Raw genomic sequence first — 72,089 nt, forward strand, 5'->3', positions numbered from 1 at the left:
ACAAGACTTAAAAAAAATTATATAAAAACTTATACAGACACATCATTTTATTTTTACTTCAATTTTTATTGTTCCTGAGTTTTTGAATGTACTTCACTCCCATCCCTTCCACTAATGAAGTTCAACCGTCCTCCACACAGATCCAAGACCGCATATACAGTCATAGTAGCCTTACGGTCATAGTAAACAGTACGTTCCAAAAATGTGTTCGCGTTTTCCAGTGACGAAAGAACTTTCAATATTGCATCATTTTCCATTTGCCTACGTCGCATCCCGGTTTCCCCCATCTGCTTCTATTCGCCTCTCTATAAATGCTAGTGGAACATTAATTTCTGTTAGGAATTGGACGTCTACGTAACATTATACCCATACAATTGTTTAAAATAACTTAAATAAGAGGGCCTCGTTAAGTAATTAACTGTCACGTGATTTCCTGCCTTTCTACGACGCTGCGACGTAACCACTTGATCGGATAGTAGATAGCATGTCTGAATTTTAAGTGAAGATTGAATTTACAGTACGTAAGGTCTCTTTTATAGAGTAGGTACAGAATTATTTCAACATGAGTTACTGATACGAAGTACGAACCTGGTAATTTGAATTACGTACAATAGTCTATAGTGCGATAATATGCACATTAGAACTGAAGCCTGTATCGAAATGAACGGCCACCATTTTGAAAATGTGTTTAAATATCCATATTATGAATTTTTTTTCAATTTAACTTCATTCTCTATATTATACGCTAATGTGCTGTAGACAGTATAATGTACACTGCATAATGAATACGTCCGCATGGAAAGCTCAGTTCGTGAGTAAAAACACTTATTGTTAATACTGTACTGCATTTTGATTAAACAAAAACCTAATTGAAATTATCAAACTCAAAATTGCGATATTTCTTAGTTTACGTAAATGGATGAACTACTTTTCTTCCCTCCTATACCTAGTAAAGTGATTTGTTTGTATATTACGCCAGTATCATCGAACTCCAGTCGTGGAAGGGGGTAGCAAACGGTGTTTCCTGTTCTTAATCGTTGATCCAAAGGTATAGCCACGTTAATATTAGAAATGTTAGTAAAAATAAAATGATGTCCCTGTATATGATATGAAACTGTGATATTACAGCTATTATTATTGTGATTATTATATTATTAACAGTAGTAGTATCTCCTTTTATTGCAGCCTGTTTTGCCCTGTGGCATGTTAGATTAATGATACAAAACCTGAAAATATAATATATACACAAAAAATTAACACATTCATATAGCCTTACTAATTGCATTAACTACAACTTCTCTTACTATGGTAGAAACACACAGACTAGCTATTTACAGTGAATTGTGAATATGTGATACGAATTTCTGAAATTCTCTTGAACAGCATTTCTTTTTAAACATTAAACACAGGAGTTTTTCAAATTGCCCAGAACATGGGATGACATGCGACAGTAATAACAGGCGAGCTCTTTCGAAAATTGGGCAATCAAATAGGAGGTGTTGAACAGTCTGGGCGATTTCCCCGCATTTACACATGGATTCATTTACATTATTGATTTTGAGCCGTTTAAAATATGTTTTAAATTTTCCATGGCCTGAAATGAATTGCGTAAGCACGAAATTGGGTATCATGTGTTTACAGTTTAACCTAGAGGATATTGTAGAAAAGAATAATGCCCGGTTTCTTCAACCATTGTTAAATTATAACAGTGTATTATTCCATTTTAACTGTAAACTTGATAGTTGAAGCATTTCTTCAACTACTGTTAGTACTAACAGGCTGTTAAAATCCATGTTAATTTAAGTGACCAATTTCATGGAGTTAAGTCATTTAACTTTCTGTTAGCATGGAAGTATTCAATATGGCTGGTGCGTTAGATGCTGAACTGTTGTAGGGGAAAGTAGCCTATATCGTACCGGCGCCGAAATCGTACCAATATTAATATTGAGGAAAGTATTGCATGCAGGAACCATCTGAGGAATTTTTCATGAAATACAAATAGAAACTGATACTCGTTCAGTTTTCCGCCTTTCATCCAAGACAACAGCTGTATTAAATCGCGTTTTATAGTAAGGTCTGATTTCTCATATAAGATTTTCTTACTCTTTCATAAGCTTTTAGTAAAACATTGAGTTAGTTTAATGAATGTGTTTTATTACACCTAGTATATTAGATTGGTTGCATTATTTAAACGGTAAAAATAGTCACTGTAACAGTTTTGTTTAGGTTATAATCTGAATAGTTTGCTTGGAGTGCTAGTTTCCTAAATCGTACCATTAAAAGGTTGCTCATATCGTGCCAGTATGATTTTGGCAACGTGAACAAGTAACGTTAGGTGCATAATATTTTCAAATTTCAGAATAGATAATGATCAAGCAAGAATACGTAAAATCGGAACCAAGTGTTGTACTTAAGGCACTGGATGAATTTCGATCCGGAGCAGTGGGACTGAATGAATGTTGTCGTATGTACGAAATCTCAAAATTGATTTTCAAGCGAGATTTGATGGGCAAGGTAAAGAGAGGTCGGGATCGTCCTGCAAATGGATCCGTTAACGGATTGTAAAAATTTAACGTTGACGAAACGTGTTTCTCTCTAAACCAAACTGGCCGCGAAACCAGGTGGCCCGGGTTCGATTCCCGGTCGGGGAAAGTTACATGGTTGAGGTTGTTTCCGGGGTTTTCCCTGAAACCCAACATGAGCAAATGCTGGGTAACTTTCGGTGCTGGACCCAGGACTCATTTCACCGACATTATCACCTTCATCTCATTCAGACGCTAAATAAACTAACCTGTTGAGAAAGCGTCGTAAAATAACTTAATAATAAATCCCTAAACCAAAGATTTCAGTTCAAACGAGAACGAGAAAAAGTGTTCAGTAAGCTGTTGTGCTAACTTCAAGTCCCTATAAGAATCAATTGCAGCAGAAGTAATCGAAAGGAAGAATTTCAAGGGGGGGGGGGGGACAGAAAAAACAACAAATCAACTATCAAGAAGAACGAAAAAGGCATCTAAAATTATTGATGTTAATCTAAAAGAAGAAGACTGGTTTTATTTTATCTGTGAGTAAGCTGTCATTATGATTCCGCTATCAATGGGTGCATGAGACATGTGCAGTAGTTTCTACGGCTCAAGAAAACGTTCTCATTTTGTCTGTGACGTGTAACGACAGAATCTGACAAGTAGGTATCTTTCATATGTGTTAAATAAGATTGAATCTTAAGTGGTCCTTCGTGTTTTCGTGTTACTAGATCTTGATAATATTTAAGATTTATATATTACAAAAATCTTTGTATCTTAAAACATCTCTGTTTCTCATTTGTATTAATAAAACTCCGTATCAAATGATAATAATGTAATGAAATATGTTATTTTTATGAAGTTATTATTGTGAAAATGATGTCTTTTATAAATGGGTACGATTTAAGCAACCTATAGGTACGATTTAGGAAACTAGGCGCATAAATCGTACCACTTGCAAAAGTTTTAAATAATATCTTTTAAAACAATTTATAATTATTTAAAAATTCCGAAAAAATATATATATTTTTTGTATCCCAAGGTACTGTCTCAATGTCTAACAGTATATGCAATTAAAATTCCTTCCCATTTCTAAATAACTGAAGAAAAACTGAAAAGTGGTACGATATAGGCAACCTTCCCCTATGTTGATGCTTTAGAAAATGATATCCATCATACAGAGCGGATGATTTCTGTGGTTCCACGGAACATAAATTCACACAAAAATATAAGCAAATTGATGCAAAGTCTCACTTTTCGCTTTCAACTTAGATCCGTTTGTTTGTTTATTCTCAATAATTGGTTTATACTGCGAAATTATTTCCAGCAGAAGGCTTCTCTCGAACGAAAAGAATTAGAATTAGAAAGACTTCTATCCTCTCTGAATCAAACAACGGAAACAAGCGAGAATCGCAATTGTGAGAGTCCAGAAAAGAGAACTGAGCCAAAGAGTTTGTAATATTAATAATAAGAGAGAAATGCGCACGAGTGTGCATTGTTAGAGATGCTAGTAAATATCACTTTTTCCTATCTCAGTTATTGATTTGTCTGCCCTCTGACACGTCAGTATGTGATATTGCCGATATAGTTCACCACATAATTTGCACACGCAATCTCCGCCAGCAGTATGGAACCCTGATCTGATGCACAGTCTGTGGTGGTAGCCATGAATTGATAGGCTCGTCACCACATGTCGCAACGGTTGGTTTGGTCCCATCCAGTTCCTGTCTATCACGGCTCCGGTGCTGTAGAACCCGTCCGGAATCTGGCGTCTTTTCTCTTCTCTTTCCGTTAGAAGCTGCTCGTAGCCGCTGGTAGATGGCAGTAAGTCGTCCGTTCTGAGGTCTTCTATCAGAAAGGTTTCCCTTGAAAGTATATATATCAGCCTCGACGGTGCATATTTTGATGTTCCCAGGGCTCTTTTCAGGAAGGTGGCTTTAACACTTTCTAGCATCTCTAGATCCTTCTTCTTTAAGTACTGCCAGATTATTTGAACCCCGTACGTCAGTACTGGCATTATCTTCGCCCTGAATAGCTTCATTGCTGTTTCGAACTACAGTGATTGTAGGTGCTTTATGTCGCTTATTGCCCTGATCGCGGCCACTGACCTCTCCTTTACATGCATAGTAAAACAGGTCCCTGATGTTTGGAAGATCACTCCGAGGTATCTGAACGAGTTGACTACTCCTAGTGGCTCTTGGTTATGCTGGATTATATCATTCCTCGAAATCCGACCTCCTTTGCGAAATATCATAACCTTAGTCTTTTCTGTGTTTATATGAAGTCCGTTGTTATTCGCCCAGTCATTCAGTCTATCGAAGCACGATTGCAGATCCTCCACATTTGCTGCTGTTAAGGCCATGTCGTCCGCATACACGTATACGTCCGTCTGTCCACCTCCGCGAACTGCTTCTATCACGTCCGCTGTCATTAGGTTGAAGAGTAGGGGGCTGACGGGATCTCCCTGCAACACACCGTTTGTTTGCGTGATGGGTCTTGATGTCCTTAGGTTGTCGCTTATGTTCACCACATTATACTCTAACATATTCCTTATTATGTTAGTGAGATAATTCCGTCCAAACTTGGTCTCCAGCTTTGAAACTAATATCTGTCTATCTAGCAGATCGAAGGCCTTTTTATAGTCTATGAAAACTACGTATCGTTTCCCCTTGTCATGACGTAGAGCTTCCTCTATTACTTGTAATAATTTTGTGACAGCCCTGGAGCGTTGATCTTCCTTTCCGGAAACCAAATTGCTCTTCTGGTATTATATTTCCTGCAAGTTCCGAAAGTCTTTGTGTGATGATTTTGGTGAAGATCTTGAAAGCAGCCTTCTCTAGAGCGATGCCCCTATAAGCGTCCGGTAGCTTGTATCTCCTCTCCCTTTGTAGAGGACTTTGATTGTCGACGTCCTCCATACTTCAGGCAATTTGCTTATCTCCAGGCACTTATTGAATAGCATTGCCCATGTTTCCCTCAAGATTGGTAGAGTGTCTTTTAAATTCTCGTTGAAGATTGCGTCTGGACCTGCGGCTTTTTTGCATTTTAGACTCCGTATTGCTGCAGTGACTTCTTCTTCTGTAATTTTTGGGAAATCCTGTGCTTCTGTTATTATGGTTGTAGGGTATGCTCTCTCAGTATGCCTGTTGTTTAATGTTTTCTGGAAGTGTTCCTCCCAAGTACTCATAGATATTTCCTGTGAGAACTTCGGTTTTCTGGATTTTAGTGCTACATATGGGTCTTTCACTGCTTCTTCGACAAGTCTTCTGCCTTCTTTCTCTACGTGCGCTGCTTTTTTCTCTTTTATCAGTAGTTTGTATTGTCTTCTAGCCTGGCCATACTGTTGTAGGGTCTCCGGGGATTTTGTTTTCTTGGCTGAGTGTAGAAGGTTGAGCACGTCGCATCTCTTCCTGTAGCAAGTAATGTCAAACCATGGTTGGGCCTTTCTATCTCTTTTTTTCAGTTACAATTTGCACTGTTCTAATGATGTCCGTTATTTTGCAAGCAGCTTCATTTACTTTGCCATCCTCGATGTTCTTGTTCACCGTTATTATTTGTTCTGTGGCTTCTTCCAGTGATTCTGTGTCTACGTGTCGTGTTGTTTTCTTGCTATTGCTTAATTCTTCCTTCTTATGAGATATCTCGAGGTTTGCCAAAATGGGAATATGCTTCCTGAGAGGGGTTGTAGCCGACTTTGTCAGTGCTTGAACGGAGATTTTTGTGACACGCGGATTCAGGAAAATGAGGTCGATTGTGCTGGCACCATTATAGCTGATATACGTGGGTTCTTTTGGATCGTTAGAAGCTTGAAGCCTTCCTGTTCAAGATACGCTATTGTTTGGGCTGCTTTAATGTTGTGAATGTCCGTCCTACAATTGAAGTCACCGGCTATCAGAACCGCTTCTTCTGTACTTGTGTTTGATATGGATTCGTTCAATGCTTCAATTATCTCTTGGGCAGAAAATTCCGGCTGAAAGTATCCGCCAATGATAGTGATGCAATTTGTTTTTAGCATTAACAGATTTGGGGTCCTCTTTAAAACAGTTATAGGAGCTAGCCATGGCTTCACTAGACATGTTATGCCGCCTCTTGGTCTTCCCATATTTCCTTGGTTAGCTAGCATATGGTAGTTGTAAAACCCTGGGAGGTCTACTTCTTTTATGAGGAATGTTTCGGTAAGTATCGTAATGTCTTCCTTGAATATGTTTACTGGCATGATATTCCTTACACCGTTCAGTCCTTCTATGTTCCATAGGAGCATGGATGCTTTCCCGCTCCTAGAAGGAGCTGCTTGCTGGCTGGTGACTGTCCAGCAGCACACCGGTGTTTCTTTTTCTTCCCCGAAAAAGTTACTGCCTGACAAGAACATCTTTTGGCCAGAAATCTGGCAGATTCACCCTGTTCAGGTCTGCGAACGGTATGCCTACTCTAAATGCTTTGTTCGTCCCTTTCGTCTCGAGTTGTATACACTCTCGTACTTCTTGAACACCATTCCTAGTTAGGTAATTTCTGAGTTCCTCCGACGTGGTGGCACTGTGAAGCTTGCCTACATAGAGCCACCCGATACGTTCTGCTGCTCTCAGAGAATTATCTGGTTTGTTTCCTGTTATTCGTGTCCGCTTTCGCGTATGTCTCTGTACTACATTCGACCACGCGTTTTCTCCATGGTCTCCGTCTGGTTCTATCGCCGTATCTGGTTCTCTGCTTGCTTCCTGAACATTCTGCTCACTGTAATATTACAAACTCTTTGAACTGAACCTACACTTATGGTTGAATTCTAGAATCTCTGGTCCTAACAGAGAGTTAAACAGAATGTTAAAATGTGAAATGTAAAGTTGAAGAAAAACAATATTTTTAACAGCAATTCAGACTTTTAACTTAAGCCTGGTTCAGACGGTGCGTGTTTCTGTGATGGATTTCAAGGTGGCTGCGCGGATGGGTAGCCTGCGTGGTCACTGGCTGGCTCCCGTGTTGCCTACGGTGATGGTAGTTGTTCGCACGGAGCTGGCTCTTTTCACAGTTCAAATTGGAGAATCATCTGCAGCTTCATCTGTTGCCAACACTCATGGTCAAAAAGAAACTAAACAGTGAGTGGAAAACAACTAAAGTCCTACATTATAGGGAAGACCAGGTAACTTGATACCCTAAGGGTGAAACCTAACCATTTTTCCCCCATTACTACAAATGCTAGTGGATTATGGTGATTTTCTAGTTTGAAGGTTGAATTTTCTTTTGCCAACTTCGTTTCGAATTTCGATACTGACAAATACTATAAATGGTAGTGATTTTGTAACTGGTATGTTGGCAGCTGAGGCAAATATCGACAATATTTGCCGGTACTGGAGTTCCATGAAATTAAAATTGTACTAGATTTCTCAGCCGGTTACTGGAAGATAGTGAAATTCGAACTTATTAATAATTAATTAATATTAGTATTAATATTAATACATAATAGTTATTTTATGTGTTGCGTTGTGGTTATAATTCAAGAATAGTCGGATAAGTACGAATAAATATAATATACTTGGGCGTGATAATGCACGTGGGTAATGGATAGAAATATTATTTCAAATTTTAATGAATTTCTTTCGTGTTTAGATTTTTATTACTATGTCAAAAAAATGAAATAGTGTTGCAGTGTCTCCTCCAAGGAAGAAAATGTGTGGCATTCAGAGTACGCTTCAGAAATCTGTAGTTCACGTGTATAATGAGTTGAAGAAAGAAGATAATGAAGAAGGAATTATGCTAACGGAGACAGCAATTACAACCAGAATAGGAAAATTATTAGGAGTAAGTATTCTTAAGCATACATTTCAAAGTGGTATTCAGTTTTAGGAGTTTGCACTAATAATTTCATGATTGTGGTCAAACAAAACAAATTTTTAAGTTAGGCCTAGATGTTTAATCAAGTCAGTGATTTTCATATTGCCAAACTAAATACATTTAAGATACTGTAATACTGCAGTAGGTGATAGCTTAAATACATTTACAAATTAGACGAACAAATAATCAAACAGCACGAAAGTAAATTTCCAGTTTTCTCTTTTAGTATTAAATTAACCGTTCAGATCACAATTTACATGCCACATCGGCCGAAGAAAATACAAGTCATATTGTAATTATTAACTTGATATTGCAGCAAATATTACATGAATGTTGGCCTGTTATGGTGCTTAAAAATAATTCAGTTTTATATAATAACTATATAACATACTCTATAAAGCATAGGAACGTTGACTCTGGCTGAATAATTTATTCATGACTGGTCTAAGTAATATTAAATATGGTGTTTCTTCAGAAAAGCTACCCCACCCAAAGTACTTGTTAAGATATAACACTCGAGAGGACGAGGACGCACTACTGGGAAACTAACCATTTCTCTTCGTCATGGACCTCTCGCATGTTATATTGGTAATTAGTAACAAGTTTGAGGGAGGGACTACAACAATGCATTAGAATATACAGGTAAGTGTCAAAGGATTTTTGTGCTGAAAGTATTTGTGGCTGTGCACTAAAACCACGTGTTCATCACTATGTAAATATCACAGAAATCAATTAAACAAAATAAAATTATGCCTTCTTTGATGTAGCTTTTCTGGAGAATTACCTAAATATTAGCCTACTTAAACCTATCGTAGACCCAACCTAACATATTGATCATTTTCTATTCATATAGCTGCAAATGTTGGTATCATGCATGAATTTTATGATATAACAATTTTTAGAAGTGTTATGTTATTGTTTGTTATTACAGCTTGGCTTTACTACAGCCACGAATGTGAGAAATTCACAGAAGGGGACCCCACTTGTGACACCAGGAAAACATAGACTACGTAAACATCCAGTGACTGATGCTGATGATTTTACGAAAGATGCAATTGCGAGATTTATTTATGACAAGTTACATAAAGGTAGGGAAGTTACAGGAATTATTGTGTTGATTTATGCAATGTAATTCTGATATTAGTCATATGTATAAAAATATGGCATAATTTTCATTTACTGTTACAGGGGAAGTACTAACAGCAGCCAAAGTTCTGGAACATATGAATGATGATTATGAAACATATTTATTTAGAGTATCCTTATCATCGGTGAAAAAAATTTTGAAAGAGATGAAATTTCTATGGAGCAAAGGGGATCCTTATACACATGTACGAGAAAGTGATGTTATTCGTTTTTAAGAGAATATATAAGAAATGTGGAGCGTGAGAACCCTAAACCCGTATTATTCTTGGATGAGACTTGGATTTTTATGAATGGTAAATTTCAATGTATTGTGAGACATTGAGTGATTGAATTTTTTACTAACAAATAGGTTAACACTTATGTGGAATATGAAATTGCAATTAATATAGGCTACTAGTAATGAATTCAAGTGGGAACAACATGTTTTGCAATTAATAGTTTCATATTATAACTAGAGGTTAGTTATAAAATTCTTGAACGGTTTTCCTGTCTTTAAAATTTTTGTGTCTCTTAGAGTGTCAATGTGAATTGCTTGTCTCTCTCTGTTTTTTTTAAGTAGGATCACCCACTTATTCATGAAATAAACCAGGTGAAGTTTCCAGTGACATGAATGGTGTTATTCATAGACCAACAAATGAGGGTGGAAGATTAGATGCCGGAACGAAAGGTGGATTTATACTCGGTAAGTTATATTGATTTATATTTTACATAAATTTGGCAAGAGTAATTTTTTAAATCAGGGTACAAAAATATAAAAATTGGTGACTAAATAAAAACGTGGGAAAGCCTTTCACCAAAGAGGATCTCATGTCATGTTATGTTATGTTTTATTTTCTTTATTTAAATGCTGTGAATTCATGTGACGTAATTATATGTCCAGGTATAATTTTTATTGCAGGTGCTGATTTAATTTTTTCATGCAATTGAAAGAAAAGTCAGGACTACCATAGTGCTATGAATAGCCCTGTAGTTGAGAAGTGGGTGCAAACACAGTTGTTGACCTGAGAACATTAGGGCAATGCGTTATTGTCATGGATAGTGCTGCATATCATAGCAGACTTGTGAAAAATCAGCCAACAACAAAATGGAGGAAAGAACAGCTACTGGTGATTGCAACTGAATATAATAGATTTGTTGTACTAAATGATAAGAGTTGATGGTGTGAAATCACCTTTTGATATTATATTTCAATATTAATTTCCATACTTTGCAGTTATTATTATTATTATTATTATTATTATTATTATTATTATTATTATTATTATTATTATCATTACTACTACTACTACTACTACTACTACTGCAACCGTTTCTCTTATTTCTCATAATTAGGCATACTTATAGATGCTACTTTTTTCTTTCAGGTGAAATTGAATCTACATAAGAATCCTAAAACAACAGAGCCTTGCCAATTACTGTTCTGAAGCGGCCTTGTCTTATGTGTTGTGTCTATATACAATTAATTCTTTCAGTTTTTTTTTTCCCCTTTAATCTAATGAAGTTGTTGGTTGATTGATACCAAGTGTTCAGCAGTTGATGTCATTTGTTATCTTGCACTCCAATATTTAACCAGATGATTGAAAGCTGTGTAAAGTTAAACAGTCAAGACAATGATCCATATCTTCATTGAGATTTCAGAAATGGCATGGGGAGATTCTGAAATATCAGTTCTTTGTAAATATTTGAGACAATCATGGCCTGTGATAATATGAGTACTGCCACTGTAGATTTTCATAGAAGTTCAGTTATTAAATTAGGTGTATTATTTTTACTATGTATTGTACTATATTTTTGTTTCGCTTAATTGATGAATTATATATGCTGTAAATTCAATAGTAGACTGTAGGCCTATAGCTTAACTGATGAATTGTATGTGCTATAAATTAAATAGTAGGCTGTATACCACAAGTGATGAATTGTTTATGCTTGTAATGTGAAGTAATTTGCATGATATTTATTATCAGTTTCTGTATATTTCAACTGATTGAATTGTTTATACTTTTAAATTGAATTAACTTGCTTGCTATGTATTATATTTTATAGCTTAACTGATGAATAATTGTTTAGGTTTGTCAATTTAATAATCTGAGTGCCATGTACTTCATATTTTTAGTGGAGCCACCAATGTAGCTTAGTCAGTAGACTCGTTGGCCTGCAAATTCAGAGCTGCACTCGAGGGTAGTTTGGATCCCCCATTTGGTCTGATTAGTTGGTTTCTTCTGAGGATTTTCCTCCATCGTGGAGCGGATGCCGGATGGCCTATTGCAATTTTTTCATTTGCTTTAGAATCATTAGATTTTTGTTACCACATTGTCATGTTCTGATCTTGTTATTCTTTTAACAGTGTGGTAAGATGCAGGTATAGATAACCTTACAGTAATTTTGCTACCTTTCAACTACCTCATTACCTCCCACTCCATAAAGTTCATGGATCCACAGAAGTACCAGTCGTCAATGTAATTAGACCATTTTGCTTAAAATATTAAAACACTGTAAAATATTGAGATTTCATGCTGTTACGTCCAATACTGCAGCAAGAATGTCTGATTTTGAGTCTGATAGTATGACAGCCTTCTCAGATTTATGAAGTTGATACTGGAGATTTTGTAAGCTTAAAAGTGTATCTAAATTTTCACTATCAAAATTAGTCAGTGTTTGAAGTTAGTTAGTTAGTTAGTGGCGTTTAAAAAGGGAGCGTCAGCTACTATGGCTATTTGCACCCTTATCTAAAATCTTTCACTAAACACAAACACAATACAATAACCAGAAAGTTTAAAAAACTAAAAAGCATTGTCACGGTTAAAATGGGGCAAACAAGTGTTTGAATATAATTCCCTGTAAAAGGGAATATACTGGTATTGTACTACAACACCACTACATCTATGGCTTGGTAAACAGGATCCATCTATAAAAAATACTGTATGTAGTCACTCACTGACCAGATCATTTATCGTTTCTAATGATTTTTAAAATGTCTGGAGAAGTATCACATTTCTTAACATCATCTGTTAAAGTTAACTTATATACTATTCATTTTGAAATAACTTGGGATTGTGTTTTATTAGTAAAGTTTCCCTTGATTGAGCAAGTTTGAGTTCTCCAAGTAGAGTCAAAAAGTCTGTTGGGATTTTGGCTCAGTTTATTAATATTTGTGGACTGTGATTTTTTGTTCTAGACAACCATATTATCTGCAAATGATGAGATTATCATAAGACCTATTTCTTTAGTTAGACCATCGACATTAATATTGGAAAATGTATTCCTGAAAACAACAATGTGGGAAGCCCAGATGAATCTGTCTCTATTTACATATTTGTGACAATGAATCAAATAATCAAGTCACTGATCCAATGTAACACTTTATCATGGACACCCTAAGTTTGCAATTTCTTAAGTGATTTATATTTACAGAGCCATATGATCCTTGAAAATAAATTAAAATTGCTAAGGTGTTTTGTTTTCTGTTTAAAATATCTTTAATATCTTGACTAAAATTTAAAATCTGTCCATTTGTTGAATGTAATTTTCTAAAGTCAACTCAATAAGATGAAAGTTAGTTACTAGATTCCAGGAACCAATTCAATCTATGAAATCATCTCTTCCATAATTTTGGCTATCATACTGGTAAGTGGTATCTGTCGATAACTCGAAAAGATATTAGTTGAATAATTGCTTTTCAAAATTGATGTTATGATAGATTTTCTCCAGACAGATATTGTATTTTAGTTGAGATTACAAGATAAAAGTAGTGAGTTTGCTTGTTTGCCAATACATTTAAGAAAATCAGCATGTGTATTGTCTGGACTTGGAGATGTTTTGGGTCTTATGTTATTAAATGAATAGTAATATTCAGTTCTTGATTAAATATTGTTATATAAAGTAGATTGTAGATTTAATATTTCTTTCAGTTTTTCCTTAATAGTCTGACGTACACAGATAAAACTAACACCCACACCACCAACTAATCTAATAGAAATTAAAATATAATTAAATGTAGAAAAAGTAATTAAAATTATAAATACACGTAATAAACCATACCCCCTAATTTCAACAATATACTATTTTATTCCCTTTTACAGCTAGTAGATAATTATTAATTATAGTTATTACTTATTAGCATAATATTTATTGAACTTATTGGCTATTTCACTTCGTTTGAAAGATGTTATTGTGTACAAAAAGCATTTTTTGATGATCGTTTCATGCTGTATGTTGTGTATAAATCTATGATTTCTGGCCATCTGTTCTGTGTAATCCATCTTTTGTATAGAATTAATAAAATACTCTTTTGGTAGTAATTATTTTATTAATTGAGTATTTAATTTTCACCAGCTCACATTTCTTGAATCATTTGTTTTTTCTTATTTAAATTTAGGACACAAGAGCCAAAAAGAGACTTCACAGTTATGTATCATACATTTTTTCAATGACAGACGTGGAGTTCCAGAAATAATAAGTGTAAGTGTAACATTATTAAGCAATTTACAAACAAATGAAATCTTTAAAAAGGTATCTAGAAGTGAAATTACTTATGGCTTTTAGATTAGATTAGATTAGATTAGATTTATTTATTTAACCTGGTAGAGATAAGGCCGTCAGGCCTTCTCTGCCCCTCTACCAGGGGATTACAACTATAACATGAACAATAAGATTACAATTAATATTAAATTTACAATTACAATTACAATAAAAATTAAATAAGAATACCTGATTAATGAAAGCTAGACATTTTATCATAGAAGTTAAGAACAAAGAATATTTTTGTATTTACTAAATTACAAATTAAACCTACAATAACAAAATTCTATAGTGATGAAATTACCGGATATTGAGATATTTTGTGGTAGATTAAAAGAACTATTTACAAGAAACCATGTCTGAACGAGTCTCAATTACTGACCAAGTGCCTAGTAAGTTTGCGTTTGAATTGAATTTTATTTCGACAGTCCCTGATGCTAGCAGGTAGCGAGTTCCAAAGTTAAGGACCAAAATTATTTTTGTAAGTTGATTTATTATTATTTCAGTTTTAGCCTAGTTGTATTATCCATTTCCTTACTAATTTCAAAAGATAATCAGAAGTTCATTCGAATTCCAACCAAAAGTCAATTGGTTATTAATTTATCTACCTTTAGGAAGTACAGTATATGTACGCTGGAATCTTTGAAGTGAAGTGACAATAATTTAATTGGTCTTGGAACAGATTTGATTCTTGAATATTATATACTATACTTTGTTGTATATTTACGTCTAGTAACCTATTAATGCTAATACTAATAATAATGTAAAGGAATAAAAGAATAGAACATAGCAATACATTTCTCATTATTATTGAAACTATTTAGAATAACCTTCCAACATTAAGGTAAAGTACGGTGAGTAAAGAAGTCATTCAGTACATAGGATCGTGATTTTACTACATGTGGTGATATCTGGTAACAGTTGGCAACACTGACAAGGCGGAAATATTTGCTGTTTGGGAACTGAACTTACGTGATCCACACTTTTTTTTTTTATATGTAACTACTGCAAAGCAATTCCCATTGTATAGTTACAGCCTGTTTATACATCCATTGCTTATGAATGGTTTATTAGTAAAGTTTTCTGTCTCAATTCTGCAAAAGTCTAGTATAAAAACTATACACGGTTTATTAGTAAGACTATATATGTATACAGAATGTCCCATTTATCTTGTGCACCTATTATAACCTTTTTTTTTTTTTTAATAGGAATTGGAATTTTTGTTTTTGAGCGTTATGTTAGAATGAGGGGCTAACATGAGTGCATGTAACTACATTATGGTACAAGATACACGTGACGTCATCAATTTTTCAAGTAGCACTACATACTCTAATCATGTTACATTGATTACACATATTAAGACCAGTTCAAAAATGTATCACAATGTCACCTTCCTAATCAATAACGACAACAAAACGAAACAAAAACGTACTTTCAATGTGATAATGTTATGTTTTGAGAGTCACAGAAGATGTTCCAAATGGTGACCATTCACATTAATGCACATTCGAAGGCGTTCCCCGATAGACCGCATGACTGACCGGCATGTTGCTGGCTGAATGAACACACAAGTCTGTCGAATGCGTTGCTGCATGTCATCTGGTGTTGTCAGAATGTTCTGGTACACACTGTCCTTTACAGTTCCTCACAGGAAGAAATCGAGGTGCAACAGGTCCGGAGAACGTGCAGGCCACTGTACTGGATTGTGGCGTGGACAGTTATTGTGGTTTGTTTACATGCTAGATAGCAAACACACAATACACGACGTGTACAGACGTCAGTCGTCTTTCAATTTGTGTAGGCCTGAGTTAATGCACCACAACAAATGACACATTCTGATGGCATTCATTTTGCATTTTGTTGTTGTTATTGATTGGAAAGGTGACATTGTGATACATTTTTTAATTCGTCTTAATGTGTGTAATCAATGTAACATGATTAAAGTATGTAGTACTATTTGAAAAATTGATGACGTCACGTGTATCTTGTACCATAATGTAGTTGCATGCACCAAATCTCTACACTCATGTTAGCACCTCGTTCTAACATAACTCTCAAAAACAAAAATTCCAATACCTATCCAAACAAAAAAAGTTATAATATGTGCACAAGATAAATGGGACACCTTGTATATTGTTCAAATGCTTTACATACTCCTGGATATTCAGTCGTAGTAGGATGTATCAGGTAGGTGAGGCAATCCTCTTTCACTGTATGATTTATTGGTACATTCTCCATACAAATCATATTAGCAATTATCGTTTTGCATTCTCTCACATGCTGTTGAGATAAAAATGCCGTTTTCGTTCTCAACGTATTGGTTGGTATGTAAGGGTATTGAGATTGTATAAATTTAACGGTTCTATTATTATTCATAACTACCAGAAAAGGAAAAATTTCATATAAATTGAATTTTTCGCGTGACAGTAAAGGTACTCTCACAATGTATATCAACGTAGATGATGTTGTATAAATAGTTACGGTTATCACCTGGTCCACTTGGTGTGATGGAAAAGGTGGTAATTGCAGATCGATAGCACCACAGTCTAGTATATACAGTCACGAAACTTGAGTTGTGAGGGTGCTAGGAACAATAGACTGTGCAGGTACTATTTTGCATTGTATGTAATGAGGCGATATTAGTGATCCTAGTGGTTAGCAACTATCTAAGGATGCATAATTACCTCGTATTGAGCTTCGTGACTGTATCTACTAGACTGTGGTAACACTTTCTTAATTTTCTCGTAAGTTATAACCTAAGGTTGAATAATTCCAAGTCGCGCATTTGTTATTGTGATCAACAAATTGTAATATTCATAACAATCTTAGTATCCTAACTCAACATGTTTAATCTTTAGGTTAATTGCTGTAATCTCATTATCTCCATGCGTCTTACTTTCCCGCTGATTTTGGTAATGTGAAAGGAAAGTATTGAAAGTTTCTTTTATTGCTTTTTGATTTAACAATAATTCCGTAGTTGTTTCATTGACTGTTACCAAACTTGACTTTAAAAGTGTTAACTATTCTGAACTAATATGCAAGAAGTTAAGTTGTTCTTGCTGCATTTTATCCATTCTTTCCTTATACATTTCTATTTCAGCTTCAGTTGCAGTGCCGAATAGAATTTTAGAAATTTCGCCTACAAAACCTAGTACAGAACGCTTTTTCCGGTTATTGTTATTATTATTGACCATTGGTCCAATAATTTCTTCAAGAGTTTCTCTTAGCCTTTGTACACTAGTTCTTTTAGCCAGGATGTGAGCTAATCCTTGCTCACAAACCGTTTTGTGATACCATGTGTATACTAATAAATTTTTACATTCATTCTGTATAGTTGCAATCCCTTGTTTGAGCGTATCATACAGGTGTTGTACCAGTCCTATGTCTACGTAACTGATGGCATCCCAGAGATGCGGAGTGAACCACACGTTTGCTACAAAATCAAAGTATATGCCTGCCTGTCCTTTGATTTCTTCATTTTGAGTTGCTGAAAAGCATTCAACCTTAACAGTAGTCATACCAATGAGTAGTGCTAACCACTTACATAAAATCATCTTGGTATGCTTCTGAAAAGAAAAGAAACACAATTATTCTTTGTATTCCTTTACTCTGTTGATGTGTACAGTGAATCTCTTATTTCCGTGATATCCCTAATTCCGTGATACTATTTTAAAATTGAATGTCAGTCAAAGCTTTGTCGTTCGAACATAGCGCCAGACATCTTTCTCCAAAGATTGCACCTTTTGCCTACTTTTGAGCCATCGGTGAACTTCCTAGCAAGATACCCAATTCCATGACATTCAGTGAAAAAAAAGTATCACGGAATTAGGAGTATGACGGAATTAGGCACTTTACCCTACTCTCAATTCTGCACAACTCGAAGTTAACTTTATTAACCCGAGTAACCTCAAATGGACCTTCTCACAGAAGGTCCAACTTTTTCCTATTCTCCTTTCGAAACAAGACCTTGGCTCCCAGACCTATGTCATAGTTCCCTAATTTTCTCTCTGTGCTATCCGAGCTACGTCATTAGTGATCTCATGCTGACCTACCCACAATAGGTCAATCTTTTCCTTTTTTTCCTTTCTTTGCTCCCCGAGCTTCGTCATTAGGCCTATGACTTTTCTTATCTTTATTCCTTTTATCATCGAATACTTGCTTTTCCTTACTTTGTTTGAGGAACTCCCTCGCTTCCTGCCAAGTGAGCCTCATCCTTTTCTTCAACTGTGCCACATAATCATCATAGGTATGTATTACCTTCACTTCCTGCCTTAAAGTTCCACGAATATTTGCTATTCGACCAAACATAAGTTCATAAGGCGTGAATTTCGTACTACAATGAGGAGTTGTGTTATAAGTAAAGATACCAAAGGGTAACCATCTATCCCATTTATCCTGTTTAGTGGAACAAAAACATCTTAAATATCACTGGACAACAGTCATTTTGCGCCAGACATAAAACTAACAAATTCTTACTAATTTCAATTCATTAAAAAAAATCACCTGTATTTCGTCTGTAATTATTTTGTTTTACAAATGTGACGAACCATTATGTGAAAACAATATTAGTGTAAGTAGGCCACCTTGCTAGAAGCACTTGTAGAAACAGAAATTATTTTATTGCCCTTTTATGAGTCTATTAGGAGGGAGTGAAACAGGTTCGCAGTATGAATTCACTTGAGTTTACCCGATTTTACTTGAGACATGTATTTCTTTCATGCGAGCTTTAATTACATTACTGTAGTTTATATTTTGCAATAGACCACCCTGTTAAAATCACTTCTAGAAGCGGAAATTGTTTTATTGCCCTTTTCGGTTCCATTTGGAGAGAGAGAAACAGGTTCGCCAAATGAAATCACTTCAGTTTACCAGGAGATTTCTGTGGTGTTAGTATTCTGTGTCAGACGTGTATTTCTTTAAAGTGTGCTTTAATGATAATATTTAAAGCACGAAAGGTTTATTATCTGCGGATTTGAAGGTTGTAGCATTGCTTCTTGGAATGCAATTACGCTACACAAAATTTTGCTGCTTTATGTGCGAATGGGACAGTCGCGCTCGAGATAAGCATTATAAAACAAAACGAAAATCACTAGAGCCAGGGAAAAAAATATATTATACATCAATCCTTTGTACCTGAAAGTAAAGTAATTTTACCCCCTTTACACATTAAGTTAGAGTTAATGAAGATTTTTGTTGAAGAGATGAATCATAAAATTGAAGCATTTAAACATATCCAGGAAAAATTTCCTGCTATTAGCGACTCAAAAATAAAAGAGGGAGTTTTCAGTGGATCACAAATTATAAAAAATGATGAAGGACCATCACTTCGAATCTTTGTTGAAAGGAAAAAAGAGAGCCACCTGAATTGCATTCAAAGAGGTTGTATTAAATTTTCTGAGTAACCGTAGAAGTGAGAACTATGAAGAACGAGTACAAAATTTACTGATGGCGTATGAAACTATGGGTTGTAACATGCCCTTGAAAATTCACTTACTTCACTCCCATCTTGACTTTTTTCCCAGAGAAATGTGACGGTTTTAGTGATGAGCATAGTGAGTGCTTTCATCAAGAAATTTCAACTATGAAAAAAAGATACCAAGGACAGTGGAGTACCAATTTGCCAGCAGACTATTGTTGGACTTTAGCTCGTGATGTACCTGAAGCCCAGTATAAAAGAGAATGCAGAAAAGAAAGCTGTAATCTTCTGAACAGTGAATATTTAACTTTATTGTCATTATATAAAGCAGCATTTTGAATGGATATAAATTCGAAAATTTCTCAAAAACCGTAACCAACAACGGTTTTTATTATCATATTCGTATTCAGGTGGCTAAAATGATATAGAAAACATGTATCACATGCCCCAGCGCAAAAAGAAAGTTACAATTTGTGATTACTGCAGTGTATTCCACTATAACTTTGTGGGACCTTTCTAAGCTACCATTAGACTCTAGGTGGTATGCACGGATGTGAATGTTATTTATTTTGAGTAACTTACAAATTTCTTGAAAGAGTCTACTCATAAATTGACTACCTTGATCTGTAAGATTTACATCACATATTCAATAAGTTAAAATAATATATTCTACAAAACATCTGGCTACAATCTCTGTAGTCATTTCTGGCATTGGAACAGCTATTAGATATTTACTTAAGAGATCCTGACATGTCAAAATATATTTATTTCCTTCCAATGATAAGGTGAGAGGGCCTACAATATCAAGTGATATCTTTTCCCATACACTCTGGGGTATGTCTGTTATTTGTGACGGGGCTTTTGGAGTAGTCTGTTGACTTTTATTAATTTGGCAAATTTTACATTTCTTAATGTATGTTGTGACTTTCATGTAACTGTTTTCTTAACGGGCACCCGACTTAAACCCCCCATTATGCAAGGAGAGTCCTTAATACAACATACAAAATGTATATTAAACCAAACCTCTTGTACTGTTCTGAAGCATTAATAACAGCAGCAAATGCAAACATCAATAAACTTGAATAACTACAAAATCAGGCTCTCCGTCTAATCACTGGAGCAGTTAAATCCACACCTGTTGATGCCATGCTTACCTTAACACGGATCCCACCATTAACAACAAAAATAGAAGAACAAGCACTGCCAAAATGTTACGACTGCCAAACTCTAAACGGACAGAAAAGAACCTCCCTTCCTCAATCTTTAAAACTCATAGTAGTTTCCTAGAAAAGGTAACACAGATTAAATCCAAATTGAACATTCCTAACACCAGAGAAAATTTACTTATAAGAGAAAATCCATTGGAATTATTGCAACCTACCTTCAGTTTGGAATTAACAGAGGAAATAAGTAAATCAGACACACCAAAAGAAATACAAAAACTTCTAGCACTCGAAACAATCAATACTAGATACCTACAGAAGAATGGCTACACATATATACCGATGGATCCAACCACAGAAAACCTTACTGGAGCTGGAGTTACATGTACACATTTTTCCTTTTATCATTCTGTTGGCAGAGACACAACAAATTATGATGGTGAAATAGAGGCTATACACATTGCTCTCCGACAATTATTAAATCTTCCCTTTAAATAAATATAACAAGACAGTAATTCTTTCAGATTTTAAAGCTGCAATTCAGGGAATATGTTCAAATGCTACAAAAAAGTCAACAAAAATAAGAGAATGCTACAAAATGGTAACACAACTCCAAAAAGTTAATAAGATTGTCCATCTCCAATGGATTCCAGCACACTGTGGAGTCATGGGGAATGAAATCGCAGACACACTTGCAAAGAAAGGCACAACAATAAAACAAAAGCCTAAATTTAATTTTTCATATTCCTCAATAAAACGCTTGATCACTACAAAATTTTCTCATTCATACCTACAAGAAATAGAATCAAATGCTAAAGACAAAAAATGGATTACACTACTTTCCAACCCAGATATAATCCCCCAGAGACCAAGGAAAACAGCAGTTGCAGCCTTCAGACTATTGACAAATCATGACTGTCTAGCAAGTCATCTCTACAGAATAGATATCTCAGCTTCACCAATATGTGTCCTGTGTAATGATCCAGCAGAAATGAATGAAGATCACTTGAAGACCTGTGAAGCATTAAGATCAGAAGAAACTACAGTTCAAAAGTATTGGAAAGCACGATTGCTAATGGCTTCATTGCCAGATGCAAGGCACTAGACAACAACAACAACATTTCTTAATGTACTGTGTAATGTCTTCCAACATATTGGGCCATTTGCAATACAATTTAATCCTTTCATGGGTTCTTTGTATTCCTTAGTGACCTCCGATGGGACAATCTTGCGATTCTTTCAGTAATAGAGATTTTCGTTCTTCTGAAATTTCATTAGTTCCGTATTTCACAAAGATGGTGATTTTACTTAAGCAATCGACATTCACGTTTCTTTTTCCCGCCTTATGGACAACGTCAAAATCGTATTCTTTTAACAGCAACCTCCATCTCAGTATTCGTGAACCCGGGTCTTTTACATTCATCCTCCATTTCAGAGGCTGATGATCAGTTACAATGGTAAATTTTGAACCTAGTAAACATGGACTTAAAATGCTTACATGCCAAGAGTTCCTTATCTGTCGCACCATAATTTAATTCTGCTCCATTAAGATTACGTGAAGCGTATGCTATGGGCTTATCTTCTCCTATTTTACCTTGACTAAGGATGGTTCCTATCGCAAGATTACTAGCGTCAGTTATCAAAATAAAAGCGTTCGTAAAATCAGGAAATTACAATATACTGGGTATTCCATTAATTTCTGCTTTAAAGTTTGAAAACTTTCTTCTTGTTTTTTTGACCATGTCCATTACATTTCTTTCTTTAATAAATCATTTAGCGGCTTTGCTATTTGACTGAATTTATTAATAAATTTTCGGTAATATCCTGCAAGTCCTAGGAATGATTTTACATCTTTAGCATTTTGCGGAGTTGGAAATTGTTTAACAGCACGAATTTTCTCTTCGTCAGGGATAATACCACATTCTAGTATAGTCACGAAGCTCAGTACGTAGTAAATATGCATCCATTGATAGTTGCTAACCACTAGGATCACTAATATCGCCTCATTACAGACAATGCAAAATAGTATCTACACATTCTATTGTTTCTAGCACCCTCACGACTCAAGCTTCGTGAATGTATATGCTAGACTGTGGTAATACCTATTGTGTGTCCTAAGTATTTTAACTCTTTCTTAAAAAAACTCTCACTTATCCGGTTCGATTTGAACTTGCTTTTGTCGAAATGTTTCAAATACATCTCTTAATTTCTCATTATGTTCTTTAGACTCTCCTCAAATATAAGCAAATTATCTAAATAAACACGAGATCGAATTCCTATCAATGAAAATAAGATAATATTCATAAATCTTTGGAAAGTTGCCTGAGCTGACTTTAATCCAAATCGCATTCGTTTGAATTCAAATGACCTGACTGCGTACTAAATGCAGTCTTACACCTATCTTCAGGATTAAGCTGTATCTGCTAACACAATCTAGGGCTGAGAAATAATGAGCTCGACCAAATTTATCCAAAATGTCCTGAATATTTGGCAAAGGGAAATTATCTCCTACTGTTTCTGCATTCAACTGATGGGAATCTATACAGATTCGCCACTTCTTTTTCCCAGAGGCATTCGTCTTTTTAGGAACTACAATTAGAGGAAAATTCCATGGGCTACTATTTGGTTGAATTATATCTTCTTCAAGCATTGCTTTCACCTATTTTTCTACTTCCTCCTAATGTTGTTTAGGTAGTCTGTAAATTTTTTAAGTTATGGGTTTATAGGCATCTATTCTCGGTGTTGGGATTGAATGGACTACAGCCTTAACTTCAGTTAACTGATCTCCTGGTAAACGAAAAATATCATTGTACTCACGGCACAACTGAACGATTTCATCTCTGCCTTCATTAATATGACTTAGTCGTAATGACTACAACAATTTCCACAATTTGGGACATGTGGCCGAAATCTACGGCTGACCACTAGGATCCAGAATACAAAGCAGAGGTTAAATGAAAAATACAATATGATTGCGGAGAGAATACGGAACAATGATAAATTTAAAAATAAAGTACAATTTGAGTTCGGAGAAACATGAGATGAAAAGACATTGAAGAGTAATGAGATGAAGCGATTATTTATTCTTTCTGTTCCTTGGAATTTTTGAATTGATTATTACTCATGAGTTTATCCAAAAGAGGAATTTCATGTATAGTTGCAATTCTCTCAGAAATATTTATTTTATTTATTTATTTATTTAACCTGGTAGAGATAAGGCCATCAGACCTTCTCTTCCCCTCTATCAGGGGATTACAACTATGGCACATATGTAAAATTTATTATCAACACAGTTTACTATACATTCAGCTATATAATACATTTGGTGCTACTTCTTGTTTAGGACAATACCTTGGTCCAATTTCATTAGTAGGAAAACAACAAATACTTTCACTTAATTTAGGGATCGTTAATGAGGGTTGTAATCATAAGCATGATGACTGTGTTATCCAGTCCCTCCCCAATATCATATACAAATTAGAATTGGGTAGTTGAGCCATGACATACACTTTTAACGCAGTACCTGCTATATTCAATTCTATCCATCCCTCGATATGCAATTTTCCTGCTATACCAGAAATCTGTATCTTTTCCTTTTGGATAGATATATTTGATCGTATTCTATCTTTAATAATTAACCTTCAGACTACCAAGTGCGGTCAGAAGAGACCCCGAAGCAAATCTTTGTATTATTTTCATGTGAAAACGGTATCTGTGCACATTGATACTTCTTGTTATTGTCAGATTTGTTTATCGCGTCATGTCTGTGGTGTTGGTTACATAAGTGTTCCATCCCTAAGAGAATAATATTTATTTTTATTCAGTGGGGTCTCTGTTGACCCCTCTTGGTAGTTTGTGTTGTACAAAACTTTTGTCACCAGTTTATTTTCTTTGCCCATTTGGTGTTGTTGGTAAACCTTTCAGGCATCTCTTATTGTTTTTCCATTGTTGTTGGGAATTTGTCTTCACTTTTAATTCAGAAGATTACTAGTTTAGATTGAATTGTACACGATTACTCTTCTTGATACCTAAAAATGTCAGGAAGGAAAATATATAAATCCATGGCGCTACAGTCCTTTGCAGGACCAAGACCGACCAGCTGGCTGCTGGCCTCACGTCCACATGCCGAAGTAGAGGTGGACGATCATCCAACCAGAATGAAGGTATCGTGTGGTTAGCACGATGATCCCCCCAGCCATTATAACTTGTTTGCAAAGCCGGATTTTCGCTACCTATCATAGCTCAAGTGCATCACGATGCTGGGTGGGCACTGGTCCCATACACTGGCCGAAATTTCATGAGAAAATTTCTTCTCCCATGAGGACTCGAACCAGCGCGCATTCTGTAATGCGAGTCCTCGGCAGGATGCCTTAGAATACGACGCCACGGAGTGGGACAGGAAAATATATGACATACATAATCAGGAGCATGTTGGTGAAGTGACTCATATGATACAGAGTGAGGATGAGAGTGAAAATGAAGAAGTAGCTGATCTGTCATAATTAGGAGAGACTAATAGAAGACGTTGAAGAAGCAGCAGATGAAATAGAAAATAGTGATACTGATGTTGGTGAAAATAAAAATGATGATAAGCAGATTGATGAAAATTATACGAGTAAAATGGAATGTCATTGTCTAAAAGTCTGCCAAAAGCCACGCGATGAACAGTTCAAAATATTGTTGGAGTGCCTCCGTGGCTTATGTGCGCATCTCAGAGAATTCAGATAATGAATGATGCTTTCAAGATATTTTTTGATGATAGTATTTGAAAAATTATAGTAGACTACTAATAAAAAGGCTCAGGCTTTTCATGAAGAATGGAATACAAAAAAAAATCCAGAAAAACAGAGACAATGGCTGCCAACAGATGTCGATGAAATGTATGCATTTTTGATAACCATGAGTGTTTTGAAAGCTAAACGGGAGTCTTAGAGTTCTTATGAACTACAGATCCCATGTACAAAAGAGACATATTTCTTGCTGCAATGTCTCGAACTCTATTTCAGCATTCATCGACATTCATCAGATCTGATGACACTACTACAAGAGATGAAAGAAGACGAAATGATAAACTGGCTGCTATCAGAGATGTCTTCAGTTTGTTTTTCGACCACCGTAAGTCCATCTATTGTAAGATGTGTATTAGGATTGCAGCTGAACAACTTGTTTCTTTCCGAGGACGCTGCCCTTTCATTGTGTATATGAAGTCAAAAGCTGCTAAGTATGAAATAAAAATTTGGGCCCTGGTTGATGTAGAATCAAGTTACGCAATAAACTTACAGGTGTACACTGGAAAAGAAGGGGCTGCTCCTGAAAAAAATCAATATCAAAGAATAGTGTTTGATCTAACCAGCTGCCTACAAAGAGGATACGGCAATACGACAGATATTCTTTCCTACATCTATTACACTTGCAAGTGAACTTTACAAGAAATATTTGACACTGTGTGGAACAATGAGAAAGAATAGGCAATGAATACCCAAGGTATTATTGCCTAGCCCTAAAGGGGGGTGTCGATACTATGGACAAAATACATATATACATTTAATGTCCTGCGTCTCCCTATGGGAAGCATGGCGCCACAACAGAAAAGCGCCATTTTGATCTATTTGCGGCCAAGACCTTCACTTCTCTCCAGTTCTTCTCTAGATTTTGGGCTTCTTCTTGAACAGACCGTCATCACGTTATCCTGGGTCTTCCTCTTCTCTTACTCCCCTGAGGATTCTATTCGAATGGTTCTTTAGCAATGTTTCCTTCTGAGCATCTCAGGGTGTGTCCCATCCAGCGCCATTTTCTCCTTTTTATCTCCAGATCAATGGGCTTCTGTTGCATCTTCTTCCAAAGTAATGTATTGAAAATGACGTTCGACCACCATACCCACAATATGTTTTGTAAACAACGATTCACAAATATTTGCAGTTTATGAGTGAGGTATTTTGTCACTTTCCATGTTTCACTGCCATAGAGAGGAACTGATTTTACGTTGCTCTCAAACAAGCGCAGTCTATGGACAAAATGTTAAATGAATATTCTGTGAAAACAACCACAAGACGATGACCTTATGTTTTATCCCTGAACATTGTCGACATTGGGTGTCTCAATGCTTATATAGTATGGAAGGTGAAGAATCCACATCTTCAGTCAAGTTCTACGCACGGAAGAAGGAACTTTCTGCTCTAATTTGGGAAGGAGATGATCATTCCGAAAGTGAAACGACAACTTCAGCATCCCACAGTATTTCACAAACCAGCAATAACTGCAATGAGATATCTTGTTTCTGAGCGAGAGCCTATTGGAAGAGAAGATGGTGAACCTCTAATCAAGCTATATAATAAAGCCGATGTCAGTTGTGCCCTAGAAAAACTGACAGGAATGCTAGTGAATCCTGTGAAATGTGTAAAAAATGCATGTGCGAAAGCTATATAAAGAAAAAAAACCAAAACAGTGTGTCTTCCACGCAGTGAAACTGTGAAGTGGACTTCAGATGTGAAATTTGTTACATAACTTTCTTCTGTTCAGTTGTACACCCTATTTATTTTTTGTGAATATTTTTACTCTTATTGTCAAAAGTATACCTGCCCCAAATTAGTCTGAACTTTTAATTTGAACTCACGAAAGAAATTGTGAAAAACATGAATGTATGAATTCGAAATATGAAAACGTGTACTAGAGAAGGAAATTTCAGTTAGGTTAAGGTAAAAATGGACTTGTATTGCTTCCGAACTCATTGATTAAATATGTTGTATTTTCAAAATGCACTATATTTATAATTTTCTTTAAGTATTTCATTACAAATTGTTTTCATTGTTCTTTATAAAGCAATTTCTCCTCGGGGTCTTGGCTGACCCCGCTTGGTAGTTGGTGTTGGTCTTAGAGCTTGGTAGCCTGAAGGTTAAAGATACACCTGAACCTGTATCTATTAATGCAGTTCATATCCCCCGAACCTTAGCTTTCTCAATATGTATTAAGAATTCTTGATTTTCTTCACAGCAGTCCGTGTTAGTGCAGCAACACAGCCTCGACTGCGTAGGTGTGTCCTGCTCTAGTTTTCCTGCGTGGTTGCTGTCTGAAAGCCACCACCTCGAACTCCTCTACCTGCAGATTTATCTCTTACACTACTCCTGCTCTCCCTACTATTATGACCTATTCTTTTACATTTATCACACTCAGGCACTTGGCAATCTCTCACAAAGTGACCTGTCTGATTGCATCTGTAACATTTGATGGGTTCTATTACGTGCACATTTTCTCTTTTTACTTTCACTTGGTTTTGTAGGAACCTTTTGGGTACCATTGTACCGCTTACTTCTTTACTACATCTTACACTAGACCTTCTGCCAGAACCTTATATTACCGCTCTGTCTATCACTTCTTTTAAGGGAACCAGGTAGTGATTAGGGGTCAAAAGTCCGATTTTATAGTTTGTGTTTTAAAAATGAAGTACAAAACTTACTCTTTAAAACAATATAAATATTGTGGGGGGGGGGGGTATTTCTGCAGATAAGCCCCCTAAATAACCTCTTTAAATCTGGTGGTGCATGTAATTCATGCATCCTTTTTTTTTCTTAATGCAGTTTTCCGTAAATTGGCATTTTTCATACTTAAGTGCATTTTTTTCTGAAACTACTGAATAAATTTACATCAAATTTTTACAGTGTTTTCTGCAGCCTGTGTTCTACATAGTAAACCTGTGGGTTTAAGAATATCACACACATAACAAGAGAAAGAAATATATATATATATATATATATATATATATATATATGGATTGAAAATTTTCAAGAAATGTTAAACAAAGTTCAATGTTTTTTTCTGTTTCACTAGGGGTGAAATATTTAACTAAACTTTGCTTTAGAATTTACAATATACATTACTAGAAAACTTAAAAAATTCAATGTAGGGTAGTTTACTCTATTGTCAGCCACCTCCCAGTAGTCAGCCATCTTGGCATAATTATGAAAAAAATAAGTACATCAAAGAATATGTACATATTCTGTTGGCTCACCAGTACTCTGCCATTCTTTGTCCTGCCCTCGAACCTCTAGTAACCTCTGATGTGAGAAATATAAAGCAATAGTTAGCCTCTAAACATGTTGTGGAGAGCACCATGTTGTTGTTGTGTGATATTCTTGTGCGTTGAACAACATGCAGTGTCATTTTTACAAGGTCAGTATTTCGTTATTATAAGTCATAGCCACTTAAAACAATGATTGAGTGACTTGAAATATTCTAGAATAGTTAAATGAGCACTGAATTTGTGTTTTAAAAGTGTTAGGTTAAGTATTTCAATGGAGCTGACTATAGGAGACTTCAGTAAGATAGAGAAGCCAGTAGTCAGCCTAGGCGGCTGATTACTGGAACTATGGCTCACACTGAGTTTAAACACCATTTTCTGTCATCTGTAAGCTTAAAGCCTGGCCTTTAATGTCAGACCATGATATTTTAGTTTAAATGCATAAAACCCAGTAGTCAGCCTAGTAAGACACATAGGCTGACTATTGGTATCTTGATTAACTTATAGTCAGCCACCATCTCAAATATTAAAATCTAAATAAAATAATGTAATAATAATAGTGTAGAACTCATGAGAAGTTCCCTACAACTTGCTTCCTAAATATATATTTTACAGATAGGCCTATAAATAAAAATGTTTTCGACTAAAAAGGTGAAACAACCGATTCACCAATATGAAGAGAGGGCGTTAGTGGAAGCTTTGCTTGAGATTCGGCAAAATAATTTAAACATTAGTATGGGACATTGCAAGAGGGACAAAATTTTGAAGAGCATCTGTTCTGGCCAGGTCCCTTATCAAATACAAAAAAGGAACGACATGTTAAAGAGAGAGTTCCATGTACTATTTCATCAGCAGCATGACATGAGTTCTTCCATAAAAAGAACTTGACCAAAATCGAGGAAACAAAATTAAAACAACAGAGAAAAGGGGAGAGGGAGAATCGAAAATCTCTTATGAAAAATAGCAAAGACAAAGAAAGGAAATCTACATTCATCTCAGATGCAAATGCTGATCCAGATGATGAATCTCAGGAAGAGGACAATTATTTAAGACAACTGTGTACTGCTTGTAATGATGAACTTATTAGTGACGTTGGAGATGAAGATTTGAAAAATATTGGGTGTGATAATTGTTCAAACTGGTTTCATTTCAAATGTACTGAGCTTAATGCATTGCCATATGATATTGTAGAGAGTAAATAATTTCACTGTCAACTGGGCCTAACACACAGCATTGTGAAGGAAATAGCTATTAGTGCCCTCAAAGGATTGGTTCAGATATTGAGAAATCATTTGTATGGGAGTGATAATGGAAATTTCATGTTATCTTAACCGATGGCTGTTCATTGGTTTAGATATCAATGCCAATAAATCCATACTATTATTTTTCTCGTGGTATATGGCATTCCAATCATTCTAACCTATCTGATGATCTCCCCCCCCCCCTTTCTTAACTGTAAATGAGCACAAACGCTACTTAGGTGTAAATTTTTCTGACATTTTGTATATTCGATTCCCAAAGCGTTTCAAATGTATATCATTTTACCTTTTAGATGTGTTTCCAAATTATATGTAATACGCTTTGTCAAATCTGGAAACCTTTTCTTAAGGGAAGCTAAATTTATATTACATTTTGCTGATTTTTTTTTTTTAAGGAATATTGTTTCAATAGTGTCTACCTCAGAAATGCCTTCTGTCTTTCCTTCTAATTTTTTTTGTAATACTGTATACATTCAGTAAAAATATCTCTAAACTCTGTCTCTCCCCTTTATTAAAACCTGATCAGAAGGTAACGATTATGAATCAATATCTCTGGCCCACTCTTACTTATCCCTTACAGTGTCCTCCACTCTACCAAATCAAAACCAAATTTCTTAATGATTTAGATAAAGTTACGAGAGGAGCATGCAAAGAGCTTATTGGTCTTCCTCATGACTGCCCAGACGGAATGCTTTACTCCCCTAAAAAATATCGTGGTCTTTCGTTAATGAAAGCATCTTGGGAAGCTTATGTGCAACACATAAATATCTGTAATACTCTTCTTCGTGTTGATGACTCCCATCTCCACAATGTTAGGGACCTTGTAAGTGAAAAAGTTTCTGCTCTGTCAAAATTGAATATCACAGCTATTGATGCTATCAACTGGTCAGGTCGTAAAATTCGTAAACACTTAAGAAATGACGCATTCCAAACTTGGACAAACCATACCTTGCGTGGTAAAGGGGTTATTGTTTATAGTGATCTCCCCAAGGCTAACTCATGGGTAAGCAATCGAAAGGGCCTATCTTCCTCAGAATGGACCAATGCTTTAAAAATGTCAAGCAATATTTCGGCGGTTCGCACAGTACCGGGCAGAACTCTAAGCACAACCCACTGCCGTCATCCAGACTGTAGCGAGCTTGAAACACTTGGACAATGCCCTAAAGGCGAGCTGCTGATCAATGCTAGACATCATCGTGTACGACATGCTTTGGCGATATCGTTAAAAACTTTAAATTGGGAGATTCATGAGGAAGTACATTGTGTATCATCAGATGGTTCTTTTAGATGGGCAGACATTATTGCTATCAACGGACGCTTAAAACGGGCTCTTGTTCTAGACCCTACTATCCGTTTCGAAAGAAACCTAAATCAGGCCACCGAAGTTGATATTGAGAAGAAGTCCATATATGTCCCTTGTCTGCCGTATCTTTCTCAAAAGTACAATGTCCCTCTTAAACAATGGTCCGTCATTGGTTTGCTGTTTGGCAGTAAAGATTCAATCACAAAATTCACATGGAATTATCTTAAGGAACTTCACATTCCTTTTGATTATGTAATGTCTATTCTTATAAATATTATCAAGGATTCTCTTCAAATATTACATCATCATCTCTATTTCAATTAATCAACTTATATTTGTCTTCAACAATTAACTTTCTTTTTTCTTTAATGTATCACATCACATTATTGTACATGTTTATTGTATTCAGGACCCTTGTGGTCACTCAAAATTCTTTGAGCTGATGTCTATAATTTAGAAATTTATTATTATATAATGTCTATTTTATCATATTCTAACAGTAAAATTGAATTTAACCTAAATTTGGTTTAGAGGCTGAGTACTGGTTTGAAACTGGCTGGACACTGGATTTATGTGGCCGAATACTGGAGAATTTGTTACTACTGGAAAATGTATTATTTTTAGTCCAAAAAGTGTAGTTACAATGTTATGTCATGTGAAATTTCAAAACTAGACTATTTGTTTGTAATGGTGATTAATAAAGGAAATAATGTTAAATGGTTTTCTTATCAGAAACTACTCTAGTGTATTACAGTACTGTTAACAGGCTGACTAATGGTGCAGTCACCCTATATGAGTGCAGCATGTAGCAAGTAATATGCACTAGAAGAATGAGATACACTTAGCAAAGCGGAAAAACAGATTATCATTTAGAACCTTTCTTTTACACTTGGATACGAAACTGATTAGTTGTCTTTTATACCATTGAATTCAGAATGACTGATTGTATAATCATGAAAATTCTTATACAAATCTGAGCAATAAAAGCCTATAAATATTGAACTAAACTTTTGTACTGAAATTGTTTAATCGCACAGACATCACTGCCCAGTCCCTTTAAGAATTTCTCATCCGCAACTGCTTCTCTCACAGAATCAACGAAAATTCCATTTAGAAAAACTTTTTTTCCTAATTTAATTATTACCTTTTGTCCACCCTTTTTCTCGTCTTCTGACCAAGAGTTAGTAAAGCGATTAGTACTGTCTAAAGTAGATTCAATCAATTGTTCGACTCTTGCCTCCCCCCCCCCCCCCCATTGAGTAATACTTTCGTTGGGTTTCTGTTTTACCTGACAGACTTGGATTGTATTGTACATAAATGTTCGTTGTACAGCAAAATGTGTCTCTAGTTTTTTCTTTATATCCTCCCGTTTTGTTTCACCTGTTGGATGCATATTTAAAGTTCTCCTAGCATTACCTGTAATCTTTGCTAAAATATGTTTGATTAATATATTCTCCTGATTTGGGTTTATTAATTACCTAGCTGACTCAACATTAACAATAAATTCATTTAGCGTGGATGGTTCGCCTGAAAAACCATTTTCAAACAATTTAGCAGCAGGTGTAACGGATAATTCAGCACTTATTCTTTGTTGTCTTAGAAAAGTGTTCAATTGGTCTTCTAGAATTGAATTCGTTGATCTTGATCTGCTTGTACCATGGTCTAATGGGCTTTCACTCTAATTATTAACATTCACCAATATTTTAGGAAATTATAACAAAGGTTATAGCTATCCTAAAGCAAAACTCAGCTCGAACTCCTTGTGGTGCGCATGCTATACCCCTCTTACCCCCCTGCAGTAGACGTGAGAGCATGCTGGGAACGGGAGCATATGTCATCTGCGCAAGACAGTCATGCCCACTGGTTTCTGCACACTGAGTTTTCCTTGTTGGATGCCTGTAACAACGTCTCTCGAGACTAGTAATACACTCACCCAGATGAAGGATCTCTTGACTAGTTGGCCGTCGATCCTCGGACCTCGTCACCAGCAACTGGTCAGTGAGCTTCTACGCGGGTTGCTAACAGCTGGAGATACCGGAGACCTTCAGGTAACGGGCATCCCGAAGAGGAAGAGCCACGCTGGAACAGCCAGGCAACTAGGGTCGACGTTGATTTCACCTCGTGAAACAATCATGACAGTAGATGACGACTGTGGATACACTGGCCCCTTCTCATCTGTCTTCAAACTCTAAGACACCAGAATCTGCAGCAGAAAGTGTTGCTGTCAGTAAACATCATAAATATAAACATTTTACAGATAATTATATTTTCATCCTTAAAGTATTGGAATTGGTATGATGAGATTTGCCTAAAGATGTCCCCACCCGGAGATCCGATTGGGGGACAGTTTTAACTCCGGAATATTTATCTTTAGGACTCATACTCATGTATGTTGTGAGTTTCATGTAACTGTTTTCTTAACGGGCACCAGTTTTTACAATGTGGCAGTTACATCACCCGACTTAAACCCCCATTATGCAAGGGGGACCGCACCTGTCGTTGGTCAATGGGTCCTTCGGACCTAGCCAGGAGGACTAAATAGATGTTATTTAGATCCACCTACCTTTCCCTCATGTGCCGCTGAGGGACGCTGTTATGCTGTGATAGGCCAGCACCTATGTAAATGGCATTTCCTCCATTTTAGATGAAACAGTTATACCGCTGTGGCTCGGTCCCCAGATCCTCATCTGTTAAAAGCAGGGTGTACCACGGGCAGGTTGAGGTTGGGAATTGGGTAGGAGAGGCTATAGGAGGCGCATCACTACCTTACATCAGTTTGGAATTAACAGAGGAAATAAGTAAATCAGACACACCAAAAGAAATACAAAAACTTCTAGCACTGGAAACGATCAATACTAGATATCCTACACGTATATACCGATGGATCCACCACAGAAAACCTTACTGGAGCTGGAGTTACATGTACACATTTTTCCTTTTATCATTCTGTTGGCAGAGACACAACAAATTATGATGGTGAAATAGAGGCTATACACATTGCTCTCCGACAATTATTAAATCTTCCCTTAAATAAATATAACAAGACAGTAATTCTTTCAGATTCTAAAGCTGCAATTCAGGGAATATGTTCCAATACTACAAAGTAGTCAACAAAAATAAGAGAATGCTACAAAATGTTGACACAACTCCAAAAAGTTAATAAGATTGTCCATCTCCAATGGATTCCAGCACACTGTGGAGTCATGGGGAATGAAACCGCAGACACACTTGCAAAGAAAGACACAACAATAAAACAAAAGCCTAAATTTAATTTCTCATATTCCTCAATAAAACGCTTGATCACTACAAAATTTTCTCATTCATACCTACAAGAAATAGAATCAACTGCTAAAGACAAAAAATGGATTACACTACTTTCCAACCCAGATATAATCCCCCAGAGACTAAGGAAAACAGCAGTTGCAGCCTTCAGACTATTGACAAATCATGACTGTCTAGCAAGTCATCTCTACAGAATAGGTATCTCAGCTTCACCAATATGTGTCCTGTGTAATGATCCAGCAGAAATGAATGAAGATCACTTGAAGACCTGTGAAGCATTAAGATCAGAAGAAACTACAGTTCAAAAGTATTGGAAAGCACGATTGCTAATGGCTTCATTGCCAGATGCAAGGCACTAGACAACAACAACAACAACAACATATTTTTATCCTTTTGCGGTTGAAACGTTTGGATCATGGTGTAGTGAAGCTCTTATCTCCACCATAGGCAGACGTTTAGTGCAGCTTTCTGGGGACCCTCAAAGCAGTCAATATCTACGTCAGCGCATTGGTATCGCCATTCAGCACGGTAATGCAAGTAGTGTAAAGTTGCCTAATTCCGTGACATTTTTAATAAAGTCTATATTTATGCCAAAATTGTAATAAAAATTTCAAATACCACCTAAACGACGTTATTTGGACCTTTAGCTACAGTTTTTACAACATTCAGTGTCAACAGTTTCACAAGTTTGGTATATAATATATGATTCTTCATTGTTGTACAGTGGCTCCTAAATCCGTGACAGGGATCTAAATTCCGTGATAGTGGTTTCCTAAGTCCGTGGTACTAAAATAATGCTCATTAACTGCTCAGAAAACAAACAAGTATTTGGAAAAACACATTAAATTCATGGTATATTGTTTTAATATGGATTAAGCAAGAAATTACAACATAGAAGAAGGGCCTAAGTAACCAATTTCATAGAAAATACTTGTGTAACTACAGGAATACATATTATATATTAATATATGTATTATGAACAAAATAAACTGAAAGTTAAATTCAATACAAAATTAAATTGGAATAAATTGAATTATAACACAATTATTTCTCATTATTTATATTCCTAACAACAACAGTAACTGCTAATGGCTTCATTGCCAGATGCAAGGCACTAGACAACAACAACAGTAATTAAGTTAAATATATGCCCTATTATTATATTATAATTATAATTGGTTTTCTATAACTTATTTCTATTATTATTTCCAAGAACTATTTTCTTTCATAGACATTTTCACAATTTAGCGTTGACATCACTGGTCGAGTGAACCAGGAAGAAGAAATATGAAAATAAATCCGAAAATGAGAAAGCTCCTGTAGCATTGTTATTGTCTCATAATGTTTAAATAATCATACACATTGATTCAACTGACTATAATCTACAATAATATATAATTTTTATAATGCTGTACTAATTCTTACCTCAAATATAAAATGTTTCTTCAGAAGCGGTCACAAGAGAAAGATAAACTTACTGGTCAACACCTTTCACTAAACAAAAGCTTCTGCAGTCGACTGCTTCTATTCAAAAGGCGGGTAGCCAATAGAATTGAAAAGAAGTCATCTCCTGGCATCTGTTAGGTATTTAAAAAACTTAAAATTCGGAGACCACAACTCCATGGCAGTCAATTGAAATTTTATCACGGAATTAGGCATCTTTACCCTATTCTTGCATCCTTCCCTGAGTCCTCTTATTTAGATGAAATTTTCTTTCTTTAATTAATCAATTTATATCAGTACACCATATTGTATTTTATCATACTTTGATTCTGTATACAGAAAATTTATGTAATCAATTAATATGATTTACACTAGTATTAGGCAATATGTTGATTGTACATACCTGAGCATTTTGTAATCTGTTTAATAACAGCCACTGTAGAATATGATAGAATAGCTCCCCACAGCTGTTGTTTCCAACGTCCGCTCGTGATGTTTGTCTTCTTTTTATACCACCGTCGCTGCCACCAGAAAGGTGTGGTGTAAGGACTGTAAGATAGAATTGACCACACTTTGTAATGTTATAGGAATTGAGTAGGGTTCGCCCAAGACCTAAGTCTTGAGAATAAAAAGTCGTCGAATTGTGATATAACTATTACATTGGAGAACAGGTAGTAATACAGTTGAATGTGTTGTAGACTACATGACAACTAACGAGTAAAAGCCCTGAGGTTAGTGGTGGCTCGTATTCAGTAGCGGCTCGTGCCTTTCTTGGATGGGTGTTCACAAAAAAAAAAAAAAAACATATGAGTAATGAACACACTGATATATTCTCGTATAGCTGAGTCACACGTCAGAGATAAACGAGCTCTGATATGCTTGTACCAAATCTACGCATATAAACCAAAATTAAAACCATTAAACAAGAGTAGAGTAAAATTAATTCCTAGGACTCACCTTCACTGCTGTTGTAGATGGTGTTGAAGATCTGGATTTATTTGTAGAGAAACTCCATGCGCCTAATTTTGAGAGATGCAAACTTATCAGTAACTTTATTATTGAAGTCTCTAATGTTGTTAACAAGTTCTTTTTTTCACGGCCAATTTAGCCAATGTACTTAATTGGTCTTCTGTCATGGTGTTACGGAGGAATGTTTTAATCCTCTTTTAATTTAGCACACTCACAATTTCACACACGTCCGTCTCCAACTTCAGATACTAGTGTTTCAACTTCCAATACGCACCAGTGCAGCTTGTATCTTCCTTACTTTGCTGAACAAAAGACAACAGAATCAGCCCCCGCACATAACGGTATTTTGAAAGAGTAAAGAGAGAAAACGAGGAAAGAGGGAGTAAGGAACACGATGCCAGTCCCAAGAGAGATGGAGCATCTCTCTTTCTCTGTCATTAGCACGTTAAGGTCTGTGCGAGCCAGAGCTATTGTAATCATTGTAACATGCCAGAAAATATTCTCGCCTCAGGCTATTTCACCCTGCTAGAGAAAAATTGTGCGAGCTGCTGGCAATCTGTCCAATGGAGATTTAAAGACACATGACACAAGGACGGGACATTCTCTCGAGACGAAAAATGTAGGAACGTCATTGCACATTTGAAAGTAATCTATCTAATATATTAATCAGGGGCGGCTCTACAATAAGATCTGCAGAGCTACAGAACCGTCATTTAAATGGACCTGAAAAAATTAAAAATGTAAAACGTGCTTTTATGTAATCTAGTTCATTGTTTCGTTTATTTTTCCAATTCATTCTTCTTCGATTCGAGATTTTACTGTCTGTAGGAGCCTTGAACTGCTCGAGAATTTTAGCTGTAGTGTACTTTTTGGATCTGTGATCGGCAGTTCCTGAAGCTCAACGCAGGGTAGTCGGCAGCAGAAAACTGGTTTTCTTCACCGTCCCATAAGACTGCATTAGAACTGCAACCGAAGCAGCTCTCTCCGAATATAGAAAAGAACCGTCAACACCCTCAGCTCTTTATGACCTGCGTTAGAACATAGGCTTCTGGACTACTGTATATCATTACAGTTCCAATGTATTATAGTACTGTGGGTAGTGTGATGTGATTAGTCAGTGTGTCTAAGGAAATATTTTAAATTAAAAATGAATGAAATGAAATCTAATCGACCAACCCTTTTCGAAATTAAAAGAGAAATTGCATGTTAACTTAAGAAATTAGAACGTCCTACACAAAATTTAAATGTTGAAATTTCTGGAAAAAGTCGAGGAAATCATGTAGCGTACTAGTCATTTTAATACCAAAATTGTAATGGAAACAATTGGTTTTCTGCTGCGCTCATGAAAACCCTTTCTCCCCCACCCGTGTATTCTGTTTAGAGGAGAAAATACATGGACAAACACAGGAGTGAAGGATTTAGTTAATTTGACTTACAAAAGTAGAAAAGCATGTGGGGCACATCTCCACTACGTGACTAGTTGTACCAGGTGGGAGAGATGTAGCGCACGGATGTTTGGAGTACAATTTCGGGTGCACAGTCAACTTCGAGAAGGAGCTGTAATTATTTTTTTATACATGCGTTATCCGATTTAGATGCAATAAATTAGCATGCGTTTGCTAAATACACTATTTTTCATGGAGAACTGCCAACCTTTGTAACCACTGGCCGCTACTGATATTAATACTGTAATATGTATGATTATTGTTGATTTTTAAGGTGTTCACGTGCTCCTGTGCTCATATAGAGGAACTGCCGCTGCTCGTATTATATAAGAGACTGTGATGGGTAAGAGACCAAGTTTGGGGCGTTGTCAGGACGCGAGTCATGTCTAAACATGACCATACATGGTAATGTTTAGGGATTGTATTCACGTGCACTACGATAGACTTTATAGTTCCACATGACCATATATAGTAATATTTTAGGGAACGCAGCCGTACAGAGTCCAAAAATAACTCAAAGGGGTGAGAGGGTAACGTGTGGGTGAAACGGAGATAGCTTTCTATGCAGTCACCAACTTCCTTAAGAGTAACTTATACATTTGCAATGATGCAATTACACAGAATACAGTAACATATAATTTACATACAGTAGAACCCCGATTATCCGTCTCCCTATTAACCGATTTGTGGATTATTCGTCTGTCAGAATATATGAAGTATTACTGTACGTTATATTAGTACATTTTTTTTTTCTAGAGTGTTATTACAAATCTTTACACTTACACAGTATGGTCTACTGTTCAAGTTGCCGTACTGTACAACTTAAAGACAAAATGTATTTCATAAGTGTCAAAAAAAAAGCGTGTTCGTACTAAGTGTCGAAGAAAGTGCAAATACCGGTACTTTAGTGGTTTTGGGAAAGAGAAAACTGGCTCATCTTGCATCAGAATACGAAACCGATGTTACAACTGTGCTCGATTTAATAAGAATCAAGGATAAAATGTGTATAAAGTATGTAAATCTATGACATGAGACCTCTACTATTCCAATCTTTCCGCTGAAAGCCATTACAAGGAGTTTCCTTGGCTCTTCAAGACACGTCGTTGACAACCGAACTTAAATTAGTGAACTTCTGATTCACTATCTGGCATGTTAAAGACAAGACAACAGAGGAAATTCCTAAAGTTCAATTATTATTCATTTAATTTACGAAAATCTTTCATGGCATGGATTATTCCATGTTTTTGATTAACCGTTCATTCTATCCCTTTGATTATCATGGATAATAGAGGTTCTACTGTACATGGTTCATAATTATTAATTCACACTACAGTCTACAAGGCCACAGGTGTTATACTATTGTAATGTACTTCGTAGTACAGTAGTGAGTGTGATTCAATGTTGTTATGTGTTTCGGGAAAACATAAACACAAATGTGAGAAATAATGATGATGTAGGCCTAGTTAATCCATTGTTAGTGTCCTTTTTCGAGAAGAAATGATATTGAAAGAATGGAAGTTTTAAATAAAGATATAGCCTACCGAGATGGCTATGCCATCGCTGACAATTTTTCTGACAGATGATCCTAAAACGTGAGTTTCTATTGCATCCTGATACGGGCAACCTAAATGGTTAAGTAGTAATGTGGTGCAAAACAATCTTAAATAAAAATAAACCTTGTTTGTTGCTGTCAGAGGAAAAAAATAAAAAGGAAAGAAAGAAAGGAAGAACAATGTGTCTGCTGAGAGCTTCAGCAATCTGAAAAATGTTTCCAGGGGAATTTCAACATATACTTTTTCAGTTGAGCATAATATGGGTTGCTTCATAACACACAATCACTGAAACAAACTCATAGCATAACAACTTATTTGGTGAGTGACAGTATTATTTTTAATTAATAGTAATAATAAAAATAACAGGCATAATAATACAGTAATAATTATATTAATTAGTAGCTTATGCAGCAAATGCTGCAAACTAAGTTCACTACAAGTTCAAATAAAATTTTTTCAGATTAATTTTCAATGAAGAATAAGCCTACCAGTCATTTTAAAGTTATTTGCTTCCATAACAATGAAACATACTCTCTCTGAATGGTTTTTTTATGCCAAATACTTTTTTTTGAACCTATCCACCTTCAGTTTTTGAGTTTAAAAGCGAAAACGCAACTAACATTGTTAGAACGATCAGTGGATTTTTCATGTGGGAGTAAAGCAGTAATTGCTATTTCAGGTCATTGTTTTGGAACAGTAGACTTAGCATCTTGGTATAGCTGCTGCATTTTTCGTGAACTACCTTGAAATGTAGAGGATAGAATCATTTTATCCTAGGTCTTGTTGAAATGATCGGGAGACTACAAAATCTTGTAGGCCTCATATTTTATCAGCAAGTAATACCTTTTGGTCTTTCCTTAGGAACTGTAATTTTTGCGTTCTCTCCAGACATTACTGGAGAGCATCACGCATATAATTAATATCAACATCACACCGCCATTAAATCTATGAAAAAGATTCACACCACTTGATTAATAACTATAAAAATATTTCATTTTTAATAATAATTTTAACTTATATACTGTATATATTATACAGCCGTCACTCAGTAAATTATAGAAATGAAGATCTAATTTAAGATATTCTCTACGTCTACTTATATAACTCCAAAAGATTTGAGCTTCTTATCATCAATAGGCTATATCATTAATATGTATATTAGTGACAAATACTCACATCATGGCGTTAACTATAATAATATTTCACTTTTAATGGTGATAATGTCATCAAACCACCTCAATTTTTGTAGTTAATATCCAATACACAGCTGTACTCAGAAAATTACACACCACAGAATCAGACCTATAAATTATTTTTAGTAAGTCTTGAAAATTTTTAATAACAAGTTATAGAGACATTATAAAATTACACAAATGAAGATCGACACATTATTGTCATTATGATGTCACAGAATTTGCTCTGATTCGCTCTAAATATGTTGACAATCCTGTAGGTCATGGCCTTCGTGTAATATTGCTTATTGTAGTGTGTGTGTGTTTTATTTTTGTTCTCAAAACTGACGACAGATGGATTTTGTGAAATAGGAAAATTATGTAGGAAAATTGACATTTCACTGAAAACTACTATTTTTCTGCAAATCTTTGGGTTCCTAACTTCAAAATGAGGAGTCATTCATTAAAATCCGTTCAGCCATTTTCCTGTAATTTCCATTACCAGTTCAAATTATACTACTAAGATTTATTACAAATCATCCATCCTCAACTGAGTTTGACCACTGGGATCCGGAATTAACAAACAGAAAAGATAAAGGGAAATGAAACGAGCAAAATAATGATTCGACTTGTACATTAAAACAAAAATTTACGTGTTAACATATAGATGATAGTGTAGAATTTGAAGAGAGGCCTTCAGAATTTCCATTACAATCTTCTGAACCTCATAAAAGGGAATTTGAAAGGATTTAAGGATATTAGATGTAAATTTTGGTCAACAACCCCTCGCTCCAAATAGTAAGCCTGTAACATCCCAGTTGTAAAGCGAAATACCATATTTTTCACTGAAGTATGGAAGACAAGGTACATATTTAGCTCGCTTGTCATCATTTATCTGCAATGCTTGATTTGTGTCTCGTTCAAAGCAAATCGTAGGGTCTAAGACCATCGCTTTCTGGGTTCTTTTATTGATGGCAATTATATCGATTCCTCTATGAGAATCATCTTCAGACACACAATGAATCTCCTCATGTACTTCCCATCCTCTGTTTCTTAGCAGGTTGGCAATTGCTGTACAGGAACGATGGTGTCTGTTGTTACGCAGTAGCTCTCCCTTCTTACAGACCCCAGTACGTGGCCAAGTGTTTCAGTCTCACTGCAGCTGGGATGGCGACAATTGGTAGTACTGAAGGTTCTGCCAGGGACAGATCTCACTGCGGTGACGTTGCAAGATATCTTGATGGCATTGATGTATTCCGAGGACGAAAGACACTTTTTAGAGGAGATCCAGGAGTTGGCTTTTGGGCTAATATCATGAATAAACATTTTCTATCGGAGGCACTTAGACTAGTTGCATTTGGCCTCACCGAGGATTTCGGTCTCCGGCCGCTAATAATGACATCTATCGACAAATTTAATAACAAACAACGGCGATCACACATGTAAATGTTAGATTGCAATGTATGCTGATGACACTCTCATCTTCAGCCGAAAAATAAACATATTATCTGCATATAGAGCTATACAGAAACATCTTCAGTTAATAGATAAGTGGGCAAAAACCTGGAAGATTAAAATAAACAACAAGAAATCAAATGCTATTATCTTTACTAAATATCCACCAGTGCCACCACCACAGCTAATGCTCCATAAATTTAGAATAGCATATGTACAGAAAACTTAATATTTTGGCATTCTACTTCACCCACGTCTAAATTGGAAAGATCATATATTAAGAAATAAGTATACAGCACTGAATCGCCTGAAACAACTTAAACCACTTCTATTAAGTGTAAATTTATCCTTGAAATGTAAAATGACATTATACAAAGTGTACATATGCAGCCAAATGACATATGCAGCTCCTGCATGGGGGTTTGCTCCCCGAACTATTATGCATCACTTGCAGGTTGTTCAAAATAAGGCATTACGAATTATCGGTGGATATGATTTTTACACAACTCAAGTTCAAATGCATGATGACCTTGAAATATCAACTATACCTGAATATATCAAAATAGTTTCAAAAACATTTTACCATACTGCTAAGGAAAATGAAAACAAATATATTTCAAATCTTGGAAATTATAATTCAGCAATGTACCACAAACACAGGACTCCAAAACATATTTTAATGTAAAATAGTACAGCAGTAACTTATATTTGAGTTGCTGTTCATGATGAATGACTATATATTCTTGAAAAAAGAAGAATTGTCAAGGCTTATATGAAGTCGGAACAATAACAATACTACAAATGAAGAAGGTCGTCGTAAATGTTAGTGTCCAAACTGTTTATTAAAATTAAAAAATGATTAATAATAATTTATTTTTTTATTAAGATCGGCAAAAAAATAGTATGCAATACATGTGTTAAGTGCATAACAGAATCTCGTCTCGTCTTCTCTTACCTCAATTCTGTTATAATGCACTTATCACGCTTGTATCGCATGGATATCCATTCCTTAGAAATATATATTGTGGTTAAATAAAATTTGAAGGTATCTGGTTTCGCCAGCAGCAAGTTGTGAAGACACAAAGTACAAAATAATGTTAGAAATATGGCCAGATTTTTTTACTCGGTCTCATCTTCAACCTCTTCACCCCTACCAAACATGTGACACTTAACAGTTTGCAACTCCGCTGTTTTTTTTTTTTAGTTGGTTATTTAACGACGCTGTATCAACTACAACTTACACTGGTTTATGTCGATTTGATTTTTTTCTATATGAATTATTGTAATGGGAGAAATACTTATGTCTCTTTCTCCAAGCAAGCTGATGTTCCGTAAGTTGTCAATAAATTAACAAAAAAGGTTTGTGGAAACTGACTTATGTCACTTTTCCCAGGCACTGCAGATATATAGATACTCCCTCTGTCCCATAATAATTGTCCAGTTCGCCAAAATGGTATTACAGTAATTACAGACGACGGGGCAAATGAGAAGTCCACGCATGAGGAGAAGCGCAGTAGATCAGTGCACAAGGTTATGCAGAGCAATAACGTGATTTTATTGAGACAAGCAACACACACCACCCAGAAGATTACCGAAAGTGGGTATTGGTTTTTAAGTCACCGGTATGGCACTATATACAAACCAGTGTAGCAAAGCAAGCTGGAAATCGTTAGTAGAGCATACTCCTGCAGTGAGTACGTGCATTTGAACAGACTTGGACATCCTGGGAACACAACTGGCGGTAATGAGTGACAGGGGTAGCAAGAACCTTACAGACAGTAAACGGCAGGCGGTATAGGAGTCTTTGTTGAAAAACACTACGGCTGACGTAGTGAAGAAAGGTGCCGTAACAGGTGTGGCCGAGAAATTTCATATCAGTAAAAGAACAGCACACTGCATTTGGCAACGGGGGCGGCAATCTTTGGAAAGTGGATCCATGCTCATCACCAAATTAATCCCAGCAATAAATGCAAAATGGCCTCCTGATCCGCGCACAGGGAGAATTCAGGTGTCAGTTCAGCAGGACAATGCGCGTCCACATATCGCTCCCAATGACCGCACCTGGATGGACGCTGCAGCAGCCAGTGGAATCACTTTGGAACTCGTGTGCCAACCGCCAAACAGTCTGGATATGAATGTTTTAGATCTGGGTTACTTCCAGGAATTCAGTCTCTCCAGCATCAGTCAGCTCCAGAAACTATTGATGAGTTGATCGCCGCCATTGGAACAGCTTTCTCTCAGCTGACACGCGACAAGCTCAAGAATGTCTTCCTCACTTTGCAGTCCCTTCTCATTGAAATAATGAAAGTCAATGACGACAACAACAACAAGATTCCCCATAAGCAAAAGGCGCACCTGGACCACATCAATATCCTGCCATCTCGCTTGGAGTGTCCTCGGAACATTTACGACGAGGCTACAGTAGCACTGCAGCAGCAGATCTGTAGTTCTAGGCAAACTGTTGGAATGACAACCTTGCCGGTCTAACAGGCAGTTTTTTCGTCTTTACTCGTAGGAGAATGTCTTTCTTTCTTTCTTTCACTTCTTGGTCAATTTGTACTATTCCTGCAGTTAATAAAGTTGCACTCCTAGGAGTATTTATTTTCGGCTCAATGACTAGGAAATTTGTACTGATCCTGGAGTCATAAAGTTGTGAAAGTGGTATTTATGTTCTTTTTTTGGCTCTATGATTGGCCAATTTATACAGATCCCGGATTAATAATTTTTTCTTTTGCTAATTGAGTGACAATTTTGTACTGATTCTGCAGTAATACAGTTGTATTACTCATTCATGTGTTTCATATTGCTCCTATGTAAACGCCAGTGTAAAATTATGGACATCGGACAATTATTATGGGACAAGAAATAAAAGTGTACCGGACAATTATTATGGGACAGAGGGAGTACTATTTTAATGTTCGTTTTATCTTATTTTAACCAATGACATTTACATGCACCATTGTTTTCCACTATGTTCTCCTTTTCACTTTATATCGCACATGACATAGAAAAGGACACAACTTAAAAAAAAAAATGGCGATTTTGAGTTAACACTGTAGAAAGATGCAGAAGATTATGACCACAACCGGAAAAAAACGACACATTTCTACTTCCAATATTAACAGACAGAGAACATTTGTGTCACTTTCCTTTTGGGCAGGATTTGCACACCCTGAGTATGAAAAAGTGACATTTCTGAGTTTGATAGAAAATGATGGTAATTTTTGTGCCGAATAAACGACACTTTTTAAATTGTAAGATTCTTTTCTGTGGAAGTGAGTAACTTTTTACATTCTTAATAGTCATAAGTAAAAAAAAGTGTCGGTTTTAATTGTTCAGAGTAAACATAATTTCCTTCTGTTCTTACAAGGGAAGGGTTTCGGCTCGAACAGGAATTTCGTATCCAAAATTTGTATACAGACCCATCTTTACATCTCTGTAAAGCTCTCAAAAGCATTCGTTTGTGTAATGTCTAGTTTGTCTGTTAGAGCACTGTACAAGTTGAGGGGTGGGAAGAGCACTGCACAAATTAAGGGGATGGGACACCTTACCCGTAAGCCTAGCCTAGCCTAGAAACTAGTGCGAGTGGTAAAATGTCTAAAGCCCATTTAAGAAAATTTTTCTCCAACGTTCTGTCTGAAAATATTGCAGCTAATCAAAAGTGTACATTGTTGTGTGAGTCATTGAATGCGCACAAGGACGCAACCTTAATAGACTAAATGAATCATTTCAAGGCTAGGAAATGGAATGTATGATCATTCCACCTAAGAAAACTAAATATATCCAGCCTCTGAATATCTATTTCCTTAGACAATACAAAATATATGCTCGGAGGATAACAGATTGCATAAGGTCTCTTGCTGAGAATCCAGAACTTAACTTGGGAAATCGAGTGTTTATAATGAAAATGCACTCTGTTATTCATAACCAGTTGTCTGCTCCAGTATACCGCCCTATGCTTCAGTATTCCTAACAGTCAGCTGGTTACGTGAATCCTGAACAAGTCTCGGACTTCAAAAATGTAATTCAGGTGGCATTTGATTTTTCAGCACTGGAGTGTGGTTCAGAAGATTGTTCAGGTGTTGCTTCTGCGTGTTGTGCTTATTGCTCTGCTCCATGCTGTTTCATGCATTTTATAGAGAATCCTCACGTACATTTTTAAAGAAGTGTATTGACCAATACTAATCAAACGGAGAGTTACACAAATGAATGCTTTTACGGTATTCATCACCATTGTGAAGTAAGTCTCTGTACAAATTTTTAACCAAAAATTCCGGTTCGAGTCGAAACCCTTCCCTTGTTAGTACTATTTTTAGTTATGTCACTCTTCTTTAAATAAATTCGCCACAGATGTGCATTTTTGATAGTCACGTTTTGTGTTCTGACACTATTCCGTAATGAAGTTATAGCATAAGTAAACTTTCAGGACTGTATTTTAAGTTGGGACAATTTTGTGAACAGTGATGAAGAATTAATTTTCTGTTATCACTTTCCTTGAATGAGGTCACGTTATGCGTAAAGTTGATAGCAAGTTGTTCTAAATTTATTTATGAATATGGATATTATTTCAGAGTTAACAATGAGGCCTATAGAAATACTTATGGTACAAGCAGCTCTGTCTGGAATTATCTTAAGAACGGGAATAGGAACAAACTGTATAGAGGAACTGGAAATTAAGAAAAGCAAAGCAACAAATGATAACTTCTGTGAGGATAGGAGAGTAGAAGAGGAAGTAAAAGGAGACAAGACTGAAAGAAATTTATTTACTGAAGGAAGACAATTAGAAATCTGAGAATATCATACGTGCTAATCTTGATAATGAGAGCAGTCTAGATGGAAGGGATAAACGTAGAGGTGTAGTGATGCAAAGAAAAGGAAAAGTGATGATAAAGCGTGGAAAACAGTCGCAATGCAAACCGAAGCTAACTTCGGAATTACATTAACTTGTGTTAAGCAGGGTTGTAGTCCCAAACTGTATAGTGCCGGAGTTCTTTATGTTTTTTAACCTTCGGGAAAGGGGGAAGGTTTAGATGCAAACAAAATAAGACAAAGACAGAAATGCCATAAAGTAAGACTGTAAGGAGAATGCAAAGCAACACCAATCAATACCTACATACTCCATTTAGCTTCTGAAGCTGAAGTAAACCAAAATGGTCACTGTAAGGGTGGTTGTTCTGCGCAATGTAATAAGCTGATCTAAATTTCGCTTTTGTTGCTTCACGGTGGGCTGCACTCGTTTATTCGCCAACATTTTCAATTGATTGCTTTTCAGACATCAATAATTTTTTGTGCTTTATTATGAGCATTGGATTTCTTGTGTTCAATGATATTTTTTCGTAGTGGCTTTAAGCTGAACTGATCTGATCTGTTCGATCAGTAGTAATTTACTGAATATGAGCGCCATTCATTAGATACTGAAATACACTCTTCTTTTAATGCACCTAATGTAGTTACTTCATGACACACTTTACAGCCTAGCTTACATTGCTTACAATCAATCCACGGATAAGCTTCTTTTTTTTCTTGATCACATATTTTCTTCATTCCATACATTCGGCCATTCACTTCGCAGGCCGACTTTTTGGCTTTCACTATTTTGAACATTATGACGTTGAATATTCTTTGCAGTCTCTAAACACACACCTCCATCTCAAACAGCAGAAATAACTAAAATGATCTCTCAATTAATATCACTCAATAAAAGAATTGTATTCCAATGGATACCATCCCATTGTGGAATCCTGGGAAACGAGAATGCGGATGCTTTAGCAAAGAAGGGCAACACTGCTACTTACAGACCTATTACTAAATCTACGTATTACTCTGTGAAGAGATTTATTAAATCTACATACTTAGATTTCAACAAACAAAATTTGATAACTCAATCCCAAGGGAAAAAATGGAACTCTCTGCATCAAAATCCACAGTTAATTCCCGATTTACCACGAAAATCGTCTGTAGCTGCATTTAAATTGGCAACAGGCCATGATTGTTTGGCCAAACACCTGCATAGAATTGGAATATATCAGTCCCCTAACTGCCCATTGTGCAACTCAAACCAAGAAATGGATTCGGAACACCTCAAAATCTGTGCTTCAGTGGCTAGTCATGATAATATCTTTGAAAAATATTGGAGTGCAAGAGGTCAAATGACTTTATTGTCAAACTCCTGGCATTATAAAACAACAACAACAACAACAACAACATATTCTTCGCAGTCATACTGTAACTGTATCTTCTATAACAGTATCTCTGGTTGAATTACTAGGTTCATCAAATAGAAGCGATGGACTTGATATATCAAGAATATCAGTAGAGGAAGCTTTTGTAACTCCACTAGTAACAGCAAAGGCACGAGAAAAGAAAGAAGTTAATGTTTTTTGTCTATGTTTATTTTGTTCCATATTTACTGAAGGGCAATAGATAAAAATAGAAGTTTCAAGCAGTCTTTTAGTCACGTTGTAGGCAGTAAATTAACTGTTTAAAATTCACTTCGTAAAATAACTGGGAAACAAACACAACACATTTCGGTAAGTAACACCAGAGACAATCTCTTGTATCGTACAAAGACGCGAAAACTAACGAAATACGATACGAAACGAAAGTGAATTAGGAATGTGATCATTTCGCGCAGGCGCACTAAAGTTTAGTTTGGTGGTTGTCCTGTCACTGATTCTTCCCCAATTTCTCACCACACACCCTGTCTACGCTCCTAGTAGTCTCGCGACCCTCTAGGCCTACTTCCGAACTTGTTCCGATTTTCTAAAGGAAGCACAGAAAATATAATCACTAAATATTCTGAGATTAACTAAGATATTGTTAGCTAGGAAAGTATTGTGATGTCAAAACAGATTTTAAAATTCCAAATCAGTGCCGGAGCTCCGCTCCACCTTCGAACACAGTGCCAGAGCATTACTCCAGTGGCGGCTCGTGGGTATTGAATTAAGGGGGGCTGTATACAAAAATAAAACCAAGCAACTTACTTTATTTAAAGATTAGTTCCATGCGCCTTATCTTGTAAATTGTGTTTAAATTAGACAGGGTCATGTTAGTAGATTTACTGGCATTTAAAATAATCCTGCAGGGCAAAATTCCGGCATACCGGCGACGCTGATATAAGCCCTGCAGTTGCGAGTGTCATTAAATAAACCATAATTTAATTTTTTATATGCAGATTTGAACCTTAGATATATCTAACTGGCGGTGTTGTAGTTGGTTGTATGATATATATATATATATATATATATATATATATATATATATATGATACATCAATAAATGAAAAAAATAACTGAGGCAGAAATTGAATTCAGGATATTCAAGAGTACGCACCTGGGCGCTTGCCTTATTTATTGTGATGTTAGATGTTTCAGATTCCATTATGGTTTGAAAACATTCTAGCAATGGCTCCTTCTTCTCATGAACAACATTTACTGTTCTTATTTTAAATCCATCTTGTTGCCCCAGCTGATGGAATTGTCTTTGAAACACATTAATCTAATACAGACTGTGTGGAGATCGAGAGAATAAAGCAGGGATAGTGGATAAATTAGCAAAAAATATGCGAGCCTTTGTATTTTGTTTAGCGGTTCTTTCCATTATGAGATTCAACTGATGGGCACTTAATTTCACATTTCTCCTGAATTGTTAAGGTACTGAACTGAATAGACTGTAAATATTGTACAGAATTAAACATTGTTGCACTTGTTATACTCACAACATTAAAGAAAATGTATTTAAAACTGCGCGCTACTGACAAACTGCTGCAAATTTTGCAGCACCTGGAAGCTCTGGATTCACGGCGAGGGGCAGCAGGGAGGAGGGGTAAAACTAACGCGCAAAGCATCCGAGACGAGACTGGCAGCTCCAGGGGAGGAAGTGGCTTCATCCTATAGTCCTTGTCTCTGGTTTCGCTCTGGCAGCACCAGGGGAGGAAGTGACTTCACTAACGATTCCGTACATGTCATTGAGAGCGAATTAAAAAAAAAAACAAATCGACGCGCTAAATAGAGACAGTATAATAAATGTTTTTCACTACATAAAACGAGACAAGATCCACAAATATCTGGGGGTGCTGCAGCTCCGCAGCCCCTCTTCGAAAGCCGCCCCTGCATTGCTCCATTCTGCTCCACCTCCACTACATCCCTGGTGTTAAGGTCAAAAAAGTAGAACGTTACGAATTTTTGGTTAAGAGTTCGTTTGATGGAGATACAGATTATTCAAATGCTGATTCTGATTTCGACTGTTCTTTGCAAACTACTTCATATTCTGTATCATCTGATTCATCAAGTGAGTCAAATTATGTTCACATTACACCTAGAGAAGATGAACAGGATTCTGAATGTAACAATGGAAGGGGTCAGTAGTGAAAAATGAAAAACGTGGAGTGTCGTTTCAAATCGTATTAAATACATCCTCAGTCGAAATTTAGTTTGAAGCAATTTCGCATAGCTGAGACGGTATTCTTTAAGACCCTGGTCTCATATTGGAGCAATTCGTATTCTTTCCAGCCTTTTTTCTATGATGAAAATTATGTGTTGGATCAAATCGTATTATGTACAATTCCCATGATGTGTCGGATCAAATCGTATTATGTACAACTTCCATTAGTTAAAATCTTAAATGGACAGCGTTGGCCAGCATGCTGTACCTTCCCACCATTATTGAGTTTCCCGCTGTTTTACAACATTGTGATTATCAAGGTATGTACAATAGCAAAATCTATTAAGAGCAGTAAGGGAATCAGAGGGAGAGAAGAGGTGGTGCCTGAAAGAGAGCACTATATGTAGCTAAGAAGAGGGAAGTAGTGTAATTTATCTCTAAATTAAGAGCAAGTGGTCCACACCTGTGGAGTAACGGTGAGCACATCTGACCGTGAAACCAGGTGGCCCAGGCTTGATTCCCATTCGGGGCAAGTTACCTAGTTCAGGTTTTTTCCGGGGTTTTCCCTCAACCCTATATGAGCAAATGCTGGATAACTATTGGTGCTGGACCCCGGACTCATTTCACCAGCATTATCACCTTTACTTCATTCAGACGCTAAATAACCTCAGATGTTGACAGAGCGTCGTAAAATAACCTACTATAAGAAAGAGCAAGGGAATCACATTACAATAGAAGTAAAAGTCAGAGACTTCATTTGGCTTCCGACTTAAATACAGTGTGAGCATAAATGATTGCCCTAGTTACGAAAATTATTTGTCGACTAACGATTTAACATAGAAAATATATTATACAAGTAGATAGAGAAACTCTCCAAGTTTTTTTTAACATACCTTATAGGTGCTCGATGTGGTGCTCCCCTTGTAACCCTGCAGCCTCAAGCCGGTAGTCCAATTCACGATGAAGTGTATTCATGTCGACTGCAGCGATGGCGTTCATGATGTGGCGCGTAGTTCTGGCAGATTTTCCGAGTCCACACCTGTGGAGTAACGGTCAGCACGTCTGGCTGCGAAACCAGGTGGCCCGGGTTCGAATCCCGGTCGGGGCAAGTTACCTGGTTGAGGTTTTTTCCGGGGTTTTCCCTCAACCCAATACGAGCAAATGCTGGGTAACTTTCGGTGCTGGACCCTGGACTCATTTCACCGGCATTATCACCTTCATATCATTCAGACGCTAAATAACCTAGATGTTGATACAGCGTCGTAAAATAACCCAATAAAATAAAAAAAAAAAGATTTTCCGATAATGGAAGTGCAAAAACAGAGTCTTTAACATACCCCCATAGGCAGAAGTCATACAGTGTTAAGTCAGGGGAACGTGGAGGCCAGGACAAGATCTGCATGTCGACTCTCCCTGCGCGACCAATCCATCTGTTTGGCAATCGGTCGTTTAGAAATGTCGGACTTTGTTATGGAAATGAGGTGGAGCGCCATCTTGTTGATACATGAAATGAGCACTATCACTCTCCAGCTGTGGCATCAGCCACTGTTCTAACATATCCAGGTAAGAATGTCCTGACACGGTGGGTTCGAGAAAAAAGAAGGGGCCGTACACCTTGGAGTTGAAAAGTGCACAGAAGACATTAAGTTTCGGGGAATTACGAATGTGCTCCACGTAAGCCCGACCAGGAGATTTTCTTTTACAAAGGCATCTGTGGTCACTAATTGATTGTACCATCGCCTAATGGTCTTGGCGTCTCGTGGATCATTATCGTATTTCGCTCAAAAATGTCACTGCACAGTTATGACGGAGTTTGTGGAATGAAATTCCAACGCTACAAATGCACGCTCAACACCAGTCGCCATTTCTGTAAACTCTGTAAACTCAGGTCCTCTACCGGTAAGAAGTGGAATTACGCCGCGCGGATAATTTCAAATAAAACTTTGAGAGATACCTTATTTGGTAATATTAGTACCATTGTTGTATCATTCATGGTTTGTCTATAAAAAAATCCCCAAACTAGGGCAATCTTTTATGCTCACCGTGTATTACGAAGCTCTTCAAAATGTACAATTAAAGTGTTAATACCCGACTTAAGAGTAAAAAGATTTTTTTTTCCCCCAAATATTTCTAGGACAATTCAATAGGCTATAGGATTTTGTACACCGGCCAATGATGAATGCAGTTATTGCGCACACATACTGTTCCCAATAAGAAACTGCAATGATACACTGAAAAAGACTAGGCTCTTAGTCGATTTAGGCGCACATAAGCTTCGTGCTAATACGTTCCATAAAATTATGAGAACAGAACCTAATGAGACACAGTCATTTTGTTTCGACTTACAGCAACTGTAACCGCTCTCGAAACTCAGCATAGATGAAGTATATTATTCAAGACAATTAGCTTTCTATACTCTCTTGAACTGATAAAGCTTTACAGAAGCCAAATTTCTTTACGTGAAATGAAGTACAGGCTGGGTGGGCGCTATTGAAGTGGCATCTTGTGTCACTACATTTATCAGTGAATTTAATTTCGACAGTTCACCAAATGTATTAGGCTGTTGCCGATGAATGTGGTGGACAAAATAGCATGCATGTTGTACATGCTCTTGGTCTTTGGCCCCAAAGAAAAGCACGTCCTCAGGTTTCTGAAAATCTGTTAGTTTTTCTGGTAAGAGGCCATTCTTTTCTACCAGCTGACAGAGCCTTTGGGCTACTAGAATAGGTTTTGCGTAAGAATGAAATTCTTACTCCTGAGGAGTATAAGGCGATATATGAAACAGTGGGGACAGTAAAATATTTAGGCACAGATTGGCATGTCAGGGATTTCAAGCTCTTGGCTAATGAATTTCATAACCTCAGTGGCATAAAAGAAATGAAAAGAATAATGCTAAAGAAATGCGAGAAGAATGGGAAAGTGAATGTCACTTTCAAAATGGAACCTACATACCGATGTGACGATCCATCTAAATCATGTGCTAGTCTGATGAAACGTGGTATGTTCTTGGATCATGTCAAAGTACCTCCGAAAGTCACCACCTTGAGATCAATCAGTAATGCCAAAAAGTCTGATTTGCGAAACCTACTCAATAGTACCATTCGGAGAAAATTGGAAAGAGGTTGATTCAGTGAAATTGTATGATTTTGTTATTAATACAAATCAGATTAATGAAAGTTAAAACAATGAGAATGAAGAATCTGATTGTTTGCATGAAGAATCACGTATAGGTAGAATTTAAAATGTTAATGAAATTGTGTGTGCAATCTAAAGCAATGATTAATACATTTTCCAGTGTTCGTGCCACATTTCATAAATTTGTTACAAAGCTTACTTACTTAAATATTGTAATACTGTATTTTAATACAAATCTTTACAACATATTTTTTTTATAATTTTATTTTAAAGCTTACAAAAATATGTAATATTATAATACAAGTGTTCACACATTTCGTAATTTTGTTACTTACTTGCTTACTTAGATATTGCAGTAATTAATACAAATGTTCACACCATATTTCATAATTTTGTTATAGAGCTTAATAAAATACTGATATATAAGGATTAAAGAATAAAGTATACAGGGTGGGAAAAAAGTCCCATTACTCCATATTATTTTGTGTCATGAGAATAATGGGGAACTCTTTAGATACTTTGATATACACAGTTAATGTACAGTGGTTATTTTGTTTGTATGTTTGAATTATGACCAGAATTACATCAATAGTGTGCATATTTGAGATATTTCAGATATTTAAGGGGGTAACGGAACTTTGTGCTCACCCTGTAGATGCCATAATTATTTAAAATTTATATCCAATGTGAGTTAGAGATCGACCCTGGTGGCCGCACGATCCAAAGTATGTCTCTTTAGGCAGCTCCGTTCAAAGGGTTGCAGGTAAGAAACTCGCCGTTCCTTATCATTATTTTCCAGCAGAAAGCTATAAAAACTATTGATGTATCGTCCTACGTAGTATGCTGCTGTAATAACCACAGAAAAAACTGACAAATAACAGGGCACAATTCAGCGTGGTTTATAGATGCAAATCGTATTATGTGACAAAATCGCTTCAAAATGTATTAAATACACTGCGTTGGTGCAAAATGTATTAAGTGCAAACTTCAATTGACAATATCATGCATTAGATTAAACAATCAGTGTCAGTGTTTATTACATTTGGTGTCATTTCACAATGCCTAAAAAGTGACATTAAGATATTTAAAATTTTTCCATTATCTTAGCCGTAAAACGTTTTTACGTTTCCTGTAAAATTTGTTTTTCTGCATTTAATACGATTTGAAACGACACTCCACAAATAATGACCTGCAAAATGAAGTAAATGATAAAAAAAGCATCCAGTCTGTAAAATCGTGGAAAACATACCTTCATCGCTTTCAAGCCAAGAGAATTTTCCAAAACGAAAGGTGCGTATGGTAAATCTTGTGGGGAGAAAAATGTAGACTGCAATGTTCTAAAAAAAAATTCGATGACCAGAGTAAAGTTATATTTGAAAAATACTGTGGACTTCAATCAATCCAATAGTGTGTTCGTTTGTCAAAAATCTTACAAACAAGTGTGGGCCAAATAGTAAATAAGAAAGTAATAGTAAACAAACAGAAATGTCATCTGAGCAACAAAAATGTTCATGCAGATTGAATCACATAAGTCATAATGTCAGATTTATTAATCTGACATTATGACTCTCATAGACTCTAATCATATCCCCCAAGGCATAAAAAGACTTTTACATTTCAGTGTTAAATTATAAAAATGATAAAATTGAGTAACAAATGTTTAAAAAAGTGATTTCTTTTATCATTTCTCAATTATTTTTTGCCCAAATTTGATAACTTATGTCTAAGTACTTCCATTCGAGTACAATGAAATAATTAATAAATTTGTTTCTTATTCCTGTAACCAACATAAATAAGAATGACAATAGCAAAATTAATAATAAAGATTTTCAATAATTTTTATAATTATTTGGCACTGTTGTTACCATTATTACTATAATCATGACCAGCCATTCCAAGATAAATGAGCCTAAGTGGTAAAAATTAAATTTATGATAATAAAATTTATTTTGACAAAGAGAGCTTCTGAATATTGTAAATTGCCAGATTAAAAAAAAAAAAAAAAAAATATTTGTATTTTTACTCTCATTTCTTAAGGTCTCAAAACAATCTTGTTCTTGAAGGCAAATTTGTATCCCTATGTTCTCACTACTGATATAGCCAAATCAGTTTCCTTAAGGTGGTATGCTTGCTACTTCATATTGATAGAACCTATTTCAATTCAATTCAATTCAATTCAATTTATTTATTTGGCCATTAGACATACAGTTTTAGGCTTCGTCAGAATACACTGAAAAAAACACATAAATACATTTAAAAAAACACTAATAATAGAAACAGTAAAATTTAAGTAATACAATGAAAACATGAAATTATTTGAAACTTTTAAATTGAAAAAAACTAACTAAATTGCAATTAAACTTATTTATTAAAATACAATTTCATACACATTTGTGTTGAAAAACTCAGCAACAGAAAAATGATTGTAACTAATCTAAATAACTTTATTTATTAAAAAACAATTTCGTGTGAATTTATGTTAAGAAACTCATCTACAGAGTAGAAAGGATTAATTAAAAGCCAATTATAAAATCTAGCTTTGAAACTATTGGTTGGTAACTTATAATATTGACTGGGAAGCTTATTATATAATTTCATCCCCATGACAGAAAAATTTGTACTAGTTTTATGTAATCTACAGTATGGAATATTAATTTGTTCGCTATTTCTAATTTCATGATCATGTATATTGGCTATTAATGAGTAATTGTCTATATTTTGTCGAGTGTAAAGGACTAGGTCGTATATATATATATATAAATTTATGACAGTTAATATCTGTGATTGTTTGAAAAGAGGTCGACAATGTTCAAGATAGTTTGATTGACATAGAATTCTAATGGCTTTCTTTTGCAAAATCAAGACGCTCCCAATTTTGCTACCATTTCCCCAGAAAATTAAGGCATACCTAATTATCGACTGAAAGAACGAAAAGTAGGCACATCTTAAATTAGGCACATGGTGGACAGTGTGGTTTTATGTTTTGTTATTTCCTGCAATTATTGTGACAGTGTATAAAGATAGCCATCTTCTTGTCCCATACGGAACTAGAAAAGATATAAAAGTTTGTTTTCCATGTTAATGAAAGAAGATAGGTTCACAATATTTCATAGAAGTTAAGTAAGTACGGTACCGCTCTCATAACGTCACTAATTTTAATTAGGTTTTTAATAAGGTATTTTTAAAGGAAATAAGGTTCCGTATGGGACAGTTCCTTACGGGACAATTTCAAACAGAACTCGAGGTTGCTGTATTGTTGATTATTGGTGTTTTATGTAGAACATTTGAATTTGTTTCTTAGTCTATATGAAGAGCTCAAGAACAAACAATGAGAAAAAGTAGCAGCGATTTCCAAAATTCAGCGAAGTCACTTTTTTACAATGATTGTGAAAGCATTCTTGTTGCCACAACAGCCCGCTCAGAAATGTGTAGACACAGCATATTTAAAGAATCAACCACATTAACCACTCTAAGAAGCCTATATTACGAGATTTACTCTGACTCGTCACTTACAGCAAATGACTCAGAATCAGACGCTATAGCTAGAGATATAAGTCTTCAGATGAATGTGAAAATATGTCTCCTCTAGAACAAAGCCATCGCAACCTAAAACATCCCATGGATCTGGAAGATTTAAATCCTAGAAAGTTCATTGAAGTTGAATAGACAAGTGATAAGGGACTAAAGCATAAATATCATATTATATGCAGTGGTGTCATGGTGGAGGTCATACGGGGTCATACATCATATGAGAACCTACAATTTTTTTTTTAATTAATTGTATGGGGAAAAGAAAATTTTGTCTGTACGGAGGCATACAGCATATGGGTGCCTAAGTTTTGTATGCAGAGATCTGTACATGTAAAGATCTTTGATCATCTCTTGCTGTTCCTAATGTATTTTGTTTGATGTTCATAAACAAAAATTGTCCACCTCTGCAGCACAGGAATCCAGAATTATATAAAATAATGGTCGAAAACCAAGAAGTATTGCAAATAGGGCCTACACACTCCAAGATTCATCAAGACAAGTGTGCATCTACGGTAGTGCTACAGGGTGTATTCTTTAAATCAAGATTGTTGTACAATTAAAACGTAAAGCAAAACAATTTCTTTACTTCTTCTTTAATACTAATAAAATCATTAAATGACAGTCGGAAAGATAAAGAGAGGAGAGTAAAATATATTTCAAGGAAAAAAGAAAAAAACAAGGGATGGGGTGTATGGCCAAGGAAAAAATTACCATGACAGCACTGACTACCTATATATATTAGCAAAGTTGAAAACAAAGATATTAAAGTACTTTTTATTTAAAACCAGACGGCCAAAAATGACAAACATTTTAAGCTAGATGAGGAATCCTCTTCATTTCAAAGCATTGTCAAAGTGTCTCAGATTAGAAGAATCTAAATGATTCTGATATTGTTAGAAAAGGAGCTGACATATTGTATTATAAATTTAATTGAAGGTTCTTAAATTGAAATAAACTTGCAGTTTAATATACAGTATAATACATAATCATTAATAATAATAATAATAATAATAATAATAATAATAATAATAATAATAATAATAATAATAATAATAATAATGACATACAACTTCTTATGGTTAAATTCAGCAGATCAATCTAACCGTTTCTTGGCAAAATTTCCTCTAATTGCGCATTGCTATCCCATAAAATGCATGTAAAATTGATAAAAATAAATATTTGCTATATTAAAATTACATTATTACCTCCAAAAAACAAAAAACCTCTCAAAGAAGACTCCTAATTCACAAGTGTCCCGTACGGAACTATATATCTGTCCCATACGGAACCAAGTATTTTTGGTTATTTCGTAGCATTTACATGTTTTTTTAACTAGTAACTACTTTTCTAAAATGTTTCAGTGCCTACAAGTTTATGGAAAAATTTCAGTTACTTAAGGGGTCAGAGATCACAATTTTTGCCATCAAAGTGCTTGTTGACTATTGAGGTGTCTAAAAGCGATCTGTGCAAATTTTCAGCTCAATTGGACAACTGCAAAGTGACCCTCATCGACCATGAAGTTTTGAAATTTTAGCCCGGAAAATATTTTCTTCTAATATTATTAGATAAGGCTATATTATTATTATTATTATTATTATTATTATTATTATTATTATTATTATTATTATTATTATTATTATTATTATTATTATTAATATTATTACTGTATTTGCTTTATTCACTTATTTTGTAACTAAACATGATCTTGTCTCTGAATAATTTTTCACTTATTGATTCAGAACTGTCTGTGCTGACCTGCTAACTGCTCGTGTAAAGTGACTTTCAAGACGTTTTTTTCCTAGAGTTGTAAAATGGCATCAACCTCTTCAGGTGTTCGTCACACAAGTTAAGGCAATACTTTTATATCTCTCGTGTTGGCCACATCTTCAATCAAATCATTGGAGCCAAACTACGTTCAAACCGGCAAGTTTTAAGCATTTTCTTCTACAATGTACAAGTTGTAAATCTTACAACAAAGGAATGTGTAGCATTGGTGATTCAAGAAGTTTTCATTTTTTGGCAAAAAGCACGAATCCCTACTAGAAAAAGTGACCACTGTGTTCATAAGTTATTCAAACTCTATGATGAATTAAAGGGTTTATAGAAATATTTGAATAGAACTGCAGGCAAGGAAAAAGAAAAAAAGAGATATTTTTGTGGAAATTATGGACGATCTCTATGACATAGCTCATTCAGATACTTTGGGACAGATGAAAAATGAAGAGGATACGAATTTTTAACGATGATTTTTCTTGGCAGCATTCCAAAGAATGGGATATCGTTTCATATACTAGGAGCTGGAAGTCATGCTAGGTGAATGGCAAAAGCAATTTTTTGCATTCAAGATATACTTCTTTCAAGATCAATTTCAGTTACCCCATTAAGGAGAAGAACTCTTTTAAGAAGAATATGAGTCGACCTGGTTGGTGAGTTGGTATAACGCTGGGCTTCTATGCCCAAGGTTGTGGATTCGATCCCGGGCCAGGTCGATGGCATTTAAGTGTGCTTAAATGCAACAGGCTCATGTCAGTAGATTTACTGGCATGTAAAACTCCTGCTGGACAAAATTCCGGCACATCCGGCGACGCTGATATAACCTCTGCAGTTCCGAGTGTCGTTAAATAAAACATAACAAGAAGAATATGTATTTTTCTTGCTCGAGTGTAGGCTATGTTCGAGCCTGGTTTCTGTCAGAAGCAATTAAAGTACCTTATCATGATTTCTTATTCAAGCGTGAACTGATAAATTATCAGGATATTGATCCAGAAATCAGTAAGGCTGCTGCAAATAAATTTTCCAACCATCTCTGGTACTCAGTTCCCGAAACTGTGGCTTTATCCTTTTTGATTACTATGTTCCAACAGCGGTTAAAGCAAATATGGCTCAAGTTATACTGGAAGCAGATGAAGGTGAAGAAGAGAAAGAAGAAGAAAATAAACTGAAGAGCTACATTCTGCAACAAAATGATTTTTCTTCCTTTACAAATATCGAGTTATCATCTTTTGTAACTCCTAGTACTAAAATTTTCTTCACGAGATTTTCTACCAGCACCGATTTCCTCGACAAAGACCCTTCAACTTGGAAGGATGATCCTGTTTACAAAAGTGGAATTGAAAAACTTTAGAAGATAGTTGTTGTGAATGACGTTGCAGAAAGAGAAGTCAAACTCATTCAGGATTACAATAATATTCTCACAAAGGATGAAACTGAGAAACAATTTGCTTCACAGATTGTTACCAGAGACTGTAAAAAATACCAAACTGCTACTAAATCCTCCCTTAGGAAAAAGTAGCCTAATGTTCAATGTTCGTTCGTTTGCATGATGTTTTGATTCTGTAGAAATTATTGTTGTCCAACTCATTGTGTGTGTAATACGGGGTTTCGTAATAAGTGTTTATTTACGAATGGCCCAATGTCCTGGAGTAAAGACCTTTCATAAATAAACTTAGGCTGGTAATGGTTCGTGAACGGAAATTCGAAGTATGTGAAAGCATTCATGAGTCTGTTAGCTGTTGGTGAGAAGACGGTACGGAGGTTACAAAAACTCATTTTATTGGATAAATCCCCAGAGGACAACAGAGGCAAACAACAGAACCAGAAGATTATTCCAATCACAACAGTGATGCAAGTAAAAGATCACATTGCAAGTTTTCCCTTCAAAACAAGTCATTACTCTTCCAAGGAAGTACACTGCCTTGATGCAAAGTTAGACATTAAAAAATGCATACCCTTTTTAAGGAGAAATATCCAGATTGTTCTGTAAAATATGACTTTTACTATAACATTTTTAAAGAGCATTTTGACTACAGGTTTGGTAAACCGCAGATAGATACATGTTGTGAATTCTAGGAGCTTTAGGTCCGTGTTAAAAGTCCTACTCTTAATGAAACTGTTAAGAGAGTGGCAGAAGCTGAACTAATCGTTCACAAAAGGAGGAGCAATAAATTTTATGCATCACTGAAGCAAATGAAGGAATATTGCAAAGATAATGACTACGTTCTATGTTTAACCATTGATTATATGCAGAATATATCTCTGGCTCATATTCCAATCCAGCAGGTGTTTTACTTAGGACCACTGACACTGCATGTATTTTCTATTCACAATGTTAACTCTGGTGAGGCCTACTTCTTTGTATATCATGAAGGCATTGCAAGGAAAGGGAGTAGTGAAATGTGCTTTTTCTAGCTCACATATGTGAGGAAAGAGGTGTCAAGCAACATCAATATTTACAGTGATAATGCAGCAGGACAAAACAAAAATGATGCCATGTTTTGCGGATATGGGTCACTTTTCAATAGTTGTGTACAGACTATCAATACGTGGGCATTCATACCAGCCAAATGACAGGGATTTTGGTACGGTGAAGCGCAGCCTAAACAAAGTGGATAGACATTATACAGTCAGAGATGTGACAGAAATTATTGCAAATGCAAGTCACAAATTTCGTGTTAGGTTTGTTAGAACTGAAGACATCTTGGATTTTCAAAGCTGTTGCTCCACTATGTATAATTGATCTCCCATATCGGAAGAAAGTCAAGTTCACAGATTGAAGAATTCTAAGAAAGGGAATAGATAAGTCTTTGCAATAGCAACATACCACGAGTTCATCTGGACAAAAGGAAGAAAGGGATAAGTAGAGGCATTACCTTACATCGGAGGACAAAAAACCAAGCACTTTCTATATGCATTTGGAGCAGAAATAGTTTTGCCAAACCAAAAGGCTTACACTAATTGTCAACCAAATTACAAAGGACAAGGTTTGTGATATGAAATCGCTTTTGTCATACATTCCCGGAGAATTGTTACGCATTCTCACATCTTCATACCCAAGAAAGCAAAGTAAAGGCAAGGGAAAGAACACAGAAGGGAAAGGGGGAAAAAGCAAAGGAAACACAGGCCTACATCTCATGTTTAATCTTATTTTTGTAATAAATGTTTCATTGAAGAATGGAGGAAATGTGTTTATTTAAGAAAGGCCCTTTGTCCAGCCTTTTCAAAAAGCTGTATGCTTGACAATTTTGATGATAGTAAACTGAAAATTTTCTTAACATGTTCCCTTTACCTTGTAGTATAACATATCATGTTTTGAGATTTCAAAAATATTTAGTATTTTCAATAAACAGTTTTCTTTATTTTCCCATAAAAACATGTTTTAGGACAACTGGCCTTTCATAAATAACTGATTCAAAATATGTATATAAACACAGTCTTAATGAAGTCATGGTTTCTTTTTCTTAGTTTCATAATAACCTATGCTCTGCTCAGCTGCAATTTTGATATTATCTTGGATATTCTCCCATATGCTAGTAACATCTAACTCTTCCTCAACTTCGTAGGAAGTTGCTTAAGCAGCAAATCTATTTGAAATTTCGACGTGATAACGTTGCTTAGTTTTCTCGTACTTTAATTTCAGAATATTGAATCTACTAATATTAGCTTGTTGCTCTACTCGCTTGGCTACTGATAGTCTTTCTCTTAATTCTCCAATTACCAAATAATGTCAGAATTACAGTCTGCCCCCCTGAAAGTTCGAATGTCTACTATACTAGTATGTCTTCGTTTATCTATCAAGATGTATACGTCTTGATTACACAACTTTTAACACTGTATCACTTCGGAATATGTATTATATGACTTTCTTGTTTTAAATTCTATGTTTCGACCTATTATGAGTCATCCTCAGAACTGGTCGTTGTTGGTCTTGGCGCCTCTTGTTTTGTTTCATGTGAGGTGTGTTTGTGTGGTGTAATATGGAGTCAAAGAGTGTGTGTGTTCTGAAATTGAGTTGTGTGTTGATTATTTCATTGGGGTGTGTGTTTGTGTGTCTGTATATTTCATATATTTGGTATCTGTCGGATACAGGGGGGAGAGCCATTAATCCTTCCCATTGAAGGCTTTAAGGAACCAACCTGGACAAATACCCAATGTCCCATCCCTACCTTCCCGTGGTGCAGCTGTTAGTAAGCATAATTTTACAAGCTGAACTAAAGGGAGGGGCTACTCATCAATTAGCACTGGTCAGCTTGATGAGTTAATGACTGAATTTGGTATAATTTTCCTCTATTCAATACCTAATTCCCTCTTTACCCTTTCCTATCCAGTCCTCTGACTGAACTCTTACTTTCTTTGACCCCGATGGCATTAGAGCATTCGAGGCCTATGGGTTCATTTCATTTTCCTTCCTCCTCTTTCTACTTTGCTGTTCCTAGTGCTGACACTAGGCACTAAAATCGTCCTTCAGTGGCTTAAGGAGAGAAAGCTGGTGATCAACAAGATCTCCCAGCTAGATCCAGTGGACCCGTCGACCAACAGCAGGTGTGGTCCTCCAGACATTCTGGGGGTTGTGTGTGAATGAAGTAGCCACCAAAACGTTAAAATATGGTGTTCAATTAAATCGGCTACAACTTGTCATTTCCACTCCAATACATACAAATATACATACATACATAGCCACATTGACTTTTATATATAAGATTTCTTAGAAAATAAAGTTCAATAAACTATTCTGTTTTCAGGGAGAGGATCCTTCACACTTTAACAAAATTATTCATGTATCACTGAGCATATTTTACCAAAGACATAAATTTTATAGACAATTATATTTTCAAAGTTTTAACTCCGGAATATTTATCTTTAGGACTCATACTCATGTATGTTGTGGCTTTCATGTAACAGAGGAAATAAGTAAATCAGACACACCAAAAGAAATACAAAAACTTCTAGCACTGGAAGCGATCAATACTAGATACCCTACAGAAGAATGGCTACACATTTATACTGATGGATCAACCACAGAAAACCTTACTGGAGCTGGAGTTACATGTACACATTTTTCCTTTTATCATTCTGTTGGCAGAGACACAACAAATTATGATGGTGAAATAGAGGCTATACACATTGCTCACCGACAATTATTAAATCTTCCCTTAAATAAATATAACAAGACAGTAATTCTTTCAGATTCTAAAGCTGCAATTCAGGGAATATGTTCAAATGCTACAAAGAAGTCAACAAAAATAAGAGAATGCTACAAAATGTTAACACAACTCCAAAAAGTTAATAAGATTGTCCATCTCCAATGGATTCCAGCACACTGTGGAGTCATGGGGAATAAAACCGCAGACACACTTGCCAAGAAAGGCACAACAATAAAACAAAAATCTAAATTTAACTTCTCATATTCCTCAATAAAACGCTTGATCACTACAAAATTTTCTCATTCATACCTACAAGAAATAGAATCAAATGCTAAAGACAAAAAATGGATTACACTACTTTCCAACCCAGATATAATCCCCCAGAGACCAAGGAAAACAGCAGTTGCAGCCTTCAGACTATTGACAAATCATGACTGTCTAGCAAATCATCTCTACAGAATAGGTATCTCAGCTTCACCCATATGTGTCCTGTGTAACGATCCAGCAGAAATGAATGAAGACCACTTGAAGACCTGTGAAGCATTAAGATCAGAAGAAACTACAGTTCAAAAGTATTGGAAAACACGACTGCTAATGGCTTCATTGCCAAATGCAAGGCACTAGACAACAACAACAACATATTTTCAAAGTTGCTGTCTAAAGTGTCCTGTACGGAACCTGGAATAGCTGAAGGGGAATACAATGAGAACAAGGACAATGCAACGAGAACAAGGAGAATATAAGGAGAACAATTGGAATACAAGGAAAATCATGAGAATGAAAGGAGAACAAGGTGAATATAAGCAGAACGAACAAGGAGAATACAAGGAGGACGAGGTAAATACAAGAAGAATGCAGGGAGAAAACGGAATAAATGGAGAGCAACCTGGATACAAGGACAACATGGGGAATCCAAGGAGAACAAGGGAAATACAAGGAGAACATGGGAATTTAAGGAGAGGAAGAGGAATACGAAGTTAACAAGGGGATTACGGGAAGAACAGAAGAAAAATTAGGAGAATACGAGGATATGCCAGTGGCGTATACTGGTTAAAGAGTTTGGGCTACAGCTGACCCTATTATTACACAAAATATATCTAACAATTACTTTAATTTTAATTACTATGGTAAAACTAATAATACAAAATTATTACATTATGTTATATTATAAACTTTTTCTTTTGTAATTTCCTTGGGCTACCGCTGGTAGCCCCGGTAGCCCGCAAAATACGCCCCTGGGATATGCGGAGAACAGAGGGGACACGAGAACACGTGAGATACAAGGAGAGTAGTGGGGATGCAAAGGAGAATAAGGGGAATACAAAAAGAACAAGGGAATACTGGGAGAATACGGGGGATATGCGAAGAACAGGGGGGACACGAGAACACGTGAGGTAGAAGGGGAATAGGGGGAATGCAAGGAGAATACAGAAAGAAAAATGTACAGTATAATGTCGCGAGAAGTCATTGTTTAACATAAAGAATAATGTTATGAGCAGTGGTGTCTGACTGAGGCAAGTGAGGCCAAGCCTCAGTCACTTGACTTAACTGAAATCAAATTTTGTGTTTTTGTATAATATATCAGTTATTTGAATGAAGCATATATCGCATTAAAAGTATTTGAATACTTTGTGATGTATATAGACCTGTCTTGCAGTAAAATTTGTTCCTGAAGCCAGGATCGTTCATGCCGGGTCTGGCTTCTGGCTGGCTTCGTATGTTTTCTCGGGTTTTCAGGTTGCACTTGAAACGTTGTAGCTGAGGCACAATTCGTCTGGGATCGTGACCTGGTCAGCTTTCACTCCTCCCATCCATGGACCAGTCTCAAGATTGGAATAGGATGGGTATAGCAGTGGTGACTTATCTTCCTAAATAGACAATAAAAAACATAAAAATTCCCACTGTTTAACAGGCAAGTACTATTGTACTCCGAGGAGCCAAGATGGCAGACAGAAACTTGCTAATAAGTGAACATAAAGTGATATTACGTGTGTGTATAAGCAGTGCATGTTAAACAGTGATGTTTATGGACGTTGTAAAAATAGTGTTGTTGAATGTATGTCACAGTTTATGACTTAAGCGAGGGTGTTGTATTATTGTACTTCGTAATACAGTAGAGAATGTGGTCTAATGTTGTTATGTGTTTCGGGAAAATATAAAGAGAAACAGATGCGAGAAATAATGATGATGTAGTTAATTCATTGTTAGAGTGACCTTTTTCGAGAAGAAATGATATTGAAAGAAAGGAAGTTTTAAATAAAGATGTAGCCTATGGAGATATCTACGCCATACAAGGTAATGCAATTCCGAAGTTAGCTTCGGTTTGCATTCCGACTATTTTCCACGGTTTATCATCACCTTTTCTTTCCATCACAACATACACACATGCACGCACATGCACACACACACAGACACACACACACACGCACGCGCGCACACACACACACACACACACACACACACACACAGAAGTATGAATTTAAAAGAAAACTTACAAATTAAACCAAACCCTTTAACTCTATTAAATATAGAATATAATCTAAATTTAACAGAAGAAATACTGAAATCAGAAGTAACCACTGAAATACTGAAACAATTGTCTTTAGAGACAATTAATATTAGGTACCCTCCACAAAACTGGCTTCATTTATACACCGACGGATCCTTGATCTCCAGAGAACAAGGTGCCGGTGCAGGTGTTATGTGCTGTCTCTTCTCACTTTATAGCGCTCTTGGATATGGAACAACAAGTTTTGATGGTGAAATCATTGCAATAAGTGAATGTCTCAGGAATCTTCTATGCCACATCAATAAATTTAAGAATGCAGTTATATTGTCAGACTCCAAAGCAGTTATTCTATCAATCGTCTCTAGACACACACCTTCGTCTCAAACAGCAGAAATAACTAAAATGCTCTCTCAATTAATATCACTCAATAAAAGAATTGTATTCCAGTGGATACCATCCCATTGTGGAATCCTGGGAAACGAGAATGCGGATGCTTTAGCAAAGAAGGGCAGCATTGCTACTTACAGACCTGTTACTAAATCTATGTATTACTCTGTGAAGAGATTTATTAAATCTACATACTTAGACTTCAACAAACAAAATTTGATAACACAATCCCAAGGGAAAAAATGGAACTCTATGCATCAAAATCCACAGTTAATTCCCGATTTACCACGAAAATCGCCTGTAGCTACATTTAGATTGGCAACAGGCCATGATTGTTTGGCCAAACACCTGCATAGAATTGGAATATATCAGTCCCCTAACTGCCCATTGTGCAACTCAAACCAAGAAATGGATTCGGAACACCTCAAAATCTGTGCTTCAGTGGCTGGCCATGATAATATCTTTGAAAAATATTGGAGTGCAAGAGGTCAAATGACTTTATTGTCAAACGCCTGGCATTAGAAAACAACAACAACATACCGGTACATACATACATACATACATACATACATACATACATACATACATACATACATACATACATACACCTCTGGAAGTGATTCACTGGCCACACCCAGCTGAAGAACCACTCATAAGAGTGCCTATGGAGGATACAGCAAACAAAATAGATATATACACGGATGGAAGTAAAATCGGAGGAAAAGTTGGAGCTGCTGCGGTCGTAATCCAAAACGACATGGTCATCCACCGATCCAAATACAAACTGCATGAAAAATGTTTAACAATCAGGCAGAACAAATAGCAATCTTGAAGGCACTACAACATATTGAGAATGTAGAAATAACAGAAGAAACAGAGAAAATTGCAGTAGTTAACACAGACAGCAAAGTGACACTTGACACTTCACACAACAAAAATAAATATAATCCAATAATTTTTTTTTTTTAAGAAAAAAGAGCTTAAGAAAATGGCAAGAGTAGTGGACTATCTCAACCAAAGGAGCAATAACGAAATCATTCTTCCCATCAATTAAAGACAGATTGAAGATAAATTTACCTGTCGGGGCAGAATTTACTTCTATTGTGACAGGTCATGGCTTCACAAGATCGTACCTTCACAGATTCAAGATTATTCCAACTCCAACGTGCCCTTGCAGACTAAAAGAAGAACAGACAGTCAACCATATAATATTAAGATGTGCCACACTGATAAAAGAAAGAAGAATTCTACGAGATAATATAATATGCACAGGTCAAACCTGGCCTCCAACTTTTGATCAGTTCACAACAACATACCTTGAAAGCTTCAGAAAATTTATAAAATCTATAGAATTTGGCAAAAGTAACAGTAATTGAAATTAGAAATAATATTAACAATGATGGTAACCTAAAATAGAAGAAGTACAATTAGGCAACACTTGTATCTATAAGAATTTCAAGATCTCAATCAAAATTGTAAATATCTTGTTCACATACATACATACATACATACAAAGACAAAGAATTGTATGCACATCAAAAATCAATTCAGTAAGGACCGTGTCTATGTACCTCCACTGCCACAAACACTGGTACAGCTGAGGGAGCACATCAATAATGTAGCACACATAGAAAATTTGTAGAGTGTGGAAATAAATGTGTTGTGTGTACGGTTCTGTTGATGTATCACTTCTGGTTGTACGGGTATTAGTTTGGAAAATATAGCAGTTTGATTCTTTTGTAGTAGCCCTGTATTTTATGAGGAAAATATTTATTTTAGGTACATATTTCCGCGGCTCCCCCAAATATGTAATTCGGTGATAAAATATGTGTACCTTACCCTATAATTAATATGTACCACCTGGATATTTCAATCGAACATTTTACAAAGGAACTAAGTCAAAATTTGCATTTTTTGTGATGAAATGATTAATACTTCCATGAAATATTGATTTGCAAAGAAAGGAACTTAGTCAAACCTTCCCCTGTATCTCTGAGTTGTGTGTTGATTATTTCATTGGGGTGTGTGTTTGTGTGTCTGTATATTTCATATATTTGGTATCTGTCGGATACAGGGGGGAGAGCCATTAATCCTTCCCATTGAAGGCTTTAAGGAACCAACCTGGACAAATACCCAATGTCCCATCCCTACCTTCCCGTGGTGCAGCTGTTAGTAAGCATAATTTTACAAGCTGAACTAAAGGGAGGGGCTACTCATCAATTAGCACTGGTCAGCTTGATGAGTTAATGACTGAATTTGGTATAATTTTCCTCTATTCAATACCTAATTCCCTCTTTACCCTTTCCTATCCAGTCCTCTGACTGAACTCTTACTTTCTTTGACCCCGATGGCATTAGAGCATTCGAGGCCTATGGGTTCATTTCATTTTCCTTCCTCCTCTTTCTACTTTGCTGTTCCTAGTGCTGACACTAGGCACTAAAATCGTCCTTCAGTGGCTTAAGGAGAGAAAGCTGGTGATCAACAAGATCTCCCAGCTAGATCCAGTGGACCCGTCGACCAACAGCAGGTGTGGTCCTCCAGACATTCTGGGGGTTGTGTGTGAATGAAGTAGCCACCAAAACGTTAAAATATGGTGTTCAATTAAATCGGCTACAACTTGTCATTTCCACTCCAATACATACAAATATACATACATACATAGCCACATTGACTTTTATATATAAGATTTCTTAGAAAATAAAGTTCAATAAACTATTCTGTTTTCAGGGAGAGGATCCTTCACACTTTAACAAAATTATTCATGTATCACTGAGCATATTTTACCAAAGACATAAATTTTATAGACAATTATATTTTCAAAGTTTTAACTCCGGAATATTTATCTTTAGGACTCATACTCATGTATGTTGTGGCTTTCATGTAACAGAGGAAATAAGTAAATCAGACACACCAAAAGAAATACAAAAACTTCTAGCACTGGAAGCGATCAATACTAGATACCCTACAGAAGAATGGCTACACATTTATACTGATGGATCAACCACAGAAAACCTTACTGGAGCTGGAGTTACATGTACACATTTTTCCTTTTATCATTCTGTTGGCAGAGACACAACAAATTATGATGGTGAAATAGAGGCTATACACATTGCTCACCGACAATTATTAAATCTTCCCTTAAATAAATATAACAAGACAGTAATTCTTTCAGATTCTAAAGCTGCAATTCAGGGAATATGTTCAAATGCTACAAAGAAGTCAACAAAAATAAGAGAATGCTACAAAATGTTAACACAACTCCAAAAAGTTAATAAGATTGTCCATCTCCAATGGATTCCAGCACACTGTGGAGTCATGGGGAATAAAACCGCAGACACACTTGCCAAGAAAGGCACAACAATAAAACAAAAATCTAAATTTAACTTCTCATATTCCTCAATAAAACGCTTGATCACTACAAAATTTTCTCATTCATACCTACAAGAAATAGAATCAAATGCTAAAGACAAAAAATGGATTACACTACTTTCCAACCCAGATATAATCCCCCAGAGACCAAGGAAAACAGCAGTTGCAGCCTTCAGACTATTGACAAATCATGACTGTCTAGCAAATCATCTCTACAGAATAGGTATCTCAGCTTCACCCATATGTGTCCTGTGTAACGATCCAGCAGAAATGAATGAAGACCACTTGAAGACCTGTGAAGCATTAAGATCAGAAGAAACTACAGTTCAAAAGTATTGGAAAACACGACTGCTAATGGCTTCATTGCCAAATGCAAGGCACTAGACAACAACAACAACATATTTTCAAAGTTGCTGTCTAAAGTGTCCTGTACGGAACCTGGAATAGCTGAAGGGGAATACAATGAGAACAAGGACAATGCAACGAGAACAAGGAGAATATAAGGAGAACAATTGGAATACAAGGAAAATCATGAGAATGAAAGGAGAACAAGGTGAATATAAGCAGAACGAACAAGGAGAATACAAGGAGGACGAGGTAAATACAAGAAGAATGCAGGGAGAAAACGGAATAAATGGAGAGCAACCTGGATACAAGGACAACATGGGGAATCCAAGGAGAACAAGGGAAATACAAGGAGAACATGGGAATTTAAGGAGAGGAAGAGGAATACGAAGTTAACAAGGGGATTACGGGAAGAACAGAAGAAAAATTAGGAGAATACGAGGATATGCCAGTGGCGTATACTGGTTAAAGAGTTTGGGCTACAGCTGACCCTATTATTACACAAAATATATCTAACAATTACTTTAATTTTAATTACTATGGTAAAACTAATAATACAAAATTATTACATTATGTTATATTATAAACTTTTTCTTTTGTAATTTCCTTGGGCTACCGCTGGTAGCCCCGGTAGCCCGCAAAATACGCCCCTGGGATATGCGGAGAACAGAGGGGACACGAGAACACGTGAGATACAAGGAGAGTAGTGGGGATGCAAAGGAGAATAAGGGGAATACAAAAAGAACAAGGGAATACTGGGAGAATACGGGGGATATGCGAAGAACAGGGGGGACACGAGAACACGTGAGGTAGAAGGGGAATAGGGGGAATGCAAGGAGAATACAGAAAGAAAAATGTACAGTATAATGTCGCGAGAAGTCATTGTTTAACATAAAGAATAATGTTATGAGCAGTGGTGTCTGACTGAGGCAAGTGAGGCCAAGCCTCAGTCACTTGACTTAACTGAAATCAAATTTTGTGTTTTTGTATAATATATCAGTTATTTGAATGAAGCATATATCGCATTAAAA

General features: G+C 35.9%; 1 protein-coding gene and 1 long non-coding RNA gene across 7 annotated transcripts; one reads left to right on the plus strand and one right to left on the minus strand.

The window, feature by feature from the left end:
• The first annotated feature begins 7,864 nt into the window (after positions 1-7,864).
• LOC138696174 (uncharacterized) lies at positions 7,865-13,430 on the plus strand. Of its 6 annotated transcripts, none has more exons than XM_069820780.1 (6): positions 7,865-8,309; positions 9,274-9,430; positions 9,531-9,945; positions 10,048-10,170; positions 10,387-10,594; positions 10,853-13,430. In XM_069820780.1, the coding sequence occupies exons 1-3, from the start codon at positions 8,178-8,180 to the stop codon at positions 9,701-9,703; spliced, it is 462 nt and encodes a 153-aa protein (XP_069676881.1). In that variant the 5' UTR covers positions 7,865-8,177; the 3' UTR covers positions 9,704-9,945; positions 10,048-10,170; positions 10,387-10,594; positions 10,853-13,430. The 6 variants fall into 6 exon arrangements, with proteins under 6 accessions (XP_069676881.1, XP_069676880.1, XP_069676882.1 ...); XM_069820779.1 differs by having other exon boundaries at positions 9,531-9,781; positions 10,045-10,170; XM_069820781.1 differs by having other exon boundaries at positions 9,531-9,781.
• A 1,841-nt stretch (positions 13,431-15,271) lies between these two features.
• LOC138696175 (uncharacterized) lies at positions 15,272-37,072 on the minus strand. The gene is made up of 4 exons (XR_011331264.1): positions 36,844-37,072; positions 36,290-36,435; positions 33,095-33,364; positions 15,272-17,572 (listed from the first exon to the last, which is right to left on the minus strand). It is a non-coding gene; the product is annotated as an uncharacterized lncRNA (long non-coding RNA).
• Positions 37,073-72,089: the final 35,017 nt, after the last annotated feature.

Source organism: Periplaneta americana, chromosome 3 (genome assembly GCF_040183065.1).
Source record: "Periplaneta americana isolate PAMFEO1 chromosome 3, P.americana_PAMFEO1_priV1, whole genome shotgun sequence".
In the NCBI taxonomy this organism is placed as follows: Eukaryota; Metazoa; Arthropoda; class Insecta; order Blattodea; family Blattidae; genus Periplaneta; species Periplaneta americana.

Coding starts and splice junctions, on each gene's coding strand:
- LOC138696174 (XM_069820782.1), top strand. CDS start 8,178: ATGTGTGGCATTCAGAGTACGCTTCAGAAATCTGTAGTTCACGTGTAT. Junction 8,310..9,273: donor GAATAGGAAAATTATTAGGA/GTAAGTATTCTT, acceptor TTGTTATTACAG/CTTGGCTTTACTACAGCCAC. Junction 9,431..9,530: donor TTATGACAAGTTACATAAAG/GTAGGGAAGTTA, acceptor TTACTGTTACAG/GGGAAGTACTAACAGCAGCC.